Source organism: Alnus glutinosa, chromosome 12, assembly GCF_958979055.1.
Source record: "Alnus glutinosa chromosome 12, dhAlnGlut1.1, whole genome shotgun sequence".
NCBI lineage: Eukaryota > Viridiplantae > Streptophyta > Magnoliopsida > Fagales > Betulaceae > Alnus > Alnus glutinosa.
In genome coordinates, this window is record NC_084897.1 from 24,895,401 (window position 1) to 24,957,478 (window position 62,078).

At 34.3% G+C, this 62,078-nt stretch overlaps 6 protein-coding genes across 7 annotated transcripts; 5 read left to right on the forward strand and 1 right to left on the reverse strand.

Annotated features, from left to right (window-relative positions):
- Nucleotides 1-12,196: 12,196 nt before the first annotated feature.
- On the forward strand, nucleotides 12,197-13,493 carry LOC133851223 (heavy metal-associated isoprenylated plant protein 43-like). Its single transcript, XM_062287553.1, has 2 exons — nucleotides 12,197-12,408; nucleotides 13,086-13,493. Exons 1-2 carry the CDS (start codon nucleotides 12,324-12,326, stop codon nucleotides 13,397-13,399), a joined length of 399 nt encoding a protein of 132 aa, XP_062143537.1. The 5' UTR covers nucleotides 12,197-12,323; the 3' UTR covers nucleotides 13,400-13,493.
- A 3,076-nt stretch (nucleotides 13,494-16,569) lies between these two features.
- Nucleotides 16,570-24,572, forward strand: LOC133851221 (toMV susceptible protein tm-1(GCR26)). Its single transcript, XM_062287551.1, has 9 exons — nucleotides 16,570-16,797; nucleotides 18,721-19,365; nucleotides 20,001-20,207; nucleotides 20,619-20,834; nucleotides 20,970-21,192; nucleotides 22,134-22,381; nucleotides 23,119-23,297; nucleotides 23,391-23,644; nucleotides 24,343-24,572. Exons 1-9 carry the CDS (start codon nucleotides 16,666-16,668, stop codon nucleotides 24,492-24,494), a joined length of 2,256 nt encoding a protein of 751 aa, XP_062143535.1. The 5' UTR covers nucleotides 16,570-16,665; the 3' UTR covers nucleotides 24,495-24,572.
- A 1,002-nt stretch (nucleotides 24,573-25,574) lies between these two features.
- Nucleotides 25,575-30,143, reverse strand: LOC133851222 (abscisic acid 8'-hydroxylase 1-like). Its single transcript, XM_062287552.1, has 9 exons — nucleotides 29,808-30,143; nucleotides 29,072-29,393; nucleotides 27,864-28,013; nucleotides 27,450-27,701; nucleotides 26,989-27,075; nucleotides 26,765-26,843; nucleotides 26,309-26,415; nucleotides 26,085-26,203; nucleotides 25,575-26,003 (listed from the first exon to the last, which is right to left on the reverse strand). The coding sequence occupies exons 1-9, from the start codon at nucleotides 30,068-30,070 to the stop codon at nucleotides 25,910-25,912; spliced, it is 1,473 nt and encodes a 490-aa protein (XP_062143536.1). The 5' UTR covers nucleotides 30,071-30,143; the 3' UTR covers nucleotides 25,575-25,909.
- Nucleotides 30,144-38,171: 8,028 nt separating this feature from the next.
- Nucleotides 38,172-43,189, forward strand: LOC133852741 (protein HYPER-SENSITIVITY-RELATED 4-like). The gene is made up of 2 exons (XM_062289491.1): nucleotides 38,172-39,507; nucleotides 42,623-43,189. The coding sequence occupies exons 1-2, from the start codon at nucleotides 38,479-38,481 to the stop codon at nucleotides 43,094-43,096; spliced, it is 1,503 nt and encodes a 500-aa protein (XP_062145475.1). The 5' UTR covers nucleotides 38,172-38,478; the 3' UTR covers nucleotides 43,097-43,189.
- A 2,281-nt stretch (nucleotides 43,190-45,470) lies between these two features.
- LOC133851643 (AAA-ATPase At5g17760-like) lies at nucleotides 45,471-49,135 on the forward strand. 2 transcript variants are annotated; one of them, XM_062288157.1, is made up of 2 exons: nucleotides 45,471-46,636; nucleotides 48,415-49,135. In XM_062288157.1, exons 1-2 carry the CDS (start codon nucleotides 45,662-45,664, stop codon nucleotides 48,907-48,909), a joined length of 1,470 nt encoding a protein of 489 aa, XP_062144141.1. In that variant the 5' UTR covers nucleotides 45,471-45,661; the 3' UTR covers nucleotides 48,910-49,135. The 2 variants fall into 2 exon arrangements, with proteins under 2 accessions (XP_062144141.1, XP_062144140.1); XM_062288156.1 differs by having other exon boundaries at nucleotides 45,473-46,636; nucleotides 48,406-49,135.
- Nucleotides 49,136-53,587: 4,452 nt separating this feature from the next.
- On the forward strand, nucleotides 53,588-56,097 carry LOC133851826 (AAA-ATPase At2g18193-like). The gene is made up of 2 exons (XM_062288419.1): nucleotides 53,588-54,706; nucleotides 55,431-56,097. The coding sequence occupies exons 1-2, from the start codon at nucleotides 53,717-53,719 to the stop codon at nucleotides 55,923-55,925; spliced, it is 1,485 nt and encodes a 494-aa protein (XP_062144403.1). The 5' UTR covers nucleotides 53,588-53,716; the 3' UTR covers nucleotides 55,926-56,097.
- Nucleotides 56,098-62,078: the final 5,981 nt, after the last annotated feature.

Consider the following 62,078-nt stretch of genomic DNA (forward strand, 5'->3'; position numbering starts at 1 on the left):
ATGAATGTTTGAGTTTAAAGCATTCACTACATGTGAATCCTATATATTCAATAGTTTATAGTGGTACCAAAATTAATTACCAAAAAAGACTATTAGGTGCATTTGGATTCGGGATCCGGTTAACGTTATTTTAAGGATAAAATTGTTTATAAAAATGTGAAAAAATAATTTTACCCCTTAAATAAAACTAACTGGAGAGATGATCATTGTCCCTATAATATAGGTATGCCCTGCACTTTCAATATCATAGCTAACATTCAACTCTTATTATTATTAATAAATTTTGTTGCAAATTGGATTTGGACACGTTACTTTGATAGATTGGGTTGAAAATTTTCTCCAAACATCCTTATAAAGTTGTCATCAGGGACCTCTAAAAATTTGGAAGCCAATTTCGTCACACTGAGAAGAGCTTGCAAACCTCATACCGGTGAGGTCATCACAATTACGTACGTCGTGCTGCTAGGTACTATTATTATAATTTATACACCAGCTAGCTTCCACTGATTGGGCAGCCCATTTTGGCACTTTTTACCCGTGACGTCATCACATGACGCTAGCTGCCTCGTTTCATTACCTTCAACTAATAATATGGCTTTAGCTAATTATAGTGTAATTCACAAAAAGTAATCTGCAGTGTTAGTTGGGTTGTGAATTAATTGGAGATATGTGCTCACCAACCAGATTCATTTTACAATCAACAAAGTTTTCCTTCGTTCAGTTTATTAAATATCTGATTTTTATATAATTTTTAAAACACTAAAAAGATATATCAATTAGATAAATTTACTTCAACCTAATTTTTTTTAAAAGAAAAAAAAATAAAAATTGATCTTTTTGCAACCTCTTTTTTTAAAAAAATATATATGTAAAAAAAATTGATGATTAGTACGTATTGTCAAATACACGTACATGTCGTGGAAAACATAAATACCGACATCAACAAACGTTAAAATATCCGATGATGATTCGATTCGCACGTTTTTTGTCGTCCCTCCAATATTTATGTGGTCCTTTTTCTCGTGTATCATGCAATTAGGGTGGGTTGGGGATCGAACAGAACAGGACGAAGACTTGGTAGATTGGCAGTCGCCAGGTTTGACTTTGAAGGGAGATTAGAGAGGGATAGTTGGCCGGGCAGGCGGGCATTGAGATTAAGCAAAACTACAAAGTAGTACAATTAATTAAAATCAATTCAAGTGTTAGGATTGGATTACTTATTTTCGTTCTAGTTAGAGCCGAGTTGACCTTCGTCCCTGAGCGAGATTATATGTTCACGTTTCCTTATTTTATTTTTCTGAGCAGTGAACAAGCACCGGAGCGTGGAATTCTTGCGTCGGCGGGTGGATTTCTTGCTCCGGCTCGTAGATCTCATGCGACGCAACTCCCTGTCTTGCTAGTTTTTGTTGCTGCAGCGTTTTGGATTTTTTTCTGCTTTAATGTTATTTTATCTTATTTAGGTTATTGTCTTCTTTTAAGGAAAATTATTGTATTTGAATTTGTATTGATGACTCTAATTTCTACGGTCCAAGATTTAGACTAGAACAATACTTTTACCGCTTCGGATGGTTGTTATTTTCAAGTGAGGGCACATATAAGCTTGTCTTAATCTGTACTTCTTTAACTTCTATAACCATCTTGTACGGCCCTTTGTGAGGACTAATTCATTTGTTCAACTCATTTTCTACCCTTTGCAATTATTTTAGTGCTGTTTTGATTTGTTTTTGGTCTATTATTAGAGAGTTCACCTATTTTTTGTTTATAGGATCGTCCAGTTCTTCCTCCTTTTGAATAAGGAGAATAAATTATCCTCCCCTATAACATTTTTCCTTAATCAAGTAGAAGAAAGAAAAAAAAAAAAAAAAAAAAAGGATTAATCAGCTCTTTCTTCATATAAAGTAAAAATGTATGCGTTTATATGAATCCGTGCATGGTTATTATTAGTTTATTTAAATATTATTAGATTGTATTGTTTAAGTTAATTAGATAAATTTTTTTTATTATTTTTTACTTATTAGCTTATAGAAATTTAATTTACCAACCTTAAATTTATAACAAATATGATCACAAGACAAACCTTTTTTTTTTTTTTTTTTTTTAATATAAGTACAGTCCATTACTAAAAAGACAGGTTACAATGAAACAAAAAGTCAATAGGCGTGGGCTCCCAATAATAGACCCAAATAGAATAAACAATGATGAAACACTAAACAAAAAAGGCAATGGATCCAATAATAATTTAAAGGAACCATAAAAGACTTAGACCTCTATATCTTGGACAAAAGTCAAGAAATGAGGTGCATAAAGCAGCTAAATCTCCAAAACAAAGAACACGAATAGGAGCATAACAGTCACGAGACTCTTCAATTATACGCATACCCTTATTTGGTAAGGACAACAAAGGTTGAGAGAGGAAGGTACTGCAGAACACAAAACATGATCTGTCTTCAAGGAGAATAAACTCCATAAGTAAAGAATTTCCTCCAAAATGAGACCGTAAAAGATTCAAACCCACGAACAACACACAAAAGGAAAAAAAATACAAATACAAAGCAAATACAGAAAAAATAACAACAAACACACAACAAAGGTACATAAATATAGAAAAAGAACATAATTACAAAAAATAAAATAAAATAAAATAAAATCAAGCCCATAAATAAGTAGCACCATATGGCATATGTAGAGGCGAAGGCGACGTGGTGGTGCGTGGGATCCATTCACCTGCGCGTGAAAGCCACAAGGAGGCTCGTGAAAGCCACAATGATGTGTGTGAGGCACTAAGGCGGCTAACGGTTGCGGCGAGACCGAAAGAGATGGTGGAGGGGCATGTTAATGGCGGGGTTGATCAAAGATGACAGATTGAGCTTTAAAAAAAAAAAAAAAAAAAAAAAAAAGGGTCAAAATTGAGACCCAAATCAGATACAGACAAAGAATGTGAGATGTGGCAGCTCCAAGGAGGCGAACTATTTATGCCTTATGACTTTATCCACAAATTTGAATACTCCAATATCGAGTCTATATGGATGTATTTTATAGTCTACATATTAGCGTAATGCTTTTTTCACCATTGTTTAGAATTTGTTTGGGTTTACGATTTTAAAATGTACAATTTAAATATATGATTTTTAAAAACGCAGTTAAGCGTTTGGTAAAATCGCAGGTTAATCTTTAAAATTATGCTTTTTTTAAAAAAAAAACAAAACACCGCATTGATTGTGATTTGAAAAAACAGTTTTTTACGTTTTCAAATCGCAATTTTTTAAAAATGCAATTACAATTTATGTTATGCGATTTGGTTTAAAATCGTAATTTTTATCTACGAAATCGCAATTCCAAATGCATTCTTATTCTTCTTTGAAACCGCAAGATGATTTGAGCTTAACATTATATCTATCCCATTTTATTTACAATATTCTAAATATTAACAATGTAATTAGAAAAATATTAGCAGTACAAATTAGAACATAATATTATTAAAAAAAAAAAATGAAGTTATAGATACTTATACGAGCTAAACTAAGCCTATAATTGGACCGATCATGTAATAAATAAATCTAAATTTTTGTTCAAATTCGTTTTATTTATTAAATAATCAAACTCAAGTTAAGTTTGTACAAGTTAACTGTAGCTGTATGAATAGTTTAGTTCTTTTGTAGTCCTAGATTCAACAAAACCGATTAAAGAAAAAAAATTAAATTAACAAGTAGATAAACAAAATTATTATTTTTATTTATTTTGAAAAACAAATAGCAATGTTAGGCCTCGGTGAGTTTACTTACAGTTTTGTTGATTTTTAGTACAATGTTACATTATTTCAAATAGGGCTATAAATGAGCCGAATTTGGGCGAACAATACCTGTGCGAGCTCAGCTTGTTTAGTTTTTACTTAATCTCGAGTTCGAGCCAAGCTCAAGACGAGTATTAAAAGATGAGCTCGAGCTCGAGCTCGACAAGAAAATACCTTGTGTGAGCGTGACCTTAACTCGCCTATTTGCCGAGTCGAGTGCCTTATCGAGTACTCGGCTCAGCTCAAGAAAAAGTTTTTCATATTTAATTTTTTTTTTCTTTCTTTTTGGGGGGGTTGGGGGTTGGGTTGGGGATAAAAAAGAGGGGAAGATGAAGGCCATGGTTATAGCTCTCTCTTTCTCTTTTGGTTCTCGCCCATTTTCGAAGGCCTCGCCAGCCTTTGCCTCTTCTCTTTGTTTCTATTTCAATCTTCGCATATTGAAGACGGAATGTGGGCTTCTGACACCATGGCTGCCAGAGAGGAGATATTTGAAAATTAGCAAGGATGCGTGGGTGACATGATTTGAGTGTAATAGTTAATTTCAAACTTCATCGAAAAGAGAAAATGAAGGTTGCAGAAAACCCAACAAAAGAGTTGAAGAAAACCAATGAAAAAAAAAAAAAAAAAAACACGAAAAGAAAGAGAAGTGCATTGCATTATGGAAGAGAAATGAAAGATGCACGGGGACTTTAGAAGATGGAAGGGAGATGTGGTGTCAGCTGAAGATTGATGGTTAGAATGAAGAGATGTGAAGTTAGCATAGGAAAGAGAAATGTAAAGAAAAAATGTTACAATAATAAGAAATGAAGTGCCGTGTTGACTATTCAAATGGGAAGAGTGTTGAATGTTAACTAAGAGTTCAAATTGAACCAAACAACTCTTAATTTTATATAAATATATAAAAGGTGAAAAAAGTTACGTAATACAATTGATCAACCAGAATTTATATATATATTGAATTAGGTTGTTACTACTTTTCAATGTTTGGTACATATCTAATAAAAATAGAGAAATGATTTTTGCACATCAGTTGTACATCTTTTGTACATCATTTTTTAAAATCAACCATTGAATTTGTAAGGCTCACAAGGATCCACACGTAAGTCCTACAGTTCCAACGGTTGATTTAGAAAAGTGATGTACAAAAGATGTACAAGTGATGTGCATGTAACATATCTCAGGGGAGTGATCCTTACACTCACAATGCACAACAATGACACAACACCAAGACATAATGGAGTGGGGCCCATGTGTGAGTCCCACTCCATTGTGCCTTGGTGTTGTGTAATATGAGTGTTTTAATTATTTATGATACATTGTTATCTCAAGACACAATTTTTAATTACCTTTATTTACGTGGCAACTTTTATTTTTACTTTTTTTTAGGGAAAAAAAAAACACTAAACCTAGTTAAATGACTATTTTACCATATGAGCAAGGTGGTCAAGAATTCTATCTTGAAATAGCAAAATATCCTATCTCTATCAAATATAGATTTGATTCAATTCGTCATACTTTTCAAAAGCAAGCTATTACTATTTTTTAGAGGAGTACAAACAACTCAATACTACCTATTAAAAATCATACTATTACTACTTTTTAATTACTGTTACAACGATGTTTCTTATGGTCACATACATCTATCATTCTAGTTGAACTAATTTAGTTATACAACTTAGGAATATCTCTTAATTAAAGAGTTTACATGGACTCGTTAACCTAATTTTAAAACTTTCTTATGGAAACTCTCTGATTAAATTTAGTCTATAAGTTTTTATGTGATTTTAATTTAAAGTTTATATTTTCAATTTTGATTATTAGGTTTTTAGATTTTCCATTTGTTTTGAATAGGTCATTACACACACATATATTATAATTATTTAACTAAACAAATAATTATAAATTATATACTTATACAAATATGCATATATAATATATTATACTTGATTATTCATATACTTATAACATATATGATAATGTGATATAACATATAACACAAATTATTTGACATACTTATAATTTATAACATTTAAGCATATAAAATGCTTATATATATAAGAGTATGAGACCAATTAACTATTATTACTTAATATATATCGACAATTTACCTAATAAATAATATACTATGTAAGCTATTTTTATTAATATATACACATACACATAAATATATATATATGTAGATACAAAAATAAATATATACGAGTCTAGTTAATAATCAAGTTGAACCTTATACGAGTTTATTCAGGATATTTAACCGAGCGAGCCGAATTTTATAAGAGTATGAATCGTTTTATAATCAAGTATAATTTAGTGTTCGCGAACAACTCGTTTAATTACCAAGTCGACTCCAGAAGATCCTCCCTCCTCAACCTCTACAGCCCACCAGGCCCACCTACGCTCCGTTCAATCTCCACCGTGCAACCCTGCCATCACACTACGAAACAGCACAAGCCGATCTCGCATGATTTCGCGTCCAATTCCGGTCTGAAACAGGACGGAGGCGCTGAATGTGGACATGATTTGCAAGCCGTGTGGAGTGTCAAAGTGCATTTGTACAAGCTCCTTGCGTCTCGCTTCTTCTTTGATCTGTGCAAAAAGACGAATTAGGGCTCAAACTGTCACTTCAATGTTAGCCAGACTTGCTTGGAAGACACGTTTTGTATTTTCTTCTTTGGATTTTATTTTCTTTTTGGGCACTCGATTTGGATTTTATTATTGATTGAATTATTAGTGATTGGGAAACTGACAATCCAAGCATTTGTCTCTTGTATGTGGTTAAGTACTGTGCGAACAGCCTTATGTTATTATCAAAGCTTCTCAAAAAGATTGGTTATATTTGGTAGGGATTGTAATTTTTAAGTAGATTAGCGAATATGATTGGAATAGTAAATGATGTACGAAATTAACAAGTTAGGGTTTAGTCTAATAAGATCCAAGTAAAACCAATTAGACATGATTAATTACAAGTCAATTCTGGATCAACCCACATAATTTGTATAAATTTGAATTACATTTCAACTCTATCTGTTCCTCGTTTTGTTAATAATTAATATTTATACTTAGTGAGGAGGCTTTATTATGTTATTTGTTGAAATAAAATCTTATTTTTTTTATTGTCAAGAGTTTGTAAAAAGATCACACCAGAACTTAAAAAGATAAAATAGAGAAACTGAGATTGTATCGGATTTCTGATGATGATTCTTGTGCCCTAGGGCTACATTTATAATGGATTGGTTGAGGGTTTTACAAGGAAATGTAAAAGATGTGTGGCGAGAAATTGCCGAACGTAACCCTTTCTTATCTCAACTGAAACGGCGTTATTCAGATCATTGCTCTCTCAAGCCTATGCAAGGGAAAGAGACCGTGAGACGTTGTGGCTGTGTGTGTGACTCTGTGAGGCGTCGTCGCTGCATGGGCTTGTGGACGTGGTTGCGTAAATGGCAGATGATCGACTGAACGTGTGAAAGAAAGAGTCGAAAGACAAAGTGAAAAAAGAACGTGCGGATAGGGTTCCGTTTCAGTGTTTCTTAACTTTCTTTTTTGAAGTTTCTCTTTTTTAACTGCATCGTAATCGGGTTGACCCGATTATGACCCAAACCCAATTATGCCAAACTCAACCCCGGATTTTTCGTGTTGTGTTCGTGTCGAGTTTGAGGATCGTGTAAAAAATTATCGAGTCTACTCACGAGTAGCTATGCTAATTTACAGATGTAGTTTCAAAGAAAAAAAACAATAATAAATTACACTAAACCCCCCAATTTGACACTCAATTTACAAAAATACCTCCAAACTAGCTTTTGCAATTTGCAGTGCATAATGGTTCGTTTGAGTGTTGAATTTTTAAAATTAGAATTGAATTCTTATTCTGTTCGCGGATTTTTAGGCAAAGAAATATGTTTGGATGATGAATAGAATTTAGATTTTTTTTGAATTTGTGTTTGGGGGTTGGATTTTTGAAATTGGAAATTATTATTTTTTAATGGGAATAAAAGATTGGAAATTATTGGAAGTTTGAAAAGTTGTGTATAATGATTGGTATTGTGAAAAGTAGTGTGGTATAATGATTTAAATAATAATGATTTATTATTAAAAAAAATTGTTTGATTTAAATATTGATTATTTAATTATTTAAAGTGTGGGATCCACACGTTTTTGGTTCTTTTGGAGAACCTTTTTCTCACGCGTGGGTCCCGGTTAGTTATCAGCCGTTTTTGTCCTTGAATAGTTGAATTGAGAGTGAATTCTTTGCGTGAAACGGGCTAGGCTTTGGGTTGAAACCGGGTGGGTGGGTTTTTTCCAAAACCCGACTAGAATAGGATTCCGTTTCTGCTCCCAAAATACTCGAAATCAGTACTTTAGATTTTGGTATTAAAATTAAAAATGGACGGAAAGTAGCTCAGGTCACTCGTACATGTCATCATTCCACTTACTAAAATGTCAAAATTTTCCTTTTGTTCAAATGCTACCATTTAAAATGAGAACAAAAACAAAAAAACCTAAAGACATACGCGCCTATATATATATATATATGTTTGAAAAATGATATTTATATAACAATTATATAATTGTTGTGCAAAAATTAAAAGATATGGGTAGGTTCCACGAGATGGGTCCCATTATATGGGTTTTACGATAAATGATCCCTACACTCATTTCTCACAACAGCTCCACAACAAGCTGACGTGGCCGGTAATATTTTATTATTTTTTTGTTTTGTTTTCATTTCTTTTTTAAAAAAATAATAAAATATTACCAGCCACATCAGTTTGTTGTGGGGCTGTTGTGAGAAATGAGTGTATGAATCATTTCTCGGGTTTTACATGGGACTCAATTTATATCTCTTGTCTTTTGCACAACAATTACACAATTATTGTGCAAGAGATATTTATATATATATAATTTTAATTGGGGTTAGGAAAAAGTTCTTCTATGTAGTGGGTTTTTTTTACGCTTTTCTTCAGTTTTTTTTTTTAAAAAAATAAAAAAATAAAAAAAATCAACTTCAAATCATTTTATTATTATTTTTTTAATATTACATCAATCACCTTTTTATTATTATTAAAATAAAAATACTTACTATAAAATATTTTTCTTTTATATTTTTATACAAATTATTTATTCCTTTATATGACATGACTATTGAACAGTTTTCGAATAAAGATGAGCTGACGAAAAAAAGTTGGACGTTCAACTCTTTTGGCTTGGTTGTTGGACGTTAAAGTGCAGTAAATAAGTTGCTTGCCGGTTGTTGAAGACAATAAAAGTTCAGGCTAATTGTTAATTGGTTCAATTAATTTAATTAAAGCATAGTATCCTCAACAAGACAACAACGTTGGACGGTTTTTATAAAAAAAATAAAAAACGTTGGACATTCATCTCTCTTTGGCCGGTTGTTGGACGTTAAAGTGCAGGTAAATAAGTTGTTTGGCGGGTTGTTGAAGACAATGAAAGTCTAGGCTAATTGTTAATTGGTTCAATTAATTTAATTAAAGCACAGTATTGAAGGTAATTAAAGCACAGTATTGAAGGGAATTAATGTACGTTGGATGAAGGCTAGGAAATTTAAATTAGTTGATGAAAGAAACTAATTTTGACGTTAAAGTAGTTATTTTCAAAACCAATAAAATATAATATTTAATTAAAATATAAATATTTAGAGGGTTTGATGTATGGAATTTTTTAAAAGTAAGAGATAAAATCAAAAAAGTAGATTATTTGAGTTAAATTTAAAGAAAATTTTGGAGAGTTTGATGAGGATGCCCTAAATTCGTGTAAACTTATCATGAATGCAAATAGTGCCAGCTTCAAAATCTTTGCTGTATCTAAGGCTTGGATCGAGCAAAAGAAAGGGTAATGTTTGAAGTTTTATTTTGCGTTATTTTTGTTTGAAGTTTTTTTTTTTTTAAATGATGTGATTTTTAAAATTATTCTTGAACTTGTAATTAATCACTATTAAATTTTTTTATCAAATAGTGATTTTAAAAGTTGCATAATTTTTTAAAAATGATAGAAATTTCTTACAAACCGAATTGTAGGAAATTTCATACAAACCATATATAAGATTGACATGTGTCCCTTGGCATATGAGAAATACATGTTGTTTTAATAGCATGTGCTTCTCATATGCTTAAAGGACACGTGTCACTTTTATATGTGGATTGTAAAAAATTTATTACAAACCGATTTGTAGGAAATTTATGTCATTTTTTTTAGGGATACATAAGTGAAATATGAGGGACTTCTAAAATTACTCTTGAATTCATGGTGTAGCCGGGTTTTTTTTTTAATTATTATTACTTTATTTTTTAAATAGTAAAACGTGCAAATTGTGGGGTAATTTTATTAGTACATTAAGTGTTCATCAAGTGTCCATAAAAAAATGAAGTGGCTTTTAAAATCATCATTTGATCAATCACACGCTCAATGATGATTTTAAAAATTATCTAATTTTTTAATGGACACTTGATGGATACTTAATTTATTAATAGAATTACTCCAAATTGTATAGACAATATGAACAAAATATTCCTAAGCATATTTTGAAAAGAATAAATAACTTTTAGAAGATGTATATAAGTAAACCAAACATTAGAATTTTATATTTTCAAGAATCATATCATATTTTTAATAATTTCCAAACGTGGAAGAATGTGAATGCTAGACAGAATGTTAGATTTCGCTAACCAAATGTCATGTACGAGTTATAATAATTAATTCCACGATTGAGTTTTCTGGATCTAATCAAACACATATCATTATTCATTAATGCCTAATTAGTTAAGTATTATAATTTCAAGCGAAATTTAAAATTTTAAAGAGTCTATTTTATTGTCCATATTAAAATTTGGTTTATCTAACGATTTACGTAGTGTTATGTCATTAAAAAAATTTCAAATGGGACACAGCCATTGATAAAGGGGCTATGAAAATGGCCATAGGTATAGTGATCAAGGACGTTGGTGGAAGTGTTGTGGCAGCAAGGGCGAGTATTCTTCCCTATATCGTCGATCCCACAACTGCTGAAGTTGTGGTTGCCCGGTATGCAGTGTCCCTAAACAACAAATTAAGTAGGGGGGGGGGGGGGGGGGGGGGGGGGAGGAGGGAGCATCATCCTTGAGGGTGATTCTTTTGAAGTGGTCTCGGCTCTGCGTAAGGAGGACTCCTGCAACCGGGTTTTTGGCCAACTCTTAGACGACATTAAAGCCTGCTTTTCTCATTTTCTTACTGTTGGTGTAATGCATGTTAGGTGAGATGCTAATAAGACAGCTCATGTTTTAGCTAAATGTGTGATTTCTTTAGACAAGGTATGGATAGAGAAGTGTCCATTCTTTATTCATGGTATTGTCTTACCAAAAAGAGATGATTATTTGGCCGGAGTAACGATAATTTCATCATTCTCCTCAATATATATATATATATATACACACACACCATTAAATCATCATTCTCCTCAATATATATATATATATATATACACACACACCATTAAATCTATGAAATCTAATATAGACCATGAAACATATTATCTTCATTTATAACCTATGGCATTATTTATTATTTCCAAACATTTTTAGAGTCTGTTTAGTCATTATTAAATCATCATTTATTTCAAAAGCTTAAGCTGATAAGAAATAGTGAATTTAATCATGTAATTAATATTTTAACATTCTGCCTCATGTGTGGGCTCAAGTTCTCCCTCGACAAATAAGACTCAATACGTTGAATATTTAACTAAAAATAAGAGTTACATTGTTGAGTCAGAGTTTTGACCTAAGACTTATGCTATGATATCATGTTAAATCATCACTTATCATAAAAGCTGAAGTTGATAACTAAGAGTGGATTTAATTAATATTTTAGCAGGTCATGTAATTTCGTATGTGAAAAGTATTGCATTCGAAGGAAAAAAAAAAAAAAAATGAAAAAGTCGACGTTTCCAAATCTAAATGTCGAATTTTTTTTTTGAAAAAGTCAACATTTGAAAAAAATGAAAAGTACGGTCGTCGTTGTGTTAATGTGATATTATACATTTTAAATGAAAGATCAAGATTTGAAGTTGGTGCACTTAGCGATGTATATGAAGTTAATGCTAACACATTTTTTAAAATTTTAAATAATATAAAATTATATATATATATTATTAAATATATTAACTTTAAATTCGAACCCTAAAATGAATAGCGAGAGAACCCTATTTTTCAAATGTTGTTGTGTTGTGACGATGGCCGGTGGAATAAAAGACACGGAAAAATGTAAGCAAAAACTGCCCAGAATGCAACGTTTTGTGGGGGTTATCAATGTATGATGTATGATAGTGTGATTAGGTGAGTATTTAACGCAGATTAGATATATAAAAGATGTATAAAAGGCAATCGTACAAGCACTAGCTCTTGAAAATGTGCCTTGGAGGTTGAACAACCCAGTGTTCGTTACGCCAGTCCTTCTCTTCAAGTTGTCCTTAAATAGTGTACTGCTAGCTATAAACCCAGTTAGAAGTTGGTTTTTCATTTAGAAAAGAGCAAGTTCTTCTACCATGGTGCAGAGAACTGTCTTGAAGGTCGACATTTCATGCCTCAAATGTAAGAAGAAGCTCCTCAAGGCGGTGTCTGCCCTGCAAGGTATGATCATAATTGTTTGAAAAAACTACCCTTATAATTTTTCATTTTCCATCACTTTTATAATTGAGTAGTCAAAATTTAAAAAATATCAATTTAAGATATCTTTTATTATTATTATTTTATTTTTTAATTTCAACGATCCGTTAGAATTTTTCGTTAAATCCTATCAAAATTTTCAAAATATCCTTATTTCTTTTTAAGAAAACAAATAAAAAATTGCAAGAGTTTAGATATTGATCATAATTTAATAGAATTTGCAAAAATATTCATGCTTGAATATTTGAAAATTGTAATTTTTGTTTTTAAAGAAATAAACACAGTAGTATTTTGAAATTTTGATAGAATCTAACGAAAAATTTTAATAGAGGGTTGAATTTTTTTTTTTTAAAAAAAAATAAAAATGAAAGATGGATATCATAAATTGGGACTTTTTAAATTTTGAGTACTTAATTGTAGAAGTTATGAAAAACAGAGATTATAAGTGAAGATTTCCCTTATTGTTTTGTTTCCCTTATTTCTTTCTTCGGGTTTGTGATACTCAATACGAACCCAATACGAAATTAATGAATTAAAATTAAAGAATTTAACATATTTATTTAAATAAATCAGATTATTATTAATTTATATAGTCTTATATTTATGTAACGACGGACCGTCTGATTTCCTCCGGATTGCAGGCGTTGATAAAGTTGAGACTGATGCAGCCATGGGAACTTTGACGGTGACAGGCGACGCAGATCCATATGAAATCATAGTCCGCACAAGAAAAGCAGGCAAATTTGCAGAAGTGGTAAGTATTGGGCCTCCTCCTGCTCCCCCAAAGAAGGATGAGAAGAAGCCCGAGGAGAAGAAGCCGGATCCGAAAAAGCCCGATCAGATGACCGAAGTCTACATACCATATATGCCCTACAACTGTCATGTATGCGAGCAAGTCGCTATGGTCCCTGTGGGCTTGTGGGACGAGCCCACTCCATCATGCTCTATTCTTTGACAATTCCTATATTAAATTTCAGACCCATAAACACAAAAAAGAAAGAAAGAAAAAATAATAATAATAATAATAAAAAATCAAGTTTTTGCTTTGATTGATGACCTTGTTTTGTGATGCTGCTGTTAGCTTATTCTTTTAGGTTTTAGTTTTGACAAAATTATGACAAAAGTCCAAGCATGTTGTTATAATTAAAAATGGTGATTGGTTCTGACCTTACACTTGATCAGACGTTCTTGTTGAGGTACAAAGCCAACTTCATGCAGTTGAGTTAGGCGATACTGATTTGCCTTTGTGGAATTCTCGAAGTGGTCACTTTAAGTGTTCGGAAACTTGGGAAAAGTTGAGAGAGGTGCATCCGGTTGTCAAGTCGTGGAAGATTGTTTGGTCGGCCACTTCTATCCACCGTCATTCCTTCATTCTTTTTCTTGTTTTCCGGGATGCTTTGGTCACAAAACAAAGGATGAGTGGATGAGGCTATACAGGGAAGTCTTTATGTCTATTCTGCTATGAAGCTCAAGAGAGCCGTGGTCACATTTTCTTTAGGTGCAGTTCCAGTCAACGGATTTGGACTGGAATCATGGTTGATTGCTCTTTTCGCAATGGGCCTTTGGATTGGGAAGATATAGAAGATTGGTGTGTGAAGGTGCTGCAGGAAAAAAGCTTAAAAGTTAGCTTGGACCGGTTATGTCTTGGAGCTACTGTATACAATTTATGGAAGTAAAGAAATGATCTTTTGCACAATCATACTCCACGCACCAAGGAAACAATCTTGGCTCGTATTAGGTGGAAAGCTCGAGCTAGGATTGTGGCTAAAGGACATTTCAAGCACCTCCAAAATTCTCGGTTTCTTGTTTCTACACGGAATCTGCAAAATCTGATCGGGTGTGCTCTATTTTTTAGAGTTGGGTGGTGTTGAGTTTTATGGTTTTTTGTTTTTTTGTTGTTGTTGTTGTTTATGAGTTAATGTGTGCAGTTTGATGGTTAGGCATTTTCTTGGATTGGCGTTGGTTTGGGTGGTTGGGGTCTGCTCCCTGCGTGGATGCATGTGTCTTGTTTGGGTGTTGGCTTTCGAGTGTTTGTGTTTCTAGGCTCCCTGAAGTGTATTCTGTTTTGGACCTTTTGGTGATCTATGAAATGCTTTATTCATCTAAAAAAAAAATTATGATCCCAACCCGATTTAAAAAAGAAGAAGAAAGAAAGTATAGTGATATTGTAGATGTGACACCTTATGAATGAGTAACTTATTTAATTTTGGGTAAATTAAATTTTACCTTGCAAATTATCATCCCAATTTTCACTTGCACCTCTAAATTACAACTCAAACTCAAAAATTATCAAAATATTTTGAATTGCCCCCTAGTAAAATTTGACCGTTATTTTAGATTTAAAACATTATACTTATGACATGTCAGACTGGCAGTCATGTAAAAAAAAAATATTATTAATGCTCTTATTTATTTATTTATTTTTGGCAAAGTTCACATATCCCCTCAAATTACTATCCAATTGACAATGCCCCAAACTTTCAATTTAGACAATGGTCCCCCAAATAACCAAAAATTATCAATGTTCCCCAATAACAAAAATATCCTTAATAAAATAAAATAAAAATACTAAAAATTCAAAAAAAAAATAAAGAGAAAAAAATAAAAATAAAATAAAATAAGAAATACATAAAAACCAAGAGTGACCAAATTTAAAAATAAAAAGAAAAATTAAAAAGTTTTTCGTTTTTTAAAACTTGTTGTTTAATAAATAAATTAAAAAAAAAATCGTTTTTAAAAAAAATATTTTTTCCTTTTTTTTTTCAAATTAAATTTTTTGTTTTTATTTGAATAAAAAATTTCTTCTTTTTTTAAATAAAAATGTTTGTTTTTTTTTTTTTTTTAAATAACATTTTTTTGAATTTATAAGGTATTTTTGTTTTATTAAAGAACTTTAAGGTCATTTTTTCTTTTTGTTGGCTTTGGAAATATTGACAATTTTTTTGTAGTTTGGGAGGATATTGTCTTAATTAAAAGTTTGAAGAGACATTATTAATTGGGTGTATGCGGACTTTTTTATTATTTTTTAAAAGAAAAAAAAGAATCCGTATGATATAGTTCATATTGTCACATCAAGGCACCCAACGTGGCAATCCAACCCTCTCTCACGTATTATTTCTGATGCCATATGTCAAGTTCAACTTTATACATATATACTTGTAAATATGCTATATCTCTGTCTTTTTTTTTTTCTTTCTCCCATCTATTATTCTTTTATAAGAGCGAAACATTCATCATCCTTTAATCTTCTTCTTCTAATGTATTTGCCGCTGCCAAAACAATAATATATATATATATATATATATGGATCCGGCTTCCATGCTACCGCATGGATGCTGTGAAATTTTGTGTGATCTACATTTTGTCACGTCATAGACAAGCAATTAATTCTATCCCACGTTTATTTGGCTATTTTAGATTGATTTGCCACTCTCGTCTCTCTCTCTATCTATTTCTTTAGGAGGTAAGCACCGGATATAAAGGCTTCAATTTTCAACTCTTTTGTTTGGTTTTCTCTAAAACAAACTGATGAAAACCAAGGAGCTGGACATGCTGATCATACACATGGGAATGGAGCTGAAGTTGCGCAAGACCTTTTGTCACTTCCTAGTGGCCCAATTACAAGACTTAGAGTCGCCAGTAGGAAGTGACAAAGGGTCTTGCACAACTTCAGCTCCATTCTTATGTGTATGATCAACATGTCCAGCTCCTTGGTTTCCATCACAAACACAAATGAAAGCAAAATAAAAACAAACAAAACCCATTATATGGTTTCTAGCATTATTTGGGGATAAATTGTAAGCAAATATGTTTTTTCCATTAAAATTATACGTCTTTAAACATTTTTTGATTATTACATATATTTTTAAAATACATATAAGACATTAAATATAAAAATGCACGTAAAAATCACGTGTTTTTAAAGAAAGCATTGAATTATTTTATAATTTAGATTAAATTTCGCAACATCTAACCATACACAAATGTTATATAATTTAAAAATAAAAAATGACACAAGAACATAAGCAAGATATACGTTGTTAAATGTACAATAAAATCTAATAATAATAATAATAATAATAATAATAATAATAAAAGTTACTTCAAAAGCAATTTGGTGCAAACCACCATTATCATAACACTTTGCTTGCAGAGATCGCACCCTCACCAACTCCGAAATCTGAGCCTTCCAACTCGTTCCGGAACTCGGGAAGTCGGAAAATGACGGGCCACGATAAAACTCTCCGAGTTTTCTGTGTCGGAACGGCCGATACGAAGCTCGAGGAGCTCCGATTCCTGTCCGAGTCCGTCCGATCCAATCTCAATAGCTTCTCCAAGAATTCGTCGCTGGAGGTATACACATTCAGTATTCTCTGCACACACACGATACATATATTATTTCTTTATTTATATGTTTCTAATATGTTTGATTGCTGATTGTTTGTTTATTTTTTGTCCGTTTTGTTTTAGTATGAACATTGCAGTTTTTGTACAAAAATATAGTTCCAATGTAGAGCTTCATTCCGTGAATTATTTTTTTTGGGAGCATTTTCTGGCTCGTCTATAATAGATTCAGAGATAAATAGAGTTAACGTTTATTATGTATTTAGCTTTCATTAATTTGTTTAGAATTGGCTTATCTGATTCTGTAAATCTTGTTTTTATTTCTTAATTTAGTCTAGAAGTTGTTAAAGTAATATTGCAAACCATTGGTGTATCTTACAATCTATAAGTTGTAGGTCAGCTTAAAATCTGTACAAGTAAATAAACATGTTACTGTAAATCATAATACTTTGTATGCCTATCAAGTGGTCAAGGTTCACTATACAAGCTAATTTTCAACTTCTACCTCATTTTAGAGACATATTTTCTTTTCTATGAAGGATGTCCTCACCGTCCTCATTCTTACTTGATTATGTAACTACAAAATATAATTTAGGAAAGATTATATTTTATCCACCTGTGGTTTGGCTCATGTTTCAGTTGCCAAGAGGAAAAGTTGCACTTTTCCCATAAGAGGTCTAATATGTTTCTTGGTTCATGAGTGTTAGGATAGTTTGATCTTATCTGACTGTTTTAGTAGTCTATCTTGTCTAGGAGTTGCGATACACTCTATCTTATTGATAGACATTGTGTTAATCTTGAATTGCAATCTCCTCTATAAATAATAAATGAAAGTGTGGGTATCGCTATACGAATCAGCCCCATTTGTTTTCTCAAAATGGTATAAGAGCTTTCTTTACAAAAAGAAAAAAAAAAAAAATTGCTTTTGTGACATCCCATAAAGTTAACCTCACATTGGAAAGATAAATTATCCACATTGAGTGGGTGGATTATAAATATGGTAATGGGTGCTAAATCCCACATTGGTACCTTACGATGTGAGACTGCGCTTTATAAGTGATTCTAGGGAGTTCCAATTGTAACTATACTAGTCTTCTTGAAGTGATAGTGTCAATGTGGCTTGTACTTTTTTTGGGCAATTGCAAATGGTATAAGAACAATTTAGTAACACCATGTGGTGCTGGAGCAATGTATGATATGGGACCTGACAAGGACGTCAAGGATTTGAGTGGGGGAGATTGTGACACCCTAAAAAGTTAGTCTTGCATTGAGAAGATGAATTGCCCACATTGAATGGGTGGATTATAAAAGGGGTTCTAAGTTTCATATTAGTTCCTTATTAGATGAGACTTAGCTTTATAAATGATTATAGGGAGCTCCAATTGTAACATGACTAATCCCTTTTGGAGTGCTAGCCATCTGTGCCAGCACTTTCCCTAGGTCGTTACAGCTTTCTCATATGTTTACCTTCTTGCCCTTACTCTCATCCATCCACGTCTCCTTTATTCTTCATGTTCTCTCTGCTTTCAAACAAGACTATCAGGTGATCTTTGTTCAAAGCTTGTTTTTGATTTTTTTTTTACTGGATTTATTCTTATGGTGGTTGTGGTCGGAATGTTGCACAGTTGAGTATTAGACAACAAATTGTAACGCAACTGCTGTGGTTTTCGATTGTGGTATATTGAGAAATAACTTTCTTTGGAAAGTGGTTTATCGATGTTATCTGTGGCTATCGATGTCACCAATGGTTGTCAATATTGACCCACTATTTTGTAAGTGTCATCTTCATTTTTTGAGTGCATTATTTGTTGTTTTTATGGTAATCTAACATTGTAGTTCAAGTCAAGATGTAGGCTATTTTAGTTATTCGTTTTTTGTTGTGAGTAAACTAATTTGTTCTCATTCGTTGTTAAATGTTCACGGAAATGACAGGTAGAAGTGGCGGTTGTAGATGTTTCTTGTGGTCATAAGGAGATTCAGAGTTTGGGGGATTTTATGTTTGTCTCAAGAAATGATGTTCTCTCTTGCTATTTTGAAGCCCCGAAAGTGCTTCCAAATGACAGAGGCGAAGCTATTGCTGTAATGAGTAAAGCACTTGAACATTTCTTTAAGAAAGCTCATGAGGATCATCTTTTGGCTGGCGCCATTGGTATTGGAGGAAGTGGAGGGACATCTCTTATATCGTCTGCCTTAAGACTTATTCCAGTTGGGACCCCGAAGGTCGTTGTGTCAACAGTAGCTAGTGGTCAAACTGAACCTTATGTTGGGACATCGGATTTGCTATTGTTTCCGTCTATTGTGGATATCTGTGGGATCAATAGTTTAAGTAGGGTTGTGTTATCAAATGCTGGAGCTGCTTTTGCTGGGATGGTGATTGGAAGGCTTGAGAGGTCCAGAGATTTTTCTAGTGTCAATGAAAAAGCTACACTTGGTATAACTATGTTTGGGGTTACAACTCCATGTGTAAATGCTGTCAAAGAGAGATTGCATAAAGAAGGTTATGAGACTTTAGTTTTTCATGCCACTGGGGTAGGAGGTAGGGCTATGGAGTCTCTGGTTAGGGAGGGATTTATACAGGTACCTGTCTGTACAATCCATTTGCATTTAAATATCTTGAGCTTGAACAAGATACATGCTTTGTCAAAAGAAGTGGAGCATTTATGTCTTTGGAAGTTGACTATAAACAAACTTGGAACCTTTTTCCATGTTTAGTAGTTGGAAGATGCTAACCAAAGTTTCTTTGTAGGTTAAATTTCAACTTTAAATTTATAAATTGAACTGTTGAAGATTACAGTTGATCAAGTTTATGTGACTTGAACTTGTCTTGGAATAACTAGTTTGAAAATTCAATTGCTTAAGCTATAGATTTGTAATTGTGTTTTGTCATTAGTATGTACTCTTTTGAGCTAATTTTAATACTTAAGAGCTCATTAAAGATTTTCAAATTTACATTTATGTCCCATCGTGTTATAATGGCTTGTGACTAACAAGAAATCCTTTAATTCACTTATATTGTAGACTAGTAGTGTCGAATATTTTCTGATCGTCATATCTTTAATTTATTCAGTCTATCAGTGTTTGCTGTGGTTCAAGTTGGCACAACCAGATCATTTAATTCCTTATAATCTGTTATGGTATCCAATCCTTTTCTGCTACTTGATGATGGCTTCGTACTTGTATAATTCAATATTTTTTCTTTTAATTTTACTTAGGGTGTTCTGGACGTCACAACAACAGAGGTTGCAGATTATGTGGTTGGAGGTGTAATGGCTTGTGACAGTTCCCGCTTTGATGCCATAATAGAGAAGAGGATTCCTTTTGTCCTGAGTGTGGGAGCCTTGGACATGGTTAACTTCGGAGTTAAAGATACCATGCCTTCTAGTTTTCGGGAGAGAAAGATATATGAACATAATAAACAGGTAAAAGGTTTATATTTTTTATTTTTTTATTTTAATTTTAATTTTTTTATCTTTGATCTTTGTCATGTTGTGATTCTGGCATACTTTTAGGCATTTGAGTGCTTCCATTTTCAAGATGCTGCTAACGAGTGTAGTGATCTTTGTCATGTTATGATTCTGGCATACTTTTAGGCATTTGAGTGCTTCCATTTTCAAGATGCTGCTAACGAGTGTAGTCATATTATCAATTTATGAATATAGTAGATGTTCTTGTGATTCTAATGGAAAATTTGAGCCCTGATTTGTGTTCCATTGCTGGACAATTGGAATCTCTTGTCTTATGCTGTAGCAATATTCTAATATATCTCTGACTATGGGAAATTGTATTTCAGAGTGTGACTTTATAACAGAATCTATGTTTGCCATTTTCAGGTCACACTCATGCGAACCACCTCAGATGAGAACAAAAAATTTGCTGACTTTATAGCAAATAAACTAAACAAGTCCTCATCAAAGGTCCACATTTGCCTGCCACAAAAGGGCATCTCTGCTTTGGATGCACCAGGGAAGCCCTTTTATGATCTTGAGGCCACTGCTACTCTTATAAATGAACTAAAGAGACGTATTCAGACAAATGAAGATAGGAAGGTACAATTATTGTTCATTGACTGGTGCATGTCACTGGTTCAACCTTCTCTCTTTACTTTGGTTTTATGGGCATAATCTGATACACTTACTATCTGGATTTACCTTATGCAATTGAAAGTTGTGCATGTTTTATAGGTGAAGGTGTATCCTTGTCATATTAATGACTATGACTTTGCAAATGCATTGGTTGACTCATTCTTAGAGATTAGTGCGAAAAATTCTAAAGATTCCAGTTCTCCGCAAGTTACTAGTCCTGGAACCAATCAAGATCTTCATGAGGATACTGCTTCTAAGATCAATTCATCAAGGTTTGGGGCCGCTCTCTATAGCCCAAGTGACTTCCCAGATGCAAATCCAGGTTGTTGTTTTAACAGTTGAATTCGTATGTTATGCAAGAAAGTACAGTGCAATTAAATGAAGCTTGGTGTTATCGTTGGAAAGTGTTAATTGCTGTTTGTGAAGATACTTTTGGAAATCATTAATTTCGTCTTTTTAATCCCAGTAATTGGTAGCTTTCATGCAACAGATGCAAAGTCATCTTGTGTTGACTTTAGATTAGCATTGTTTCCATTAATGCAGTCTAATTTGTGATTCAGATTGTATCAGGACAAGAACGTGTTAATAACAATAGCTCTATGTTTTCCTCGATTACAAATTAACCATCTAAAGCAATTATCAAGAAAAGAAAAAAACTTTTACATCATGATGTCAGTTATTTATTTTTGGCTTGTAGGCATGCTTTCTGCATTGTTTGCATTAAATTAAATAGGGGGCTGGGTTCTCCAATCAGGTTGAATTTTGTATCTATGTGCCGGATTTTTCTTGTCACTGGATATGAGGACGTTGGGTTGAAGTGTCCGATTGTTCAAAAAAGAGTGGATTATGGGTTTGTGGCAGTGCATTGTATAGTTCACACTTCTTTTATTGTTTTTTTTTTTTTGCCTTCTTCTTCTTCTTTCGTCCCTGCATCATCTCCAGAGTAATACTGTCAGTCATAATTATTCTCATTCCCATATTATTTTGTGTCAGCTTTAGGACATCTGGTTACATTAGAATATTCATGTAATAAATTCTGTTTTGTTTAAGTTTTTACGTGTAACGTTGAGCAAGTGTTAAATGAATTGGGGCATGGCATTGAGTAGGCATTTGTTACATAGATTCACTTGTTCATCTATAGACTCATAGACTTTTGAGTGCTTAATTGTGGAATAATGTTGAATTACCGGCCACCAAAGGTTAGGGGGAATTTTGTTCTATGTCAATGTGGTCTGAGAGCTAATCAGTTTACTTTTCTAACAGAAACTTTACAAAGAACTCGGGCAATTTTGCAGCAATTGAAAGATCAAATAAATAAAGGAATTCCAATTATAGGAGCTGGTGCAGGAACAGGCATATCTGCGAAGTTTGAGGAAGCTGGTGGTGTTGATCTGATAGTGTTGTACAATTCAGGCCGTTTTCGCATGGCTGGAAGGGGTTCCTTATCTGGCTTATTGCCTTTTGCTGATGCAAATGCTATTGTACTTGATATGGCCAATGAAGTGTTGCCAGTAAGTTTCAACTGCTTGCTTGTAAAAAAAAGTTATTCAGAAGAGAGATCTTCTTCAGAGAATCTTTTTGTTAAATCCTCATTGTATTAAACTTCTATAAGCCTGTTGTCAAACTCGAAGTTCAAAATATTTGTTGGAAAATGGCATTGAAGGAACCACTAGTTGGCGTATTATGTGTTAAAAGAACAGGGAAGAGTGGACGGTCACCAAGTTTATGGAAATTGTAACCTGCATCTGACACAGAAGAAATATTTGGATATGAATTAGGTACTCAAAATATTCAAGAATTTTGTTTTCAGATAATATGAGAAGTATTGAACATCTTATATTGAATTTTCATGTAACTTAAAGCTTTCCTTCAAGTTTACTTTTTTTTCTTTGAATTACTTTTTTTTTAAAAAAAAAAATGATTGGGTTGGATTAATACCACAAATTCCATTCAATTTGATTTAATACTGTAAAGATCTTATGTTTTAGTGTTAGACCATTCAGCTAATTATCGAGATTTTATTTGTATAAATAGTTTATTTATATATTTATTTTACTCTCTGGTACTTCTGTTAGTTTTCTTTAATTTATAATTCTATATCATTCTTGATTTATAACATCATATTTCTTATGGATGATGAGTATAACTTAAAATGAACAAGGAAAGACCTGACCAATTATGTTGCTTACCCAATTTCTGCTCCACTTTTCAACATTTTGTACTGATGTAGGAGCTTACACACGTGTAGGTGGTGAAGAAGGTACCAGTACTTGCTGGAGTATGTGCTACCGATCCTTTTCGCCGAATGGATTATTTCCTCAAGGAGGTGGAGTCAATTGGATTCTCTGGGGTGCAAAATTTTCCAACTGTTGGGCTCTTCGATGGTAATTTTAGACAAAATCTTGAAGAAACAGGAATGGGATACAGGTATGCCTTCAAAGAAAATTTACCCTCTTATTTATTTCCTTGGAATGGTAATTTATGCCTTATAGCTAATATTTTTCTTGTTTTAATAATCAGCTTAGAAGTAGAGATGATTGAAAAAGCTCATAAACTGGGTCTCTTGACAACCCCATATGCTTTCAACCAAGATGAAGCTGTGGAGATGGCAAAAGCTGGGGCTGATATCGTAGTGGCCCATATGGGACTCACTACATCTGGCTCTATAGGCGCAAAAACATATGTAACAATGGAGGAAAGTGTAGTTCGCGTTCAGGCTATAGCTGATGCTGCACATAGAACCAATCCCAATGTTATTGTACTCTGTCATGGAGGTATCATCTAGAAAATGGTTGCGTCTTGTTACGAAGTTTTGGCAGTCCCGAAATCTTGATATTAGTTTCATAAAACACTGGCAGGAAATTTCTTGACTTGATACGGATTGTGTGTGTGTGTTAGATACACTGGCATAAAACATATCCTCTGTGTTGTTGAAGCAATCATTGTCCTCTCGGAAGTGAAAGTTATTGAGTTTTTTTTAGAAACTCATTATCATATTCTGGCTTTCTTCTTTCTTGTTTTGCTGTTCGTCCATGCTAACATTGTCATTTCAGCTATCAAAATCTTATTCAGTAGAAATTGGATACACTAAATTGAGAGTTTTTAAACTTTGGAAGGAGATTGCAATAGCAATGAAAGTTCAGGGGGGTTAAGTGAAGTTTCCCCCCTCTTTTCCAAGCCAATATAATATATATATATATAGGGGAAATTTCTCTTAACACCCCTGAATTGGCATCACTTTTGCAATTACATAAAATTTTTAAATTGTCAACTCCCTTATCATGCTTGGGCTATCCTAACTATAGTTTTCTTTAACTTTGATTTTTGTAAACCAGTCACTTTCAACACTCGAAAAGTATTTTAAAGGTTGTTTTTCATGTGCTAGTCTCTTCAATATCTCTTTACATATTTAAAACGTTCTTGGTCCGTCAGTCAATCAAATCTACTAAACATGATCTGGTACACCTTGCAGGTCCTATATCTGGTCCTAGTGAGGCCGAATTCATACTGAAGAGAACTAAAGGTGTCCATGGATTTTATGGTGCATCAAGCATGGAGAGACTACCAGTTGAACAAGCTATAACGACCACAGTCCAATTATACAAATCAATTTCTATCGAGTAAAGCTCGATGTATCTGTTCTTTGTCATGCCCTATGTTTGATGTATGCTTGTATCACCTTATATCTATTGTATTTTCTTACATCCTGAGAATGTGAAGAAACTTGGATATAATGTTTAATATCGAATAATTTGTGTATATATATATATATATATATATATATTATAAGTAATTGGCTCCAAGGAGAGGGGAAGGGGAGATTTGAACTTATAAAAAGAAAATATTTATAAGCAACAAACTGGTTGGGTCAATCATATATTTGATTTTTGTAAAGTCTTCTTTTTGTTTCAAACTATACTGCTTAATGCTTATGCTACTGATACAACATAACAACATTCTCCAAGGTTGCATGCATGTGCTTTGCATGTTTCTTTACCTGCACACCTGCATCTCAAGAGCATTCCATCAAGTGCCACTTGTATCATCTCACAAGGGGAAGAACAGAATGCTTTTGAGATGCAACCTACTCCATGCCAATCCCCAAATGTCTTTGCAACCTTGACTATGACAAAAGATGGACAGGGCTGATAACATTGAGATCTAGAGAATCGAGATATTAAGGTTTTCAGATGTATTGGCACCTTCAAATCCATATAAGCATGCATCGATGGCAAAACTTTCATGTTTGGTTTTGGCAACTGCTTCAGCAGTCTGGCGGTCTGGTTTGGACACTTCAAGCTCCGCTATGCTCCAAAATTGATGTGAGTGGTAGTGCAATTTTCTCTATTTTATTATTATTATTATTATTTTTTCTGTCTTTTTCCTGAGACCTGATTGTTGGCTTGTCAGGCTCTCCGTAATTATTGATGTCTAGGTATCTCAGGAACATGTATGATGTCCTCTGATCTCAGAGTCGCAAACTTCATGTTAAAACTAATGCTTCTTTTAATTTCTCCTGATGTCCATATAATTTTAGTCAAGCAGAAAATCTAGGCCGCTGTAGTATCCTATCAATATTAAAAATTTAAGGCTCTATTAGTAGTTTGGCAATAGTATGCTAGTTGAGTATGCTTCTGAAGCAGTATAGGGGCCTTGTAATATTCTTGGATATCTTTTTCTAAAAAACATGCTGGAAAATACTACTGTTGTTCAATATGCAAATTTCTCATTAATATAGCTTAACCCTTCTTAAATGCAGTGATATGGAGCTGCACAGAAGTAAAACATATTATATTTCTAGCTTTTATTTTAAAAGCAAATGGAGCCTGATAGTTGTTGGATTCAATCTGCACTCTGTTCCTATATGTTGTGTTGTTGATCTCTGGAAGAGTGTTCATAACTAGAGGCATTACATGCTTCATTATCTGAACGAGGTTGGACATATTTCAGACCACCCCTCTTTGTCTTTCAAGCATGCTAGGAACTTCTCACACTGTTAACATACAGAAGACTGAACTCATCTATGCTTAGTTCCCACCTCATAAGGGCTCCAAAGTTATGGGACACCCACTTCTGAGTCTCGGAATATGTGCTTTCTTTTCTAGGCAAGTATCTAGATCATCAACAGTCCACCTACACCATAAAGAGGGAATTATTTTATTTTCTGTAGAAGTTAAAGCAGGATGAAATCTTGGTAAGTGAAAGATAACTCACTTGTATCCACTAGTCAGTCGGTGTAGAAAGACCAACATTGTCACCTTTGCCATATTCATTCCTAAGCATGTCCTAGGTCCTGACCCAAAAGGTATATGACTGTATGGCTTTTGCATTTCCTGGAGGAATAGACATGGATTTGTTACTCGTATCTTATGCCTAAAACTCATTGCTGTAATGTATGCGAAAACAACAAATCAGGAGCTGGGTAGAGAGCTAATTACATCAAATCTTGAAGGATTAAATTGCATAGGGTCCTTGAACAAATCTGGGTCATAGTGTATACAAGTTGCGTCAATGTTTACGTGCCATCCTTTCTTTATCTCAAAACCTGCCATAATGAACTTTTTCAGTAGGTATTGTTAAATCACCAATTATCTCAAAAGTTTAAGCCGAAGAAAAATGTAGATTTAATCATTTAATTAATATTTTAACACTCCTTAATAAGTGAAGTTCAATACGTAGAATATTTAATAGAAGGGGGGCGAATTACAGAGATAATGTTCAAACTTAGGACCTCTGTTTTGATTCGATATTAAATCACCAATTGTTTCAAAAGGTTAAGTGGATGAAAAATGTAAATTTAATCATTCAATTAATATTTTTATAATTACTTTGGAAAGAACAATAAAGTATTAATCCTCCCCTTTAACATAAATAAAACAAAAGGAGAAACTTGCCTGCTATTGTGCAGTCATTAAGTGCAACACGAGGAAACCACAACAAGACATTTGACATTCTTAATGTTTCTTTGACAACCTGAAAAAGACATGAATTAAAATACCAAGTCTGTTCAATACATGGCGTTACATATATTTATATGTTCTTGGTACAATTTAAATGGAACAGCCTAACTTGCAAAAAATTTCACCAATAGAGAACATTCTTAATTAGATTTTCCAACCTTTGAACCATAGGACATGTTGTTAAGATCTTCAAGAGTGACTAAGGCTCCTTCAGGCTTATTTCTGAATATTGACAATTGTTCTTCCTGTAAGTTTACAAGAATATTAATTTTCTTGCCAAAGTGAACATTGATAAAAAAAAATAATTGGACGTGCAAATGAGAAGACTGTTTCTCTTCACATGCTGATCTGGTAATTAGTTCTGTTGCTATCAAGGGCATGTTGGAAAGTATGTAAACAGTGAGTATTTTTTTTTCCCTATTCCCCCTTCCCTTTTCTTCACTTTTCAACTTGCCTCCTTTTGAGTAGGTTTTTATTCACTATCTTTAGGAATCACACTTCAAATACAGATAGTTTAACTGGACAGATTATAGAACTTATTCTTGTTTGAGAGTTCTTATGACAGGCCCTGAACAGCAGGTTCGTTGCACATATTTATTAAAAAATCTGCATGACTCACCCTGAGCCTGTCCTGGGCTTCTTTGTTCTCATCCAGAAACTTGACACTCCACATCATTGCAGCTGCAGTGGTGGTCTGCCCCGCAACTATCAATGTCAATAGGTTATCCATAATCTCGGAGTCGTCGAGCTTTTCGTCAGGAGGATACGAGTCTCTCTGTATCATGGACTGCAAGAAGTCTGGAGGAGACTCCTTTCCACTCCGTCGTCTTGTAATTATATCTCTAAAGGTTTCCATGAGCCTTTTACGTGCCTGCTTCAATGGTTTTCTGTTAGTCTTAACAAAGTATACAGTTGGAAGGTTAATTCTTACAACCTGGAGTTATATTTATCATCATCTTGCCTGGATGCATGGCCTGTCCAAAAACCAGGCAATTGTAACCCTTGTAAACCTCCCTAGAGCTGCCTATCTTACCTTGATGCCTTTGTAGTATCTGGTGCCAGGAATCGCGATGGGAAAGGAAATCATAGCATTGGAAATAGATGTGCAGTCTCTTTCGATATCTCCTAGCAGGGATTCATCGGTGATGCTCAAAAGCATTTTGCACATTGCATCAAATGTCAACTGTCAATCAGACATTGGCAAAATGTTAACCATTGGACTAGAAATGAGTAATGCTAAGCATCTCCAGCAATAATAATCAAAGTAGCTATTGAAAAAGTAATATTCTCTATTTTAGCTACTACTTTTTCTATATTCTCTCCATTCTTTATTCTACTCTCTACTTGCATTTAAATATTATCTTGATTGTAAAAAAATGTGAAAGAAATAGGAAGAAAGAGAAAGAAAAAGAAGGAAATGTAGAGAGAAAATAATAAAAAACTATTTGTAATGTGAATAGTGAATAGGCAGAAGAACCTATTTTGTATTTAGAGCATCTCTAACAGAATAGGCAAATGGTTCATAATAGTCAAATTTGACTATTATGAGTTATTTTTCGTCTCCAGCAGAATAGGCAAAATAGATTTTTTCCTTCTTGTGTGAATAATAAATAGGCTCTTATGCTTATTCATTATTCATACTACAAAAAGTTTTTAATTATTCTCTCACCCTTTCCTTTTTCTCTCTCTCTTTCTCCCTACTTCTTTCACACTTTTTTTCACACAAAATAATATTTAAATGCAAGTAAAGTATAATCGAGAATCTATTAGAGAGAATATAGAAAAAATGGCAGCTAAAATAGAGAGTTGTACTTTTTCAATAATTATTTTGGCTATTATTGCTGGAGATGCTCTTACTATTCACACTAGAAGGAAAAAAATCTTTTCTGTTGGAGATGCTTTATAGATTGTTATACGAATGTCATACAACTTGATGATGTGACAATGAAAAATAAGTCGTAGAATAAAATTAAAAATTTAAGGGTTGATTTTTATTTCTATGTCGTTCCATTTGTAGGACAATCATTTAACAGCATGCAAAATAAATAACATTACTCAACCAAAACTTATTTGGGCCAGACTTTCTTTAATCCTTCTAAATTAAAGTGAAGCAACTTGATTCCTCTGGTCAAAAAAATGATGTACTTTGGCTGAATTAGTGTTTTTAATGGCATTTATGACCAAAAAAAAAAAAAAAAAAAAAACCTAATTCAAGTGATCAAAGAAATGTGTTTCTTCTACCTTCATACTGAAGTCAAGCACCACCAAGCTTTTCCCAGCTTCGAAATTCTTCAGCCTTTCAAGCAGCATTTTGTCGAACTCCTTGACAAACTTCGACAAAGATTTCATGGAGAAAGGATCGGATAGAAGACGCCTAATCCTTCTGTGGCTCTCATGTGGCACACATAGCAAGCTCTTTTCTCCAACCGCGTCTGCCATTGATTTCACATACCCCTTGTTGAAATCCACAAAATCATTAGCAAATACCCTTCTTGCACCCTCGGTACTAGGAACAAACACATGGATCTTTCCGAATATCCTTGTCTTAAAACACTTTCCATGCCTACATTAATTCACCACAATTATTGTCAACTCTATATATACAGGATATAATAATCTAATTTAAAGACCACCTTAATGAGCTAGCATTCTAAAGTACCTAGAGAACTAATTAAAACATATATGGTTTTCGTGCTTAGTCTGATCAGAGAGCATATATGTGATTTGGCTTAGGTGTTGTAAAAAAAAAAAAAAAAAAAAAACTACAGCACGTCTTCTCGTGGAGCACTGGCATCCCGAGCGTCAACCGTGTCATAAATCGACATAACGCTAGCAAACTCTCTTTTATGTCTGCCTCAAAAACTGAAAATGATCGATGTTTTGTTGTACGTTGTTGCATGAAGACTTAGAGGATGAGTTAATCCTATGTTTAATTACTATGAATTAGTATTGATAAACTCGAAAGAGAATCACTGACCATAGTCTTCGGAGTCTAACAAAATCATAGCATCCTCTTGTACTGTTCGTGGCTGACAGAAAAGAAAAGGTTTCACCAAGAAAAGGCAACCCCAGCCGGCCTGCAGGGATCTCATGACCTTTCTTCTCAGTACTTACGAATCTTCTCCAACTCCAAGCTTTCGAGACAAAAAAAATTGCTCCTACACAAAGCACTGCAACAGAGATAATATCATAACAGTTCAATACTAGGAAAAGTAGCTCTTCCTTAGAAAGATGGAACATTATTAGCTAGCTTTCTTCAACCAATCTACCGGTCGAAGAAAGATAAGATATATGCCAAGGTTGTGAAATATGCTTCAGGTGGTGCATGTTTTTATATAGCAAGATAAACAACGTTTGAATGAGACAGGATGCTTTAGGAATTGAAGCTAGGTACAACATTATTAAAATGTGGAGCATCTTAGGAAGGATCGATGCTTAGACACAGGTTTACAAGATTCATATTGGTAAAAGACAACGTTAATTCCATGTGCCATAATATCCACTAGACGGCGTTGTTATTCAAAATAAATATTAACAAACAACTTAAAACACTCAAATGGGTAAGAATATTTTTTCAAATTAACAAAAAAACAAAAAGCAAAAAATTCCCACAAAATACATTAACAAACATACCCATCGACCCGCATGCCCGCCCTGAGTTTAGATAAAGTAATGGCTTACAACGACTTCCATTTTTTTTTTTTTTATTTAAATATCAATTTTGATTCAAGCTGAAATTATTTTTGTTTTGTGCTAATCAACTCAGACTGAAATTTCAAATAGGTAAAGCTTTTCTTTTCTTTTTTTTTTTCTTTTTTTTTTGACAAACAAATAGGTAAAGCTGGATGCCTTAGCTAGTGACGCTGATATGTATGCCTGTCATAGGTTTAGAAAGCTCTCCACTATATAATATTGAGCGTGCATGTTGCGCCATTTTGTTTTTGAATGGGGACCAACATATATATTTGTCAATACGCGAATCATTTCTTTAATTTTCTCAAAAATATATATATGTATATATATTTTGTCGTGTTGTGTATCGTTTCATATATTGTGTCTATCATAAGAAACACCAACAAACCGGTTTGTAAGAAATTTTTTACGACCCACATATAAAAATGACATGTGTCATTGGCATGTGAGAATCACATGTTATTTTAATAGCATGTACTTCTCAGGTTCTTTTTTAATAGCATTAATAAAAAAATATGTGCTTCTCACATGCTTAAAGGACACATGTCATTTTTATATGTAGGTTATAGAAAATTTCCTACAAATATAAAACCTAAAGAAAAATAATATTAGATACACATGTAAAAACTACATATTTGTTACAAAACTTGGTAGAGAATTTAAAAATAAATCTAACTAAATAATTCAAATGAAAATATATATGCTGCAGCCTGGCCTGCATGCAATATCATCCAAAATAAAAATAGATCGTTTTAATTGTATGAATATTCGTGACGTACCCTTTTCGATATATATATATATAGCAAACGATATTTCCAAAAGTTTAACAAACCACAAAAAATATGTTTCATCCGAAAAGGCCGGATACATCCAATTTGAACAAGTATGATTAGAGATATTGAAGATTGAGGTCTCATGTAGGGCACAGCACATTAGAGAATTGATGACTGGAAGTGGAAATAATCGGAAAATGCGTGGTGGAACTGTTGTTTTTGGTTAGATTCGCATCAAAATGGAAGGGCCCTTTTAAGGATTCTGAAATGAGTAAGACTGTGCTACTATTTTGTGATTGGAAAATGGGTCAATTGATCGAGGGGACTCGGGAGCACTTGGTTACAAGACTGATCACGTAAGATGAAAACTACTTCAAATCGAGAGCTGAAAGGACAGCCTGGGAGTGGTGTGGCCTGTCATGATTATGCAGATGCAGTGCGCAGTGTACGTACCATTTGAAGTGGATGAATAGAACTGTCCATGCTTTCATGTATCGCCACGTGTTTTCCTCGCATGCTGTTAGATCACTGCTTATCTCAACGCTAGACACTGGCTGGCTTGAACTTAATACTCCTGCTCTGATACCATATTAAATCACCCGTTATCACTTAAACCGGTAGAAAAGGTATATATATATATATATATACACACGGAGGATTCCCCCCACCCCCAAAAAAAAAAGAAAAGAAAAAAAGATTGAAAAACCTTTGAGAATCTTAAATGGACTGAAGAACACTTCAAACTGCCACTTTTTAAGCATACAGAAAATAACACAGACATGAGACATTGATACATGTTTTTTTACCAAGACAGACATAATTAAAAGGGTCATTTATCTCTTAGACAGAAGAAGTTGATTTTATTCAATTCTTTTTTTACTGAATCGATCGACCATTGGTTTAATTTCTTCAGTTTCGATCAGCAGCAATAGCAGTGCTTACTAGGAACCAATCTCTTATTATAATGAGAGCCATCGATCATCAAGAGTAGAAGCTCACAGCTGCCATGGAAGCTACAGCACATGGCATTGTACCTGAAGCAGTAGGAACATGGACCCAAGTCCATGTTCCAAGAAAAGGAGCCATGTAGAATCGAACATGCAGCACAAGGCCCTCAGCCTCAGGCAGGCCCCTACTACACTTGTCCTTTAGCCTAATGGAGTCCAATTATATCAAGGCCCTACAGTTCCTTCTCACAGGCCCCATTCACTGTTGTTCTTTCATTTGCTTTCGTGCACATGCTTTAGCTTAGTGAACTGTTTCCTATTTTGTTTTTTGAGGTATTTTTAAAGGATTTATCATTTTCTCTTCCATTCAAATCAGGAGTGAGAAAAATCCTCCCTTATAACCCTTTTTTCCTTACTCAATTAGAAAAAAAAAAAAAAAAAAAAAAAAACCAAGTTGTTATAAATACATTATTCTTATTTATTTTCCTTCTTTCCTTCTAGACAGTAGACACCTTGGGTAAAACCGGTAAAGAAAATTATTCTAATAGTGTTTTTGGCACTGTAATTTTGCAAACTAAAAATACAAAAAATATATCACTTAAAGAGTACGATTTTAAAATATTATGATTTGAACACGTCGAAATATATTATATTTTTTAAATAGCGGGCAAGAGGGTCAAGACATGAGAGTGACAAGTTGGTCAAACAGGTGAGGCTTGGATATCGATTAAGCCATCTTCAACGATATCTCATGTGGAATGGGCCTTTTTGGGGTTTAAAGAGGTGTCTTGATCCAACTTGAAACCCTGAAGGTGGGGAGAGAAGCTGTTACAATTGGGCAATCAGCTCGAGCCAATTACTAGCTTCTTGCAAAATAGAGTTCCTATGGTTCACCTAAGGTCCATAGGAAGGAACCAAAATTTCTTGCGTTTTTCTGTCTGAATATTTCATAGCTCGACGGAAGGAGTACTAAGGATTCTTTGAAATTCCACAAAATTCGGCAGGAAATGAAAGGGTGGTGTGGGGACTTGATACAAGCTTAATTTCTAAAGCACGTACGTAATGGATAGATTTAGGGTAGTTCAAAAAACTTCAACACTTCTCAAATTGACTCAAGAGCTGAATAATAATAATAATCTTTGCCTAATTTTATTAATGAACTTATGATATTTTTAAATAAACAATTACAATGCATAGTAGAAGTAAAAGACTAACTAAAATAAACCAATATTCTAATGGTAGTAATTATCTCTAATATTTAAATTCTAATAAAAATCCTAGTGTTATCAATAAAGATAACTTATTATCTCTAATGTATTTTAATCCTAAAGTACCCCTACTAGATCCTTAACAAGCCTACTTGTGCGGATTCAAGATCCTTTCGAATTTTACAAAATTCGACAGGAAATGAGAAAGGGGTGCGAGACATACTTGTCCAAATTCAGGATCCCTTGAAAATTCAAGGAATGAGAGAGGGGTGTAGAGCTCATTTGTCCGCGCACTTAGCCTCGGCTCCCTTCTCTCTCATTCCGTGTCCAAATTCCAAGAAATTTGGGAAAAAAAAAAAATTAGGAATCCTAATTCAATCGATTGGAATTTGGACAAAAAAATTTCAAGAAACCCTATTAGACTGAAAGCCTCTTTAACTCTTGCTGGGTTGAACAAAGTGAGCACCCATCCGACTACCACATATACATGCATTTCTTTTCCCAAGATCAATGTCGTGGCTTGCACAATAAGTCAATTAGGGCAAAAAGTCTGGGCTTCTTGGGCATATTAGGGAGAGCATTTTGTCAACGTTCGGACAAATAATTTGAAAAAATCCTAGTTCTTCGGACAAAAAGAAATCACAAAGCTTCATCGAACAATTTCCTAGATGACATTCCATATACAGCAGTTTCATGCCAAGGAGATTGGCCATCAACTCGGTAGGGATGTGCCAAGCTTGTTAGCACAAGCCTGGGAAACAAGCATTGAATAAATTTCTTATCATGTACAAATTGTTAATCTATTAAGATCCGAAAAATAAATGAATAAATCAAACAAAAAAGAAAGAAGAATAAAATATGAACACTCACTCGGCTGGGAATGGGAACATGACATCCGAACGGCATTGGCCACAAGTCCATGGAAAATGGGTCACATGGAAAGTCCGTTCACAGCAAATAGGCCCATTAATTGATTGAAAGTCAACATGTCTGAAAACAAATTACTTTCTAGTTGAGTTATGATTCTCTACAATTATTTTTTTGAATTTGAAAAATTCAGGCAGGTTGTGAGAGACTACTTATGAGACCCATCTGACTAAATACAAATTAAGTTGTCCAATCACTTATTTTGTCAGGTGGGTTCCACATAAGTGGTTTCACACAATCACTTGTCAGAATTCTTTTAAATTCGAGCAAATAATTATAGAGGATTCTAATCCAGTTTCCACACATATCCTTTTTTTTTTTTTTTTTTTTTTTTTTTTTTTTTTTTGAGACCACATCTATGTCTTAAATGGCATAGGAATTAAGCATGCAGTGCTCCAGGAAAAGGTCAAGATTAAACTTTTTGGATCTAATATTGTTTATGTTGTTTTATTATGAATATGTTATCCGGTACACTAATAGATGCAACAATTCCGAAGAAATCTAAAATATAATAATATATGCGCAAATAAGAGAGAGAAATGATGTAATATTGCATGTCTTCGAGCATAAACGGCAATAAATTTTGTTTTCATAAACAAATGTAGAGCAATTAAAAGAAGTCGTTTAACAAATGTTAAGCTAAATCATTTTGAGTATGAGTATATATGGGCAACATGATGTTCAACATTAATACCAATTAACATGCAATAGTCATAAAATGCTTGAAATGTAAATTCACCAGTATTATCCATCCAAATAGATTGAATTGGATAATCAGTAAATTATGCTCGTAATCTAATTATATGGACAAAAAGTCTAACAAATGTAACATCACGAGTAGAAAGCAGACAAACAAGTGACCATTTAGTTGAAGCATTTATTAAAACCATAAAATATCTAAATGGCCCACATGGAGGGTGAATCGGTCCACATATATTCCCTTGAATTATTTGTAAAAATGATGGAGATTTAACAATTACCTTAGAAGGGGATGATTTTATTACAAGTTTACCTTGAGAACATGCAGCACAAGGATAATCACTTGATAAAAGAATTTTCTAGTTCTTTAATTAAGGGATGTCCATGAGAATTCTGAATTATTTGACGCATCATAATTGTTCCCGAATGTCTAAGACGATCATACCAAAGCATACGCATCTTTGGATTAGAGCACTTCTGGTGCATCACAACATGTGATTCAATTGTTTTTATTGTTGTATAATACAACTCGGAAGAGAAAGCATGCAGTTTTTCCAATATGAATTTCTGGCCCGAAATTATTGAAATAATATAAATATATTTGTCATTGCCTTCGTTAGTGGTTTCAACATAATAACCATTTAGACGAATATCCTTAAAACTGATTAAATTTTCTCTAGATTTATAATAATACAAAGCATCGTCAATACAATTTTTTGTTCATTTTGGCAATATGATATTCGCTCTTCCAGAGCATTCAATTAGGTTTAATGAACCTGATATTATATTGACACTAGCTTTGTTTAATATTAAATATTAAAAATATTTCTTATCTTGAATCATTCTATTAGCAAGGTTCATGCCTCAATATATAAACAAAATATATATTAAATTTTATTACTCAAAAAGAAAAGAACAAAATACAAATAAAGTTGACAATGTAAACATGATGTGATTAAGACATAATGAAAACATATTAATTGTTGTAGAGATATTCATCACCAATCAAAAGATCAGTTTTTCTGTTAGAGTCTTCAAAGAAATCAGAAACATCAAGATGAGTGCTACCCTCTCCATTTAGAGTATCAAGAAAAAATGGAGAATCTACACTTCTACAGGACTGTGATTAGCAAAATTCATTTCAAACCATTTTTCTTTCTCTTTTATGGAGGCTTGATATAGGTCTACCAAATGTTTAAGCATACGACAAGTATCTGACCAATGTCATTTCATATCACACCTGTAACATTTATCTTCATAGTCCTTTGTAAGTTTATTCTGTAAACTTTTGTTTTCATTTTATTTCGCCTCAGTGTGGTTCCACTTCTGGTAGTAAGGAGCATTTCTTTTGTAAGAATTATGAGTATGTTTTCCTTAACCTCTATAATTTTTTTTCTACGACGTCCACATCCACGACCACGGTTTCTTTTATTACCATGAAATGAGGATTCATTTGCTTCTAGAAATAGTGTAGAACCCGTTGGACGAGATTAATAATTTTTCATTAATAGCTCGTTGTTTTGCTCAGCCACTAGAAGACAAGATATTAATTCAGAATATCTTGTGAAATTACGCTCGTGATATTGCTGCTGCAGGAGTACATTCGAGGCATGAAATGTCGTATATGTTTTTTTTTTCTAACATATCCACATCAGTGACTTTTTATTCATACAATTTTAATTGTGAGCTGATTTTAAAGAATGTAACTTCAGGTGCATCCAACCATAATGAGTTTTTGGGAGGATAACTATCATTTGGTACTCGCATCTTTCTCTTAAACTATTCCACAAGGTCAATGGATCTTTTACTGCAAGGTATTCATTTTTTTAAAAAAAATAAAAAATAAAAAATCATTGCTTTAGCGCGATCCTGCTGGAATGCTTGGTTTTCTTTCTTAATAGTATTTACAAGATTTATAAATCAATATTCATAGCATTATAATGATAACATTTTAGTTCATATTAATCTCACATAGATCATAAGATTCATATGTTATAATATGATTCTTAAAACATTAAAAATTTATAAGCATATGTTAGAATGTTAATTAACAAAATAGATAATAAGATTACTAAATTTTAAAAAGACTTACAATGAATTGAGAATATCTCACGGATAACTTTTGATGTTGAAGATTAAAAGAACTCAATAACTGACTAGAGCTTCGTGTTGATAATGTGTTGTAAAATTAAAAAAAAAAATAATAATAATAACAAGATAAGATAAAGAGATTGCAATATGTGAAACTAATTCTTTATGAACTATGTATGATTATTCTCTATTATTGTGTGTTTTACATACTACTCAACACTTTCTTTTATAGACATGGAATCATAATGAGAAGTTAAGGAATATGAAAGGGTAGAACATGAATTAAAATGTTACATCAATTTATTACATTAATGTTATATGAATTTTAAAAAGTGACATAAATTTTGAGAATTCCAAGAGATGAAACTAAATGATCATCCACTAAATACATAAATGCATTCATAACACTTTTTCGATTTAATATTGTTTATGTTGTTTTATTGTGAATATGTTGTCATGTTATCTATTAAACTATTAGATGGAACAATTCAACTTCTTGACCATGAAAGAGCTCAAACCCTCAAAACAAATGGAGAGGATTCTATCATTCTAATGTATCAGGAAATAAATGGAGAATGACGAGGATTTCTGTATTTATATCAGGAAAGACGGGTTTTTATAGATGAAATTAGAGAAACAAATTCCTAAAATATTCTACAGATTTGGATGGAGATCTACTTCGATCTCTCTCTCTCTATCTCTCTCTTTTATTTTTAATTTTTTAATTTATTATTATTATTATTATTATTATTTATAAATTAATAATTTACATTATTTGCTGTCCACGGTCGAATTCCTTCTCTAGTCTAACCTGTCTTAGCCAATTAAGAAGCTTCAAGGCTCATAGGCCCTTGAAACTTCATCCATGGCCGTCGATTTTCTATCCCATCAATGAGACTATTGTTTTTCTTTATTATGCTTTAGAAGTTTAGAGCCTTAAGAGGACATAGACCAAGACTTGTTGGGCAGCTGGGTCTTAATTTCTGCATTATTTAAGAATATGGTCTGGTCTCCGTCTATTGCTATTAGTCTTGTGATTTTGCAAAATCCAAGAGATCTCGACGAAGATTTCAAAGTCTTTGAAGTCAACCTTAGACTACCGACTCATAGTTTGGAGTCTGGCGTTGGATTCAACCACTAACATATTTCCATGGTCCCATTGGCCCCAAAGTTTACTCTAATTTCCGCCAATCTTCCTTGTACATTTGTTGCGCGCAGGAAAAACAGAATAAAACTCAAATCGATCGATCCCATAAAACAAGCACAAGATCACCGCCACATACAACCCCACTTATTGAAAAGTGAAAACCATGGCCGGCGGCTCGTCTTCTGCTGAAACCAAGCTAGCCACAGCAAAGACGGTTCTCTCCGCTGCAGCCTCCGTGGCCGCCACTGCCATGCTGGCTCGGTCAATAGCCCAAGACTTCTTGCCCCACGAAATCCATGACTACCTCTTCTCCGGCATCCGAAGCTTCTTCAATCGCTTCTCTTCCCAGCTCACCATGATCATCGACGAGTTTGACGGCCTCGTCAGCAACCAAATCTACGAGGCCGCGGAGATTTACTTGGGCAGCAAAATCTCACCCAACACGCAAAGACTCAAGGTCAGCAAGTCCGAGAAAGAACGGAGCTTTACGATCACCATGGAAAGCAACGAAGAGATCTCCGACGTCTTTAACAGGGTTAAATTCAACTGGGTTTTGGTGTGTCGCCAAGTCGAGTCCAAGAATTTCCACAATCCTCGCGATCTCAACTCAACGCTGCGTGCCGAGGTTCGATCCTTCCAGCTTAGTTTCCACAAGAAGCACAAGGAAATGGTGTTGAACTCTTATTTGCCTTACATTGTGGAGGAGGCGAAGTCCATGAATCAAGAGAAAAAAACCTTGAAGATCTTCACCGTCAGCTACGACAGCATGTACGGGAACCTCGCGGACCTGTGGACCTCCACCAACCTTGACCACCCCGCAACGTTCGCAACGCTCGCCATGGACTCGGAGATCAAGAACTTCATTTTGAAAGATCTTGAGAGGTTCGTGAAGAGGAAGGAGTACTACAGGAAGGTTGGCAAGGCTTGGAAGCGAGGGTACTTGTTGTACGGCCCTCCGGGTACTGGGAAATCGAGCTTGATTGCTGCAATGGCGAACTATTTGAATTTTGATATCTATGATTTGGAGCTTACAGAGCTTAGGGCCAACTCGGAGCTTAGGAGGCTGCTCATTTCAATGGCGAACAGGTCGATTCTGGTGGTGGAGGATATTGATTGTACCATTGAGTTTCAGGACCGAGCGGCAGGACCATTACCACTCGCACCATCCTCGCACAATTCCGAACAGAAACAGGTTAGTCGGGGCCCACTCGATATATTTTGAAAGTATTAGGCGATAAATTTAAGTGAGGTCTTTCATTTAAAATTAAATATAAATTAAATATTATTTAATATAAATTTTTTTTTTATTCATAATTCATCTCACTTTTTAAAATGTAAAATTACTTATTAAATTTCTATATTCAAGAACTGTTTATTACATAATTGAACATTAATATTATTATTTTCAATGTCATCTTTTTGTTGTATTATTTCATTATCTTTTTACTCTTTTTCATGAATTTCTTGTTCATTTATGTGTTTTTTAACTAAATTATCATTTATATTTTGTTTAGTGCTAATAACAAATTTATTTAAAGATCCTTTTTGAGATTTAATTAATTTTTCTATATATATATATATATTTTTTTTTTTTAGTTTTTCATTTCCACAAGCATATTTTCTAGTAGACATCTATAACTAAAAGTATTTACAAATTAAATAAACACGATTTATAACAAAAAAAAAAATACATATATTATGACTAAAAAAAATAAATTAAAAAAATTGAACGATAAAACTTGATTTGTCAAAGCTTGAATTCTCTTTAATATTTATGATAGAATTATTTAACACTTTTAACCTGCACAAAGAAAGACAAATTAGCGTAAAATTATTTCTTAAAATTAAATAAAAAAGTTAATGCAATTGATTGATTGAGTTTTTAGTAATTGAAACCCTTTTTTTTTTTTTTTTTTTTTTTCAATGATTAGATATGGAATGATTTTAAGGACTTGCATAGTAACTAGTAAGTTATAAGGAAAAAATGAAATGGAGAAGAAGAGAGAAATTCAAATTCGAATAAGATCGACTTAAATAGAAAAATTGAGATTAAAAAAAAATCTCTATCAGTACAAGCGTGCACACCAAATTTGAACATTGGGACAGCTGACTTAATTTTTTTTTTTTTTTTTTTAGAAATAAATCTTTATTGATATTTTGTAATTGGGGGCCTTATTAAATTAGGCCCTACATTATATTAATGCCTTTTTTAATTTTATTTTTACCATAATTTTGGAGCCTAGCTTATTAATGTATATCGATGGTAATTAAGACATTTTTTTAAAAAATAAAAAAATTTATTATTTTTTTTTTTGGAGGCCTTATTAAATTGAGAGCTTAAGCGGCCGCCTAATTCCCCTATGCCCCCACCGCCCGAGGTTTGTTCTCTATCAAGTCTGGTTTATTTGGTTTCTTTTTGTGATTTTGGTTCGTGATCTGTTCTTTTGCCTTTCTAATCCAAAACCTCTAAAAAGTTACGGAACAGCTAGAGTTTCTCCGCAGGTAGATAGATAGATAATTTTAGCTTGTTGATTTCCTTTAGGAGCATCTTACGAAAAAATACAAATTTTTAATTTAGCTCTTTATTTTTCGATACATTTTAACATATTCTTTGTTTTACTCCTTATTTTTTTTTAAAAAAATATTATTTTATATATGCGGGAGAAATTGCGAAAGAAAGAAGAAGAGAGAGCGAAAGAAATAAAGGAGAAAGACAACTTTTAATTTTGTAGGGTAAATAGTAAATAGGTCTGAGGGCTCCAAAGTCCACAATGGAGGCTCTGTCCTAAGTTCCATGAAGAAAATGATAGCTCTTAATCTCCTGGCATATACAGCTTTTTTCGTCCACCATTGTAAGCTTTATTCATCTCTGCTTACAATAAAATTGGACCAGCTGCACATGCCACAAGGTAGGAAAACAATTTTTTTTTTCCCCTTCTTTTTGTACAATCAGGTAGCTAGGAAAACAACGTGCTAAACAGGCAGACAGGCCCATAAGAATGCAGGAAATTGATTGAAACCATGACAGACTCTAGAGTCCAGTCAATTCCCTGTCAAAATAAATAACACATGGGAAAATAACATGATAAAATTAATTGGTGAGCATCATAGTAAAAGGACAACGGGGCCCTGACCTGCGAGTGAATGAGCCTAAAATGAAAGCCATGTAATTGGCCAATATCTGATGTGTTTGCATGTATTGAAAAGAAAAATGATAAATATGTACGTTTAAAATTGCCTCATCAACCTTCCATTACTTTATGACACTGTTCAAAAAAACAAAAACAAAAACAAAAAAATTGTCCAACCTTTCTCAGGGAATGGCCGACACCCCAACCGAACTTAGCAATGGTTGCACCACCCGAACTATCGGGATTGGTGTGCCGTTTACGTTTAGTAATTTTGACCACCAGATCGGATAGTCCAATTAATCTTAATTATGTGGTGGTTGGGGGTAGTGACTGTAAGGAGGAGGGTGCAGATTTTTTTCTGCCATGTCAGTCAGAATAGAGCTGTAAAATGGTGGCAAGGGTAGCATTATTAAAGTGAAAAAGACATTTTGTAGGAACTGGCCGGTTACTGCCTTACTGCCTTACTGGGCATTGTGGGCGAGGGAAAATGACCTTCAAGCTCGGCTGAAGGCATCAGACCCACTTTGTACACAGGCCCAGATCTGAATTTTCAATAATTTACTGTTCGAATTGAGCAGTAAATTTTTCCAAATAGAGGACAAGCCCATGACCTGTTCCGACAAACGAACTCCATAAAAACTGTATGACATTTACCATTTTAATGGCCAGTAATCTCAACAGTTTTCTCTATTCGATCCACAGGCTAAGTTGATCCTTGGTAGAATCCTGGTCCAGTTGTCCTTTTGGACATCTACAGCCGTTCTACAGGCGGCGGTGCTTCCATCTGACGTGGTAAGATCAAGGCCGCAACGGTCCTGATCAGCGTCTCTTCAGCCCAAAACGTGCATGACGTCTGCTTTGTTTTGTCTTATTAACATCATCATTCATCGGCCTACGCATGCGAGCATCTAGATGCAGTGTAGATTTCTTCGCCGCATGAAAGCCATTATGACTTCTGGCCTCGTTGATTTGTTTTTTTGCACTATATTCTCTCCATGCTGATTTATTAGGATTTGTCTTCTTCCCGCTTTCACGACCCAACTAGGCTCCAATTTCTTTCCTAATCACTATTTTACACTTATATTTTTGTTAAATCACCCGCCTCACAAAAGTTGAAGTCGATTAAAATTAAAAAATTCAAGCATTTGATTAATATTTTAATATTTTTGTACTCAGGTAACATTGTCTGGCATGCTCAATTTCATTGACGGGCTTTGGTCGAGTTGTGGGGATGAGCGGATTATCGTGTTCACCACGAACCACAAAGAGAAGCTCGACCCAGCACTGTTGCGCCCCGGACGCATGGATGTTCATGTTCACATGTCCTATTGCACCCCAAGTGGATTTAGAATTCTTGCTGCTAATTATCTTGGGATTAAGGATCATGCACTGTTTGGAGAGATTGAGGAGTCTATCGGGACCACCCAAGTAACCCCGGCTGAGGTAGCGGAGCAGCTGATTAAGAACGATGACCCCGACATAGTGCTCAATGGACTAATCAAATTCCTCATAGTGAAAAGGAAAGAAAATGAGGAAGCCAAGGCCAAAAAGAGTGATCAAACTGATGAAGAAGGTAAAGAAAGTAGAAGTGCACAAGAAATTGAGTGTGTCAAAGACGAAAAGAAAGTAGATAATGACGAAAAAAAGTGACAATTAGATTATTCTAAGGATAAGAACCTACAAATTATGCCTTTCCTTTTCTTTCTAGCATTGAAAATTGAGATCATCAAGTCTTATCTGGAATGTTACATAACTTACATGGATGACTTCTTGCAAAAATACATATGGTCGTTTAGGAGGCCATTATTTAGAGCTGGTTGTTTTGTTTTCGGGGCATGATTCATTTCTTATATATAAAAAAGTGTTAAAATATTAATTTTATATATATATATATATATATATATATATATATATATAAAAGTTTAAGCTTATAAAATAAATGACAATTTAACATGGTATTAGAATAAAAATTATAAATTCGTACTTTTTCCCATTACTCACCTCCAAATAAGAACTTAAAATTCGTACTCGTGTCCCAAATTATAAGTTCCCAAAAGCTTAATTAAGCTTTGAAATGGGGTTTAGTTAATTGAAATAGGGAAATATAATGCTTTTATTTTATTTTATTTAATTTTTCTGTGCTAAAATTTGTTGCTTTCATAGCTGACTCTACCTAGACGTACTCAAAAGTTAAATTGAGGATATTTGGGAACTTCGTTTTTGCTTTTTTCTTGTTGGGTCTCTGCTCAAAGGGAATACACACTGCTTAGAAAAACTTATCCTAAATATGGGTAGTTTCGTCACTATATAGCATTATACTTTATTATAGTTTTTGAAACCTACTTCGCCATACTTTAATTAACCTCGTATTTCATATTACAAATTGGCTAGATTATAACAATAAAAATTTAGGTAGCAAAAAAAGGAAAAAAGAAAACAAAGAAAAGAAACTTTCTCATACATATATACTAAAACCTTATAAGCTATTAAACGACAAAGCATTACTGTCTCACCACTTCGTACGGCTAAAATTATTAAATGTAAGCCAAAAAAGGCCAGGCTTGCTGAACGGTGGGATCTTTCCCCTTGTATGCCAAAAGGTGTGTAAAAAAGCCATGGCCCATCTCTGTTTTTGTGTATAATAGAGCTGTGGCTTGTGAATTCATGAAAAAAAAAGATACCGACAGGGCATGCATGCTATATTGCTATCTAAAAGACAAGAGATGGGGGAAGCTCTTGCTCCAATTTAGTACGATTCTCGGAATTGTGACCGACATCTCGTAATCTTCATCATCTATGATGCAAAAGTTCTTCACTAGCTAGTTTGTGCATGCACATTTTTTTTTTTAATGGCTAAATCATAAAAACTAACTGTGAGCTTTCAGTACTGGTTGTGGGACTTACTGTTTTTTCTGTCAATTATTGCCATTCAAATCCCAAAGATGAACCTTGCCAAAACACCACAACTCTATATGCCATGGTGTCTCGGATGAATAGTAATTAGCTATAAATTAGTTTCTAGTTAATTCTTATAAATCAATTTAATAAAGTGACATGTGTTTCTTAACATGTGAGAAAACACATTTTTTTTTTTAGTTTTTTTTAGTAGCACGTGCTTCTCACATGTTTTAAGAGCACATGTTATTTCTTTAGACTGATTTGCATAAATTAGCTACAAACTATCAATTTCGATTAGATGTTGTAAAAAAGTATATGCTATAATTTTTTAAACGGTCCAGATTTAATTCTAAGCTTTATTTATTTGTTTATAACGAAGAACCTCTCAAAGATCGGACCACTTCGTGTACCTATCACTATTGGGTAAACCTCGAACCCATGCAAAATGCTTCCTCTACACAGATCGTATAGTACACTAGCTTTATCAGTGGGCTCACCTAAGAAATTATTTGCACCCAAAAAGAATTCAAACCTTAGACATGATGAAAATGCCACCAAAATCAAAGTCTTTATTGCTTGAGCCAAACTCCTTAAAAGGTTGAATTCTACCTTTATATGAAAAAGAGAAAGAGAAAGAGAAAGAGAAAGAGAAAGAGAAAGAGAATGAAATTAAATCTAAACTAGTTAAGCCAAATCATCCTGCATTTGAGCAAGCTGGCATGCAAGGCTGCAACCATGCACTAAGAATCTAAGTGCCCAGATCTATTTGATGGCCGGTACGCAAGAAGACTGGGAAAAGTACTTAAAAGACAGCAATTCTGAATTTCTGCACACCATTAATCATTCATGGCACAGACGCTTTTTTTATCAACGTTTTTCTTTTGAAAGCACATTTCGCTGGCCTCCTTTAGGAAAAATTATTTAAAAGACGAGGAACCAAAAAAAGAAAAAGAAAAGCTACTAGACTGTAGACCTCACGTTCTAACCCAGAAGACCTCGGCATCTGTCCAAAAAGCCTTATTGCCTAATGGCGTGCTGACGCATATAACTTGGAGGATAAGAACTCGAGTACAGTGCATCTCTTGGACTAACTATAGGAGGAGGATTCCACTATCAAAAAAGAGCTATAGTTTGATAACTTGGATTCCTAAAAAAGATTTCTTGAAAAAATTGCTGAAAGGGAAAATAAAAAGAAAAACCTAAAGAGTACTTCCAATAAAGCAAAGCGTCCGGCCATAAAAGATCAAACACCCCAACATTGAGAAACCCTTAGAAACAACACTCAACACACTCGAGTACTGCTCAAAGTTTGCAATCATGTTTCCTCCCGGAAACATGCCTTCACCATCGTCATTATTCTCGGCCTACGCCTCCATGGCCGCTTCAATGATGCTGGTACGCTCGATGGCAAACGAGCTCATTCCCCACCCAATTCGTGGCTATGTCCTCTCTACCCTGCGCTTCTATTTCAAGGCTCATTCCCCCAAGCTCACACTAGTAATCGAAGAAATGAGTGGCATGTCCCGCAACCAAGTGTATGATGCCGCGGAGATTTACCTCTGCACCAAGATCAGTCCCAACACCGAAAGGCTCAAGATCGGCAAAAGCCCCAAAGAGAAGAACCTGACAATCCGGCTCGAGAAGGGAGAGAAGGTCGTCGACTGTTACGAGGGGGTTGAGCTTAGGTGGAAATATGTTTGCGCCGAGTCGGAGAAAAACAACCCCAATGATCCTTTTCCGAGATCGGAAAAACGCTTCTTTGAGCTCACTTTCCAGAAGATACACAAGGAGAAAATCTTGAACTCTTACGTGCCCTTTTTCCTTGACAAAGCCAAGGCCATCAAAGACGAGCAGAGGGTGTTGAAGATGTACACGCTCAACACTTCGCAATCTTATAATGGAGTCAGGTGGGAGTCCATCAATCTCGAACACCCGGCTACGTTCGAGACATTGGCCCTGGAGCCGGAGCTGAGAAATGCTGTTATAGAGGATCTAAACAGGTTTCTCAAGAGGAAGGAGTTCTATAAGAGAGTGGGGAGGGCGTGGAAACGTGGGTACTTGTTGTATGGACCCCCAGGCACCGGAAAATCGAGCCTGGTTGCAGCCATGGCTAATCATTTGAAGTTTGATGTCTATGATTTGCAGCTTGCAAATATATTGCGCGATTCGGACCTGAGAAAATTGTTGCTGGCTACTGGCAATAGGTCAATACTTGTTATTGAAGATATTGATTGCAGTGTGGAGCTACCAGATCGTCGTGTTGGAGATGGACGTAAGCAAAATGACGCACAGGTTAGTAATTGCATATTTTATTTCTTCTCACGTTTTGAGTTTTTCCCATTAATTGCATACTACTTTCCTTTTGAATTTTGATATGATTAAGCCGGAATGGGATCCTGCAATTGCCTTTCCCCTGAAATCTTGAGAGAGGTTCATGATTGTGTTCATCAGCCCAATGGGTCCATTAGGAACCTCTCATACTTGCCATCGAAACAGAAGATTGCAGCCAATTCCGATCCCATTAAGTCGAGTAATTTTACAAGTTCTTTTTGTGTTCCTTTAATAATGAAATGAAGTGACTTAAAATTATTATTCAATTAAAATTTAATAATGATCGATTATATCCTCAATAGTAATTATAAAAGCCGCCAATGACCCAAGAGAAACTTACATCATTAGTCGATTAATTCACTTCAAAAGTAATTTGAAAAGTCTAAGGTGGCTGCCATGACTAATTGGCCAGACAAAATTGCCCCCGACTGGCCATAATTGTGGGGCTTGTCCCTTTACATTTGGAGTATAGAACTCTTTTCTACAAAAAACAATGGGCAGCAGTATATCTTTTATACTTTTTGCACATGCGCGCACCCTTTTCCCATGCATGCCTCTTCATAAATTTGTTTTAATTCGTCTCTTTTCATCTGGTGAATCTTCTGCTTTGATTGCATTAGTATTTCATTGGCTATTAACCAGCGTGTCGTTAATTAAACAATTCATTTCACCCCCCACAAGCCCCACCACTAGTGCATTCCTTCCTAAACATCATCCTTTCACAATCAAGCCACGACAGAGGCCCCCGATTCCTTTTTATTACCATCATCACCACCACCAAATACAAAACACATAGAAAAGACTTTTTCTTGGTAGTGGGCAGAAGGATCTTTATTCGTGTAAAAGTTATAATACCCATTTCAGGTTCATGTATGTTTTATGCATTTACTTGCATTGACCAATGGTTTCACAAGAATTCCCTTCGTTATCTTTGGTTTCAAACCTCACACCGAAATGAGTATTATGTAAAGTATGTATGTATTAACTTTAAATCCTGACAATTAAATGAATAGTATCCATTTCATTTGAAATTGAGATAATATTATTCTCACACAGACTATCTGACTCCCAACCACTCAAGTATTTTAACTTCTTCTTTTTTCTCTCTCTTCTTTCTCTTTTTTCTTACCCTTTTTAAATTTTTAAAGGTTGAATATTCCTTCTTTTTCCAATGCCATGCCAGCATGTAAGAGTTTGCCCATTCTCAGCCATGAAGAGGTCTATTTTAATGCTACATGGAAAATTCAGATTAGATTTTATACCATCTAATAGAGTATATTTGCCTATTATGCCAAGTCATTTAAATATTTTAAATGATGTGACAATATGTACAGTATTAGAAGCTGTAAAATCTAATATGCGCCATAAAATGATTCATCTTTATTTCACCATCTTCTTTACTCCTTAAATGGCATTGCCACATCAAACAAAAAAAATTGGCTCTTGACAAATTCTTTTTGGGCTGACATGGTAATGCTACATCACATTGCCACATCAATAAATTCTTTGGGCTTGATATGACAGTGTCACATCGCAGTGTCACGTTATGGTGTGTTTGTAGCATTTCCTTCAAATATACCCTCATGAATCCAACTGGCCACTTCTCTCTGTCTACAAATAGAGGCCCAAGGCATATACTTCTTCCATTTCCAACCCTAATTGAAAGAAAAGGTAATAATTGAACATCCATCGACCACAATTATACTAAACTCAATTTTTTACTTTCTAAGTTGGCGCAGTTGACCCTATCTGGGCTACTAAACTTCATAGACGGCTTATGGTCTAGTTGTGGAGATGAGAGAATCATCGTATTCACCACCAACCACAAGGACAGGTTAGACCCCGCTCTGTTGCGTCCTGGACGTATGGACATGCACATTCACATGTCCTACTGCACGTCACATGGCTTAAAGCAGTTGGCCTCAACCTACTTGGGAATCCACGGCCACCACCATCTCTTCGGAGAGATTGAAGACTTACTGGAAAGTGTAAACGTGACCCCTGCACAAGTTGCTGAAGAGTTAATGAAGAGTGAGCATGCTGACATTGCACTCCAAGAACTTATCAAACTCCTTAAGCGCAAGAGCATGGAAGGCGATGACAGTGAGCAGGACGTGGCTGAGAAAAATGCTGGAATTCGAGGGGCGAAAAGGCAGAAATTAGAGAACAAACCAAGAAAATCTGGGAGGAACACAAGAGGAAAAGGCAACAGAAGAAGAATAAAAAGCTTGTAATCAGCTGGCAGCTGATGTCTATATAACTCACTAATCTATCTAGAATGATGTCAACCTAGATAGATTACCAAGAAAATCTGGGGAGGAACACTGGAGGAAAAGGCAACAGAAGAAAAAGAAAAGGCTTGTAATCAGCTGGCAGCTGATGTCTATATAAATCACTAATCTATCTAGAATGATGTCAAAGTACTAGTAAAATAATCATTGATTCGGGTTTGATTTACTACTCTCCAGTGTCGAGTAAAGGCTACGTATAAATACATCAAAATTGTAGTTTTGAAAGAAATTGGATACCGCGCGCAGTAGGAATCGCCAACCCAAGCTTCATATAAGTACTAATTCTATTGTACATGAAGACTCGCTGTGTACACTTCTGAGCGAAATTTCTCGAATACAAACATCAAAACCGCAAATGAAAGAATTACAAGACTACAGGAAAATCCCAGAGATGCAATGGACCAAAAGGAAACAACTTAAGCCAATAGATTTTGTTTGTATCCCCAGAAACAACAAGAACAATCAAAGGGACAAAGTGGGGTATCTCCAGCATCTGCCTTATTGATACCTAACTCCTCTTCTGTGTAGAGAGCAAGCCCATCCTTTATCCTCTTTCTAGGCCGATCGAGAAGGTGGATCCACAAACCCACCATCAATATTAGACCCTTTATCCTTGTTCTTTTTCTTCATCTTCTTAGGATTTCTAGTTGCATCTTCATTCGGCTTTTCAGACTTTTCTGGTTCAGATTTATTTCTCTTTTTTCCCGAAAAGATTTCATCAATCTCACCGCTAGGTTTTTTCTGCGCTGAAGAGGGTTTTTCTTCTTCAGCAACATTATCTTCTTTCATTTGACATCTTCTTTTCTTTTTTTTTGAAAAAAAATCTTTTTTTTGGCATCGTAAGGAACTAAAGCTGCGTACCCACTTACCCGGATATAAGTTTTGGTGAGAATTAAATGTTATAATATAAATTAAATGATTAATTTTTTTTTTATTATTAACTTAAGCTATCTTGATAAGTGATGATTTAATATCATATCAAACCCGAATGAGATAGTTCAAGTTGTAAGTCACTTGGCTCTAATTGTTAGAAGATATGAAGGGCTAGAATATATGGAAAGTATAATATACTTTCCATATATTCCATATTTGATTGATATTGTAATATTCTACATTGATGGTATGTTGTAATCAAATCATGGGGATTTAATTACTATATTTGATGAGAATTTGATTACCATATTTGTATTTACTTTACACCTATAAATAGGGACCTCTGTATTGTAAACAATTAAGCAATAAAGAAGCACAATGTAGTCTATTATAAGCTTCCGCTTTCTCTCTTCCTCTCTCTATTTCTATCTCTTTCTTACATAAAATTCTCTTGTCTTTATTCTATTATTATACTATTTGTCTTTAAGTTTTCCATCCTATCATATTTTCTTTCATGGTATCAGAGCTATAGGCTAACGCCAGTGTTTCATCTAATGGTCTTGTAAATTTTTTTTTTTGTTTTCTTATATTTCATTTTTCTCTTGATAGTCATTATTTTGCAGATCTCCTCACCATAAATTTTGTGTATTATTGACAAAAAAAAAAAAAAATCTCCTTTCCCCGCATATGTCTTTTCTTTTTGTATTGTTGTTCCTTTTTTTTTTTTTATTCCCAAATAAAAAAAAAAAAAAAAAAAAATCTCACTCCAAAGCAAAACCTGTTTTTGCTTCTTTTTTTTGTTTTTCTTCATTTTCCTTTGGTTTGTGTTTTTTTTTTTCTTTTTTTTTTTTCTTCTTCTTCAAACAAGTTGTGCGCGTGAATTGGAGATAAGCTTTACTCCAACCCACACCACCTGTGTCTCCTACAATCCAAAACCCTTGTCTTGTTCTTAATCTTTCATACACAGCAAGCATCAGATATTGCTTCTCTCATACACAGCATGCGTCAGATCTTACTTTGTTACTGTTGATCTCCGACAAATCCAGCCGAGTTTCGCACTTCACAGTCAGGATCGGTCTCTCTGCCGCCGTCCACTTCTCAGATTCGGCGCCTTCTCCTTCGGTTGTGCAGGCCCAACGTTGGCGCCCTTTCCTCCGGTCATCCATGGCCCGTTGCAAGTAGAGCTTCTCCTCACCCTCGCAGTCACCATCTTACCGCCCCTTTGCCGGTCGTCCATCAGTCCCACCGTCCCCTTCAAGGTTGTGCTCGTATCTGCTTTTATTCCTGCGAATTCTTGTAGCAGTTATCTGGTAAAATGATTGTTGCTACTTTGGTTGTTGTTCAGGAGAGAGAGAGAGAGAGAGAGAGAGAGAGAGAGAGAGAAAAAAAAAGAAAAAAAAAAGATGTAGTTTTGGCAGTGAATGCCCAATGGGTAGTCTCGGGAAGATGAAAAAAAAAATGAGAAAAAAAGAAGAAGAAGAAAATAGAAGTGAAAAAAAAAAAAAAAAAAAAATCAAAATCAAAAGAGGCCAAGTTGCCCATATTATTCTTGCCCATAGTTGGCTCATTTTATTTTGGCCCAAAGTTGGCCCCATCTTTCTTTTCTTTTCACTTTCTTTGGCCCATAGTTGGCCCATTTTATTTTGGCATTTGAAAAGTGATATCATGCCTTATTTAGCCCATAGTTGGCTCACTTTTTCTTTTTGGCCCGTAATTGGCCCAATCTTTTTTTTCTTTTATTTTCTTTTCACTTTCTTTGGCCCATAGTTGGCCCATTGATATTTAAGGCGCATCTTCACCGTCGCCGACTTCCTTCATTCATCGTCGTTGACTGTCGTTGATCGTTGTCATCTCCAAAAGAAGAAGAATAAGCATTTATTGTAAACTCAAGATTCCAGAATCTTTCACCTTGAGTTTGAAGGGGGATGTTAGAAGATATGAAGGGCTAGAATATATGGAAAGTATAATATACTTTCCATATATTCCATATTTGATTGATATTGTAATATTCTACATTGATGGTGTGTTGTAATCAAATCATGGGGATTTAATTACTATATTTGATGAGAATTTGATTACCATATTTGTATTTACTTTACACCCTATAAATAGGGACCTCTGTATTGTAAACAATTAAGCAATAAAGAAGCACAATGTAGTCTATTATAAGCTTCCGCTTTCTCTCTTCCTCTCTCTATTTCTATCTCTTTCTTACATAAAATTCTCTTGTCTTTATTCTATTATTCTACTATTTGTCTTTAAGTTTTCCATCCTATCATATTTTCTTTCACTAATGTCTCATAAAGTATGCATCAGTTTTAATATTATTCGACCTCTTTTGAGTATAAACAATTTTTTGGGGCCACATTCATGAGCAAAAGTTTGAGCTTTACCTGACCCGTGTGGAGGAGGCACTTTGTACGGTGTCTCATAGATCTAATCAAGGCAACACCAAGAATTCTTTGGTTTTTTTTGTTTTTTTATAAAAAAGAAAATTGTATGAGAGCAAAGGCCCAAAGTACAAACATTGTTTTTATTATCCATTTCTTATTTCAATTAAATATTTCATATGTTAAAAATAAATAAATAATAATAATAATAATCCATAAGAAATGCATCAAATTGGCTCCGTTTGGCTTTTCAGAAAAACGTAGAAAAAGAAAAAAAGAAAATTAATTTTTAGTTCAATACGAATTTCATTCTTTTTCTCCTTGTACTCCGATTAATATTAGAAACAATCACACTTATTAATAAACGATGCACACCAATCACGTACAAAAACTAACGGCTAGTTGTAAAGGAAAAAGGGGCAAAAAGGTAAAGATTTGTGAGCGCAGAATTGTATATCAAGAATGGACGCAAGAAATGTGAGGATTAGGAAATAGCTGACCTTTTGATTCCAACAAAGAGTGAGAAGCAAAGGCTCGCAAAACCACAGCTTCGTGTTGACAGGGAAGACAGACAAGCGAGGGGGAAATTTGTTGTAGAAGACGGGGGTTACGGTGAGGACGACCCGAAGCTCTAAATTGGGAAGACAATTTCCCACTCTGGAGCCGCAACTTGAAATCTCTCGCTTGTAGGGAGAATTATCTCAATCAAACAACTCAACAATTGGAGCCCCAACTCAATTAAATACAAAAAGTTTCGGCCCAAGTTTCTCCAGCCCACAGCCCAACAACGTACCCCTCTCAAGTTGCAGAAGAGTTCATGAAGCTAGAGTGAGCATGCTGATCATATTGGGCGATGCCAATTCCAGCTCCGCCGAGATGGGATTGGAGGTGGTGAAGGAGAGAAGGAGGAGGAGGCAGTGCGTGTAGATTATTACTGAATTTTTAATTTAATAATAATTTTAAAAGATACGTAAGAGAGCATGTAGTAATATTTCTCCATAGTAATAAGCTCAACCACTCGAGAGTAACGCTATATATTTTTATTTCAAATGTCAGAAATAACAGTCTTAATCAATGCTTAAATAATTTCTTTTTAACAATGACGAATCTAGTATTTAATTGAAATTACCACGTTAACATTACGAGACATTTACTCAAAACTGCATTATCCATTAAAACATGGGGAGAATTGAAGGATCGATCCTATTCCTAAACATGGATGAGCATAGGATGGATGTAAACAAAGATTGGTGCGTGGTGCATTGGATTCCCTCCTTTTTCAAATTCTCAAGCGTGCGTTCATATTTGGGGAGCTGTACGTTTGCTTGCAAAGGAAGCAAAAGTTCCATTTATTAGCGACAGTGATGAGAAACTGATCGAACTCATCCTGCCCGGATATATATAAAGAAAACGCTAACCATCAAAACCACTATATACTCTCACTAGCTCCCTTTGGCTTTAAGAATCAAATTCTGAAGTCTAGCGTAATGTTTTCTCTCAAAGAGATGCCCTCCACCGCCTCCACATTGTTCTCCGCCTATGCATCCTTCGCCGCCTCCATGATGATGGTACGGTCCATGGCCAACGAGATCGTCCCCTACGAGCTCCGCTCCTACCTCAGCTCTGCCTTGAATTACCTATTCGCCGCCCGCTCCTCCACTCTCACCCTCGTCATCGAAGAGTGCTGCGGTATGGCCCGCAACCAGGTCTACGAAGCCGCTGAGGTCTACCTGCGCACCAAGATAAGCCCCGCCACGGACCGCCTGCGGGTCAGCAAGACCCCACGCCAAAAGCACTTCAGCGTGGACATCGAGAAGGGCGAGGAGATCAATGACAATTTCGAGAACCTCCCCGTCAAGTGGCGGTTCGTTTGCACCGAACCCAAGGAGGAACATCGTTCGGCCAGCAACGAGAAGCGCTTCTTCGAGCTGATCTTCAACAAGAAGTTCAAGGACAAAGTGTTCGATTCTTACCTGCCGTACGTTCTGCTCAGGGCCAACGCTATCAGAATGCAACACAAGGTTGTCAAGCTGTATAACCGCGAGTGTCCGTGTCCGTCCGACGACGTGGACGGAGCTTGGGGCATGTGGGGTTCCATCAATCTGGAGCATCCGTCCACTTTCGACACGTTGGCCATGGACCCGGAGCTCAAGAACGCCATCGTTGACGACTTGGACAGGTTTCTCAGGAGGAAGGAGTTCTACAAGAAGGTCGGGAAAGCTTGGAAGAGAGGGTACTTGTTGTACGGTCCGCCTGGTACGGGTAAATCGAGCTTGATTGCGGCCATGGCTAATTACCTCAAGTTCGACATCTATGATTTGGAGCTGACGAGTATTTACAGCAACTCCGACCTGAGGAGGATTATGTTGTCCACCACCAATCGGTCTATTCTCGTGATTGAGGATATTGATTGTAGCGTGGAGATTCCGGATCGCCATAAGGCCCATAATCCTGATGAGTTTCAAGCTTTTCCCAGGGTCTGTAAAGTTTTACATTTTTTGTTTATATATATATAGTGTTTTATGAGAAAAATTATTTGTTAATATTTTATTTTTATTTTTTTTTGGTAAAAAAGGAAAAGAAAAAAGATTTAGCAATCACGCTCTAAACCGTTTAATTAATATTTTGAGTTGGATAGATGTACCAAGAAAATCTATCCCTTTCAAATGCTCCTCTTCGGTCTACCAAAACAAACAAAAGCTTTTGTCTTCTGGTAATGATTCAACATTATTTAAAGATATAATTTTTTATTACTTCTGTCTATGTGGTAAGGTAATACCTTATCACTTTTTGAGTTTTTTATTTTTTTAAAAAAATAAATTAAGGTGAGGGACCCTCTTACGTTCTTGCCACACAAGTAAAGTGGTAAAAAATTATATCTTTAGGTGGTATTAAATTATTACATTTATTCTGGAAACACATCTTATTTTTCACTTCATTAATAAATGTTATCTTTATGTTAATTATTTATGCTGATATAATTAATCTGTTGACCCAAAGGAAAGCGTGAAAAGGCTAGATATATCTTTGTTATTATTAAAAAAAGACTAATCAAATTGTAATTGAAATCTTTTAGATTCGAAAAAGACTAATTAGCTTACAATTTCTTTATAACCCATCCACACTACGTGAACTAATTAATCGTCTTTTCAATATAGGATTTGAGTATTCAGTTGCTTAATTTGTCTTATGATTTTGCAGGTGACGCTCTCGGGTCTACTGAACTTCATTGACGGTTTGTGGTCAAGTTGCGGGGACGAGCGAATCATTGTGTTAACCACGAACCACAAGGATCGGCTCGACTCTGCCTTGCTACGTCCCGGTCGAATGGACGTGCACATTAACATGTCATATTGCACGAGTCGTGGGTTCAAGATCTTGGCCTCTAATTACCTCGGCATCCATCAGGGCAGTGCCCACCACCTCTGTGGAGAAATTGAGGGCCTAATCGACAGCACAGAGGTCACCCCAGCCGAGGTTGCCGAGGAACTAATGAAGAGTGATGATGCCGACGTTGTGTTTGGAGAGCTTGTTAATTTCCTCAAACGTAAGAAGGTTGCAAGCAACGAAATGAAAGTTGAAGAAGGGGCTAAGAAGACTGAAGAAGATCAACAAGCAAAGAGGTTGAAACTGATGAGAGTTGCTAGAAACTTTAGGAGAAAAGCTGTGAGAGGAAAGATGAAGAGGAAGAGTTAGCGGGCGATGAGCCAACTAGTGTAAAACAGTATATATTAATTACTTCATATCTTCAATGGGCTTATAAAGTTATAATGGGGATGCCCTTGGAAAGCAGCAATCACTTATTTTCCGATTGCAACTCTTTCTTATATGAATTTGGAAACATATATCAGAGTTATGCTCAATCAATAAGCACATTGGAGCATGAATAAAATTTATTAAGGTTTGTTTGAGATCATGTTAAGAGCTTAGAAAGTACATTAGTACATAGAAAGCTGTGTAAATAAACAATTAGTCTGTTTAATAATAAAAAAACCCAAAAAATACTTATTCGACTTTTTGTCAAAAATAAAAAATAAAAAATTGTCAAAACACACTTTGAAAAAAGTTTAAAAATAAAGTTTTTTTTTTTCCAAAAACTCTTTTTGAATATAAAAACTCTATTTTTTAACACAATCAGATCCCCAAGAGGAGGTTGTTAGGGCAGTTGTGTCAACTATCGATATTCATTAGTTTCCTACAATCACTTGAATGGCTCCGCCCTTAAGTGGCATGGGAGTAAGACACTAAAGCATTTTTCAAAATAACTCTGCATATAGATCTGGTTGGATGTGGTATGTTATTTAATCTATGATTTGTTTAATTTTTGGTCCGAAACTAATCAAAAAATGACTCTGCATTCTGCTTATGTTTCGTTGTGCAACATAATTCTCTTAAAAACAGTGTAAAGGGTCTTGAGAATTACGTAATGTGCTTTTTTTTTCTTTTTTCTTTTTAATCGAAGGAAATATTAAATTATTAATGATGGTTCATGGTTGAGTTGTTAGATTTATTTTGTGAATACTCTTTTTCTCAATAAAATTTATTTTACTCATTTGGATCAAACATTTTATGGTAGTTAAATTGGTTTCTCTCAAAATCAATAAAAAATAATATATGTTTAAAATAGAGAAATATTTAGAGGGTTTGACCGGTCGGACCTCACGGTTGCTACCGCCTTATGCAGCAGTCACAATGGGCAAGCAACGACGACCCAGAAGGGTGGCCATTTGCCCCAGAACCAGGCAGCCTGTAAGGGCCGCCAGTCCCAGCGACAGGAAGAGGCCGCTGCTTACACGGACGACGCCGGCCACGACGGGCCGACGGCTACTGCATGCCGGAAGAGATCCTACTGGTTGTGAATGGTGGGTTTCACGGCAAGGATGAAGAACCCAGTAGATGATTCCGGATTCATCCTCATGCAGTGATAAATCACTGCTGAATCCTTGAACATTTGGCGGGTTTGCGGTGCTGCAAGTTTCGGGTCAGTGCCAAGTTTTTGATGCTTTATTGCTAATTCATAAATCTTCCAAGCACACAGTCGAACTGACCAATACACCAAGGCAGCTCAAAGGCAAACGTCTAAAACAAAATATTGTGAAGTTTGTTTCACAAAGAACAAATAATAGAAAATATCAGTATGCTTTTCAATCTTACGTGAATAAATTATATTCACAAAAATTACTGGATTCAACAAAAACTTAATACCGAACAAAACAGCATAAATATACACTACAAGAAATTTGATCATTAGCGGCCACATTATTAGCGGCCAACGCATAGTGGCCGCTAATGATCATGTTATTAGCAGCCACTTTTAAAAGTGGCCGCTAATAATACACTATTAGCGGCCAAAAACAATTGGCCGCTAATAGTCGCCGTTATTTGTAAACTATTAGCGGCCACCTAATTGTGGCCGCTAAAAATGGCCGCTAATAACTTGGCGGGGAGGTGTGGAAAATTCCGGGAAACTATTAGCGGCGACTAATGTCGCCGCTAATAATAAAACTATTAGCGGCCACTTATGTGGCCGCTAATAATCAACTATTAGCGGCCACAAATAAAGTGGCCGCTAATAATTGATTATTAGCGGCCAAAAAAGCGGCCGCTAATAGTTTTGGAAAACAATTTTTTTTAAAAAAAAAAAAAACAAACGAAAAAATAAAAAGAAAAACTTGCTTTCTATTAATCTTTTTTTTTTTCTAAGAAAAAAAAAGGAAAAAGAACGATTTTTTTTTTTTTTGTTGATAGAAAAACCAAAAATTAACTTTACTTTTTATTATTTTAAAAAAATTAAAGAAAAAAAAATTAAGAATGAAAAAGATATATTTAAAATAAAAACAAACAAAAAAAAATGAAAATTTTGAAAACATTAAAAAAAAAAAAAAGAAAAAAGTTAGCACATATTATTTTGAAAACATAAAAAAAGGCTAAATATTATTAGCGGCCACATAAGTGGCCGCTAATAATCAACTATTAGCGGCCACAAATAAAGTGGCCGCTAATAATTGATTATTAGCGGCCAAAAAAGTGGCCGCTAATAATTGATTATTAGCGGCCAAAAAAGTGGCCGCTAATAGTTGATTATTAGCGGCCACTTATGTGGCCGCTAATAATATTTAGCCTTTTTTTATGTTTTCAAAATAATATGTGCTAACTTTTTTCGTTTTTTTATTTTTTTAATGTTTTCAAAATTTTCATTTTTTTTGTTTGTTTTTATTTTAAATATATATTTTTCATTCTTAATTTTTTTTTCTTTAATTTTTTTAAAATAATAAAAAGTAAAGTTAATTTTTGGTTTTTCTATCAACAAAAAAAAAAAAATCGTTCTTTTTCCTTTTTTTTTCTTAGAAAAAAAAAAGATTAATAGAAAGCAAGTTTTTCTTTTTATTTTTTCGTTTGTTTTTTTTTTAAAAAAAAAAAATTGTTTTCCAAAACTATTAGCGGCCACTTATGTGGCCGCTAATAATATTTACCATTTTTGTTATGTTTTCAAAATAATATGTGCTAACTTTTTTCCTTTTATTTTTTTTTTTTTTTTTTTTAATGTTTTCAAAATTTTCATTTTTTTTGTTTGTTTTTATTTTAAATATATCTTTTTCATTCTTAATTTTTTTTTCTTTAATTTTTTTAAAATAATAAAAAGTAAAGTTAATTTTTGGTTTTTCTATCAACAAAAAAAAAAAATCGTTCTTTTTCCTTTTTTTTTCTTAGAAAAAAAAAGATTAATAGAAAGCAAGTTTTTCTTTTTATTTTTTCGTTTGTTTTTTTTTTAAAAAAAAAAAATTGTTTTCCAAAACTATTAGCGGCCGCTTTTTTGGCCGCTAATAATCAATTATTAGCGGCCACTTTATTTGTGGCCGCTAATAGTTGATTATTAGCGGCCACTTATGTGGCCGCTAATAATATTTACCATTTTTGTTATGTTTTCAAAATAATATGTGCTAACTTTTTTCCTTTTATTTTTTTTTTATTTTTTTTTAATGTTTTCAAAATTTTCATTTTTTTTGTTTGTTTTTATTTTAAATATATATTTTTCATTCTTAATTTTTTTTTCTTTAATTTTTTAAAAATAATAAAAAGTAAAGTTAATTTTTGGTTTTTCTATCAACAAAAAAAAAAATCGTTCTTTTTCCTTTTTTTTTTTCTTAAAAAAAAAAAAGAGATTAATAGAAAGCTAGTTTTTCTTTTTATTTTTTCGTTTCTTTTTTTTTTAAAAAAAAAATTGTTTTCTAGAACTATTAATCGATCAAACCTTCATTGTGTGAAGTCTGATCAGTCGACCTCTATCACGATCGATCAAATGATCTATCGATCCTATTGGTCTATCAAGATCGATCGAATAATCTATCGATCATATTAATCGATCACGATCGATCGGATGATTTATTGGTCATATTTATTGATCAGGATCGATCGGATGATCTATCGGTCCTATCGATAAATCACGATCGATTGGATGATCTATCATAATCGATCGGATGATCTATCGATCTTATGGATCTATCAAGATCAAGCGGATGATTTACCATGATTGATCGGATGATCTATCGATCTTATGGATCTATCAAGATCAAGCGGATGATTTACCATGATTGATCGGATGATCTATCGATCTTATGGATCTATCATGATCGATCGGATGATCTACCATGATTGATCGGATAATCTATCGATCCTATTAATCGATCGGATGATCAATCAATCCTATGGATCTATCATGATCGATTGGATGATCTATCGATCCTATGGATCTATCATGATCGATTGGATGATCTATCGATCCTATGGATCGATCCTATTGATCGATCACGATCGATCAGATAGGATCAATACTATAACGATCGATCGGATGATCTAACGATCATATTGATCGATCACGATCGATCGGATATGATCGATACTATAACGATTGATCGAATGGTCTAACAATCCTATCGATCGATCAGATTATCTATCGATCCTATTGATCTATCACGATCGATCGGATATGATCGATACTATCACGATGGATCGAATGATCTATCAATCATATTGTTCGATCACGATCAATCGGATGATCTATCGATCCTATGGATCGATCACAATCAATCGGATGATTTATCGATCCTATGGATCGATCACGATCGATCGGATAATCTATCGATCCTATTGATCTATCACGATCGATCGGATATGATCGATACTATCACGATGGATCGAATGATCTATCAATCATATTGTTCGATCACGATCGATCGGATGATCTATCGATCCTATGGATCGATCACAATCAATCGGATGATTTATCGATCCTATGGATCGATCACGATCGATCGGATAATCTATCGATCCTATTGATCTATCACGATCGATCGGATATGATCGATACTATCACGATGGATCGAATGATCTATCAATCATATTGTTCGATCACGATCGATCGGATGATCTATCGATCCTATGGATCGATCACAATCAATCGGATGATTTATCGATCCTATGGATCGATCACGATCGATCGGATAATCTATCGATCCTATTGATCTATCACTTTCGATGGGATGATCTATCGATACTATTGATCGATACAATCACGATTGATCGAATGATCTATTAATCCTAATGATCGATCACGATCGATCGGATGATTTATCCATCCTATCGATCGATCTATCATCCGACCGATCATGATAGATCAATAAGATCAATAGATCATCCGATCGATCGTGTAGATCAATAGGATCGATAGATCATCCGATCAATCATGGTAGATCATCCGATCGATCATGATAGATCAATAGGATCGATAGATCATCCGATCAATAATGGTAGATCATCCGATCGATCATGATAGATCAATATGATCGATAGATCATCCGATCAATCATGGTAGATCATCCGATCGATCATGATAGATCAATAAGATCAATAGATCATCCGATCAATCATGGTAGATTATCCAATTGATTATAATATATCAATAGGATCGATAGATTATCTTATGGATCATGGTAGATCATCCAATCGATCATGATAGATCAATATGATCGATAGATCATCCGATCGATCATGATAGATCAATTGGATCGATAGATCATCCAATCAATCATGGTAGATCATCAAATCGATCATGATAGATCAATAGGATCGATAGATCATCCGATCAATCATGATAAATCAATAGGATCGATAGATCATGATAGATCAATAGGATCGATAGATCATCCGATCAATCATGGTTCATCCGATTGATCCTATTGAAGTATTATGATCGATAGATCATCCGATCAATCATAGTAGATCATCCAATCGATCATAATACTTCAATAGGATCAATTGGATGATCTATCGATCCTATTGATTTATCATGATCGATGGGATGATCTACCATGATTGATCGGATGATCTATCATGATCGATCGAATGATTTATCGATCCTATTGATCTATCATGATCGATTGGATGATCTACCATGATCGATCGGATGATCTATCGATCCTATTGATCTATCATGATCGATTGGATGATCTACCATGATCGATCGGATGATCTATCGATCCTATTGATCTATCATGATTGATTAGATGATCTACCATGATCTATCGAATGATCTATCGATCCTATTGATCTATCTTGATCGGATGATCTACCATGATTGATCGGATGATCTAATATGTTAGTTTAACATACTATATAAGGCAAAAATGGATTTTTTTTTTTTTTTAATAAGACAAAAATGTCTATAAATTTGAAAAAAAATAAAAATAAAAATAACTTTTTTAAAAACAAATTAACAAAATTAAAATTAAAAAAAAAAAGAAGAAAAAGAACGATTTTTTTTAAACTCAAAATTTACTTAAAATTAAAAAT

Coding starts and splice junctions, on each gene's coding strand:
- LOC133851826 (XM_062288419.1), top strand. CDS start 53,717: ATGTTTTCTCTCAAAGAGATGCCCTCCACCGCCTCCACATTGTTCTCC. Junction 54,707..55,430: donor AGTTTCAAGCTTTTCCCAGG/GTCTGTAAAGTT, acceptor ATGATTTTGCAG/GTGACGCTCTCGGGTCTACT.
- LOC133851222 (XM_062287552.1), bottom strand. CDS start 30,070: ATGTTCCATCTTTCTAAGGAAGAGCTACTTTTCCTAGTATTGAACTGT. Junction 27,702..27,863: donor GATACTACAAAGGCATCAAG/GTAAGATAGGCA, acceptor CCATTGAAGCAG/GCACGTAAAAGGCTCATGGA. Junction 26,844..26,988: donor ACATGTCCTATGGTTCAAAG/GTTGGAAAATCT, acceptor TGTCTTTTTCAG/GTTGTCAAAGAAACATTAAG.
- LOC133851643 (XM_062288156.1), top strand. CDS start 45,662: ATGTTTCCTCCCGGAAACATGCCTTCACCATCGTCATTATTCTCGGCC. Junction 46,637..48,405: donor GTAAGCAAAATGACGCACAG/GTTAGTAATTGC, acceptor TTACTTTCTAAG/TTGGCGCAGTTGACCCTATC.
- LOC133852741 (XM_062289491.1), top strand. CDS start 38,479: ATGGCCGGCGGCTCGTCTTCTGCTGAAACCAAGCTAGCCACAGCAAAG. Junction 39,508..42,622: donor ACAATTCCGAACAGAAACAG/GTTAGTCGGGGC, acceptor TTTTGTACTCAG/GTAACATTGTCTGGCATGCT.
- LOC133851221 (XM_062287551.1), top strand. CDS start 16,666: ATGACGGGCCACGATAAAACTCTCCGAGTTTTCTGTGTCGGAACGGCC. Junction 16,798..18,720: donor CCAAGAATTCGTCGCTGGAG/GTATACACATTC, acceptor CGGAAATGACAG/GTAGAAGTGGCGGTTGTAGA. Junction 23,298..23,390: donor GAAACAGGAATGGGATACAG/GTATGCCTTCAA, acceptor TTTAATAATCAG/CTTAGAAGTAGAGATGATTG.
- LOC133851223 (XM_062287553.1), top strand. CDS start 12,324: ATGGTGCAGAGAACTGTCTTGAAGGTCGACATTTCATGCCTCAAATGT. Junction 12,409..13,085: donor GGCGGTGTCTGCCCTGCAAG/GTATGATCATAA, acceptor TCCGGATTGCAG/GCGTTGATAAAGTTGAGACT.